A 72,089-nucleotide genomic window follows, 5' to 3' on the forward strand; every position below is an offset into this window, starting at 1 on the left:
CTGATGTAAAGAATATAAGAATGGAAGGGTGATTTCAGCTTATGGTTCCTTTGGCTCTTTTTGTTCATAGTTGTCTGCTCTGTGTGTTTGGGAAGATGATGGAAGGGAGAACATATATTAGACAGCTGTTCACAGATCAATGGATGAAGAGAAGAGAGAGAGGAAGGGGACATAAGACCAAGAATATACAGTCCTTAAAGATCAAACCCTAGTGATTACTTTCTGCAGTGTAGCCTCATCTCCTGAAAGTTCACCAGCCTTCCCTGTCCACCCCTTACATAGATAGCAATACCCAGTGAGTGACGACATTCAGACATGAACCTTATGGGAGACCTTTTTGATACCAACATTAACAATAGCAAGCAAATCCTCTGTGTTTACCTACACACTGGGAGAAGACCTTAACATAGAATTTTAATAACACAAGATATGCTTATGCTTTTTATTATTAATTATTTTATTGACTTACATCCCTAATGGTGTCCCCTTTCCAGTCCCCCTCTCTGATTATTCCCCCCATCTTCCCTCCCCTTTGCCTCTGAGAGGGTATTCCTCCCTGGCTTCTCCCCTCCCTGGAGCATCAAGTCTCTAAGGATTAGGCTCATCCTCTGTCACTGAGACAGGACAAGGCAGTCTTCTGCTACATAAGTGCCAGCGCCTTGGACCAGCTTTGTGTGTGCTCTTTGATTGATGCCTTAGTCTCTGGGAGCTCTGAGGGGTCCAGGTTAGATGACACCGTTGTTCTTGCTCTGGAATCATCTCCCTCAGCTCCTTCAATCCTTCTCCTAATATAGGGGTCTTCGACCTCAGTCCAATGTGAGTATCTGTGAGACTGTGAGTATCTGCGTCTGTCTCAGTCAGATGCCGGTAGAGTTTCTCAGAGGACAGCCATGCTAGGCTCCTGTCTGCAAGCACAACTTAGCATCAGAGACAGGCTTGTGTTTTAAGATGAAACAAAACCTGGATGTAAATTTACAGATAAATGTAGGCCTCAACAGTGAGAAAGGTAAAGGACTAGCAAAATGTCAGCAGCTGACTGCTTTGCGGGGGCAGGGGGGGGGGTAGAGGGCTTAGACTATGGCATCATATTTCACATCCTGATTGTTGATACTTGAATCTATGATATTGGTCAAAGGCACACATCCCACCCTCTGCTACTTGAATGGTCTTAGCAACATTGCAAACTGTTGACTTAACGACATACAACAATTCTTTTCTCTGAGCCTTGTCGACAAGGGATGATGTCATAATGTCCCAGCAAACAAGGAAGCTGCTAGTAGGTTGACAAGATTAAGGAGCTGAAGATCACGTCCTTGTAGCAACCTTTGAACTACAACCTACAGAGCCCCCATGTCTGCATCTCCATACCACCCACACTTGGAAGATGCAGTTTCAGATAACTGTGACTTAACCGACCTCCTGGCTTTCTCATCTGACTTTCCTGGCTATCTCAAAGGCACCAAAGAGGACACACACTTGAAAACAAAGCATGTGCATCTTTCTGATCAGGTTTGCCATTGCAATGTAACTGGTGAAAAGCTGAGGAGATGTGTTGTCATACAATTGGCTACATGCTTGAATTTGAAGATTTATAATGAGCAAGTGGGCCACATTGGGCCATCTATTTCCTTGCCTGATCAAAGGAAATTTTCATATAAGACTGCTGGCTTCTAGCTTCTATAAAAGGCCTGGTTGGGAAAGGGTTGGAAATGACCCCAGCGTCTCAACTGTAAATAGCCACTGGCACCCCCTTGTAGTAACTTTACTTCCACCACAAACACATGACCTCATCATGAGCATCCTGTGGAAGCATTGCTTCAAGACTGGAGTGCCTCATCACCATTCATCAGCTCTCTGCTCCCACCATGTGCTTCCAGAGAACAGACAGCACCCATGGTGAAACAGACCGGACATGCTTCTCTCATTCCCAGAATGCTCTAGCATCTTTGACCCTTATTTCTTGTCCTCATGGGAGTACCACAGCTGCAGTCTTCAGTTTCAGCTGCCTCTGTTGAGTAAGCTTCCCCTTGCCTTCAAGCTCAAGTTCAGTGTCTGGAGCAGCTCCATGACCACATTATTAGCAAGAATTTCTTTGTTGCCAACTTGCCCATTTTTACCATTTTCTGGAGTAAGTGACAGATATATAAGAGTCTCTGCCACCAAAAATAGAAGCCGCGATCTAAGTTGCCCAGCCAAGACCGTGCACTAGATAATAATTTATGTCTTTAACAGTAGTCACCACGGGCCTTCAGAAGGTCTACTATTGAGTTCTTATCAGACCAACTACAGAAATAGGAGTTTCGTTTCCTGTTATTGCAGTCCTCGTGGAGTTGGAGAAATGCTCCTGGTTTCCTTTCATAAAGTTTTCTTTCTAAAACAATCAAGACTGTAGTAAACACTGACCCCAGGAAAAAAAGGTTCATTTAATGAATTTCCAGTAATGCCTGCACTCTGAGCATTGTTTTCGCCCTAAAAGATATGAAAGTTTAATTATGAATGTCACAGAGGCATTCCCTCATATTGTCACCAGAGATTTCCCATAGCCAGGGGCTGCTGTGCCCAGAAGAAATGGCTGGGCAGATCCCTGGGTGTCTGAGGTGTTTGCCGCAAAGTTTCAACTTAGAAACAAGATAACCAAAGCCTATTGCACTGTCCAACACTTGGAATGTGTTGAAGAATTAGACATTTTCCACTATTGTTTTTAAGCTCTGTTTTTCCCAGAACACAGTCCGAGAGTCCACTTTTAAGCTCTTAGAGCCTAAAAGTGCTATGTTGCCTTGGCTGTTTCCCTGGCTCCTCTTTTCATTTCCAGCTTCTTCCTTCCTTGGTCTTTCAGTAGAAGATGAAAGATGCTATGAGTCCATTTCATTCAGATCTCCTAAATGGATGCAAAATTGACTTGAGAGCCTATATTCGGAGATTTATCCATCCATATGGTCTTCCCCTCCTCTGCCTGGAGTTCATGTCTAGATTTTTATTTACCTTCTTCTTCCTCTTTCTTTCCTCTCTGTCTGATCTTTAATTCTTTCTGTGCTGGGAATTGCTACCCCTGTACTACCTTCAGTTCTTAGAGTTTTGAGACAGGGGCCTTCTGACCCTTCTTCTTCTGACCCTTGGATGTGGGAATTATAGTCATGCATCACTGTGATTGGTTACACTGGGATTTTTCTTGTTTGCTGTGATGTCCTGCCACTTGGTATTTATATAATTCCTACTTTCCCTTAGAGGCATTCTTTGTCCTTATCCATGGTTTCTCTATTTCTCTCCCTTCTTTCCTTATTAAGTCCATTACATCCTCATCCAGTGTATCTTTATGTGGTATAGCTCTTTGTCTTAGTATTGAATGCCAATTAATGTATAACATCAATACACCGAAAGTCTCCGGAAAATACTGAATACAATAGCCACTCTATTGGGAGGAAGATATCACCCATTTTTTCCCTTCAATTCTTGTACTACAATGTAAACCATAACTGCCACTGTAAACATTCTGATATTCACATTGGACTTAGCTACTTCTCCGTGATCTGAAATTCTGTAGACAATCAAGTCCATCCTGCCTCTAAAAATCTTGCCCCTAATCTCCGGGAACTCAGGTCCTGAACTTCCTCTCTGGAGCATTAACCCATGTTTTGATAATTAGCTTGATAATTCAATGTGTCTAGAATAGAGTTTAACAGTGTAACATGAGCAGACGGAGAGCCATCATTAGCTTTGACACCATTAACCTTGATACCACCTTAAATGTTTTTGTTAATGGAGGTGCTGTGGGTCTTCTTAGTGGCCCATGCTGGCCTTAAACTTACCATACTTCTGCCTCTGTCTTGTTAGTCTCAGGATTACTTGCACAGAGTCTAATTTTTTTGGCATTATGAGGTGAAGTCTGCTAATATATGAGGATACATTGATTGTGATCTGGATGCAGACCATCCAAGGAGCACAGATTAGACATCGCCTGGTACAAGATTGCACTGCCACATCTGGTTTTTACATTCTCTTTAGCTTAAGTGCTCAACCTTCTGGTCCAGATTTCTTCCTATGGCATCTCATTTTCTAGATCACTGGTTATAAGAATGGCATAGGTTCAGAGTTGCTGCAGGCTATCTGTGAACACAAATATAGTGACAGGTGTGTACTACTGACATACTCCAATCGCGTTATTTGGATTTAAGTTTGACCAAGCTAGGTTTCAATCATTTCTGACCAAATCTTGAGTAACAGTGTGTATTTGTCAGTTTAGGACTGTCTACCTAAGAACATGGTGGATCAGTTTGCTTCTAACTTGCCACATAAAACTATCAGGAGAGAGGGTGGCCAGTTTCTTTCCATGTTCTGTATGTTGCCTTCAGGAATCCAGAAGGAGGCTGGGGTAGGCCAGTGATCTGAGGCAGGTTGGAACATGACTATGTGTAAGACTCACGATGAAGATAAAGAAGAGTTCATTATCAATTTTCTTCAGCTCCTCCATCATAATTTGGATTTCACTGAATTCCTCTGTGCTCACAAAGCGCCAAATAAATCCTCAGGTGAGAAGTTCCAGATTGGCTCATTGGAAACTTTCTCAGAAGGCCATGGAGACATCATGTGAGAAATGTCCACCCTCACAGAATCAACTCAAGAAATTTGTCACCTCGCACAAAGCTTAAGTCCAAGTAGATGAAGGACCTCAACATAAAACCAGATACATTGAGCCTAGTAGAGAAAGAGGGAAAGAGCCTTGAACTCATTGGCACAGGGGGAAATTTCCTAAGCAGAACTCCAATGGCTCAAACCCTAAGATCAAGAATTGATAAATGAGACCTCATGAAACTGAAAAGCTTCTGTAAGGTAAAGGGCATAGTCAATAAGACAAATTGACTACCTGTAGATTGGGAAAAAGTCATCAATAACCCCACACCTGATAGAGGACTAACATCCAAAATATACAAAGAACAAGAAGCTAACCACCAAAAAACCCCAAAAAACTAAAAAACAACAACAACAAAAACCAACAGAATCAAAAAAATGGGGTATAGAACTAAGCTGAGAATTCACAACAGAGGAATCTCGATTGGCTGAGAAGTATCTAAAGAAATGTTCAAAGTCCTTAGTGATCAGAGAAATGCAAATCAAAATTACCCCGAGATTCCACCTTCTACCAATCAGAATGGCTAAGATCAAAAACCTCAGGTGAAAACACATGTTGGCAAGGATGTGGAGAAAGAGGAACACTCTCCCTCCATTGATGGTGGGACTGAAAACTGGCACAACTACTCTTGAAATTAATCTTGAGGTTCCTCAGAAAATTGAAAATAGATCTACCTAAAGACCCAGCAATACCACTCTTGGGAATATACCCAAAGGATGTTCCACCAGGCCACAGGGCCACATGTAACACTATGTTCATTGTGGCCTTGTTTGTGATATTCAGAAGCTGGAAACAACCCAGATGTTCCAGGACAGAAGAATGGATAGGGAAAATGTGGTTCATTTACACAATGGAATACTATTCAGCTATTAAGAACAAGGACATCCTGAGTTTTGCAGGCAAATGGATGGAACTAGAAAATATCCTGAGTGAGGTTAGCTCAGACCCAAAAGGACATGCATGATATGTACTCACTACTAGGTGGATATTAGTCAAAGAAAAAAAAATACAGAATACCTAAGATACAGTCCACAGAACTCAAAAAAAAAAAAAAAGCTGAAGGGCCCAAGTGAGGACACCTCAGACACACTTGGAAGGGAGAAGAAAGCAATCACAAGGGGAAGGGAGGGAGGAACCTGAGAGGGAAAGGGGGTGAGAGAGAGGGGAACATAATCTGGTATTGGGTCGGGGGTGGGGAAGGGGGGGAAAGAACTGAAGCCCCCCTGGGCCCACAGAAAGAATGGAAGCAGGCAGCTTCAGGAGGTAGGAGGTTGGGGGAGGGGCCCTCCAGAATGTACCAGAGACCTGAGAGTTGAGAGACTCTCAGGACTCAAAGGGCGGGACCTTAGATTAAATGCTCTATGGCGAGGAGAGGGAACTTGTAGAGCTCACCTCCAGTAGAAAGACAGGGCATCAAGTGAGGGATGGGTTGCCTTTCCACAGTCGAAACTCTGACCCATAATTGTTCTTGTCTGGAAGAAACGCAGGGGTGGAATGGAGAAGAACCTGAGGAAAAGAAGGTCCAGGGACAGGCCTAAAGTGGGATCCAGCTCAAGGAAAGGTCCCAAGGCCTAACACTGTTACTGAGGCTATGGAGCACTCACAAAAAGGGACCTATCAGGACTGCCCTCTGAAAGACTCAACAAGCAGAAGAGACTCAGATGTAGATATTTGCACCCAACCAATGGAAAGAAGCTGTTGACTCCTGTAGTTGAATTAGGGAAAAGCTGGAAGAAGCTGAGGACAAGGGCCACCCTGTAGGAGAACCAGCAGTTTCAAATAACCTGGACCCCTGAGATCTCTCAGACACTTGACTACAAACCAGGCAGCCCACACATATAGAGCAGAGGACTGCCGGGTCTGGGTTCAGTTAGAGAAGATGCACCTAACCCTCGAGAGACTGGAGGCCCCAGGGAGGTTAGAGGTCTGGTGGGGTGGGTGTGGAGGGTAGTGTGTGGGTGGGTGGGGATATCCTCATGGCAGGGGGGAGGGGTGGGAAGGAGGTGTGGGATGTGGAAGTCAGAGGGTGGAGCTGGATGGGAACAAAATCCAGAGTGTAAAAAAAAAAAAAGATTAAATAAAAGAAGGGATATAAAAAGAGTTCTTTCCCTTCCAACAGCACTCTTTTGTTTAAATTCTTTAAAAGGACATTAATTGTATGTATGCTCATGCACACCTGAAGGCAAGCATGTCTGTGTATATGCATGTGAGTCAAGCATGTCTGTATCTGTATATGATATATACATATATGTGTGCATGTGTACATGTATGTAAATGTACATGTACGTGCACCTGCACCTCCATATGTATATGTGTATGTACATGTGCCTCCCTAGAGCTGGAGTGACAGGCCATTGCGAGCCACCTGATGTGGGTGCTGGGAATCGAACTCAGATCCTCTGAGAGAGCAGTCTGTGCTATTCACTGCCGAGCCATCTCTCCAGCCCCCTGCCTTTGGATAAGCAGAGGGGGTGGGTCCTGGAGCACAGAATATCTGTTTGCTGGGCAGTTGGAAAACATGGTTGTTGCCCAGTTAAAAACATCTCAAAAATCTTCGTTGGCTACCTCATCCCTGCTTGGGGGTGGGAGGAAGCTGTCTTAGCTGTCTTAACAACAGTAAAATGTATTCCTACATGAAAGATATTTAAGTACTTCTTTCAAGATGAGAAATAAAAATAAGCAAAACAAACATTGCCAGGGAGAAGATGAATCATGTGGCCTGACAATCAGGATTTTTTTTTCTTTTTTTTTTCTTTTTCTTTTTTTTTTTTTTTGCTTCCTTGGTGTCAACTGACAACACGTGGGAATTTTCAGTGATTGGCAGATGAAATGACTAAGGAGGAATAGAAGCAAAGTTGTTCGCTCATGGTTGTAGTGGGGAATCCTACAGAATCCTTAATGGCTCTGAAAAGGAAGGAATTTTTAATACTAGATGGAGATCTGGTGTTGAGGCCAAAACAAAAGCACAATCCCCGATGTCCCACTCACTGCGCTGTAAACAGTGTCTGACAGACTAGCCCATCTGAACTGTCATAAGCTGTTTGTGTCCACACTGATATTTGGCTCAGGTGCCCTTTTCTTTTCCTCTTCCGAGGCAACTTCATATCCTTAATAAATGGTACCCAGGTTACACAGCCATAGAAATCCAAAGTTCAAGAGTGAAAGCCCAATTCCAGTATGTTCTTACTTCTGTACCACAGGCTTTCCACACCGCAGACGATGTCTTAGAGGTATCTGTTCTAACATCCTTCTAGGCTGCCTTTACAACGCTAGAATCCACTTAGCTGATCTTCTGCTGTTAACGCCGAGAGTGCCCCATGCCATGAGAGAACTCACACCGTGATGCCTTCTTTAAACTTGGCCTTTCATTTTACTTAGTAAAAAAGAGTCTGACCAATCCCCATCCCTTATAGCAAGACCAACTTGTCATTCAAACCAAGAATCTGTAGATACAAGCACAAGAGAATATTATTGATCTGAAGGAGGGACTCTCTAAATATTCCAAAGAGAGTACCTAAGCTACAGAATTCCAGTGTCTATACGAGGTTGGAAAGTGCTTTTCTTTAACCTTTGATAGTGTTTCTGAGTCTTCGCAAGCTTATAATAAGGTTCTGGCTGTAAGATCATGTCCAGGCAAACTAAACCTATCGCAGTCTCTAGAAGGCAATGCAGGGAGACCCTGGACATTGTAAGTTTTTCTGGAGATGATGGACAGATTTGGGGGTAGTTGCTCTGTATATGTAGATATCATTGCTAGTTGTATCTTTATCATACACCTTTCTGGCATTACATTGTTGTAGATGAGAACCTGCTCTGTTACCCGTGGCTGAATAAGAAATGGCAGGAGAGGAAAGAATTAACTTAACTTAGCTAGGTCTCAGAACGAAGATCTTTGACACCATGCCCCTTGGTGAAGCCTGTTTTCACATTTTTTCATCATCATCTTGCCTGCTTTGAAAAGATTATAGGGCCCTTTAGGCCAGAAATGAGGAGTGGAATTTGATACTTATATAATTAGGTATGGTTATCAAACTTGGAATAGATGAAACTTTGCAAATAAATGGATGATTCATTCAAGAAGGACTGGGCCTCCTTACATCACCAGCAGCCTCCATAGTCCTGGGTGCACATAGGCTGCTCTGTGGAATATTTTCACAATTATATGTTGATAATTCATAACTCTTGGGTCTAATTTTGTTTCCTAGGCTAGGAGGAAAGGTCTCCCCCTTGTTCTTATTAAATCTGAAAAAATAAATAGTACCAGTGGTATCTCAACGAGCCTCAAAGCTTATACTATGTTACAAACAAATGAAATAAATTGGCCATAAGTCACAGGGGCAGCAAAGAGAGAACAGCTTGTTTCATTGCATAAATTAACTCTGGCTAGGCTTGCTGAAGAGATGGTTACCGATAGGTAGGTATCTATCTTGCCCATGACCTTGAACTTGATGGGGAAATAGAAAATTAGTCCCAAGTTGTAGCAATGAAATGGCTGTAAAGTGACTTAGCGTAATTGCCTCATAGGAAAAGTACAAAGGTTTCAGTTTCCCATCATTTGCTTTTGAATGAGGGAAAAGGAAGCTTATTTGAGAGATAAGCTACTTACTGTAAGAATACAGAAGGGATTTAAAGGCAAACTTGTTGGCATGTGTAGGCATAACGTTTTTATGTATTATGCAAAGGTTATCCTTGTGCTATTCAAATGCTGATTTCTACACCCTCCAATCTAGTTTCAATCCAGAGAGGGCATTGTAATCCTCAGGTCAAGAATCTTCTGTCTCAAGTTTGTGCAAACAATTCTTACCATTTATTCTCTGCCTCGTCAATAAATATGGATCACCCAATGGCTGGGTAAAGAGAGATACAGTGGAAGCTTCCACCAGCTAGGAGGAGAAGGGGAGTTCATTTCAGATTGGCCATGAGGAGGAGTCGGTCTGAGAAGACACCATGGGAAGAGACATCTGAAGTAGAAAGAGCTAGAACAATATTAAACGCCAAGTCTCATGGGGATGGAACTAAGGAGTAGCCAGATTAGCATAGGGGTTATTATAGATCATTTAACTGCCCAGTGGTGAGGTGCAGCTTAATATAAATCTTGGTTTCTCTGTATGGTTATTGGGGACCAGGAAAGGTTAAAGAAGTACAGATGCTAGATTCATTTACCACACACATTTATATTAAAATGATTCATTTTATAGGTGCGGGCATGGGTATCAATAGCCTTGAAACACATGCCTTGTTTTCTTGGGGTTTAAGGATGTTTTCCTTTATCAAAGGTGACCACCCAAATGCTCAAAATATAAACTAGGAAACCTTCTCAGTCATCTTTGCAATGGGTAAAAATGTTTTCTCTTTAAGAAATACAAGACTTAGTCACTAAGGTACCAGCAAGGGGCAACCTTGGAAAAATTGTCATTGAATCTTTAAAGGTGACTCATCATGATGGGAGTTAATTACTGTTATTACTTATAATTATTATTTTATGTCTACGATTTAAGGGGCTTCCAGAACGTTCTCATGCTGACAGCACCTGTCAGAGAAACATAAGGGGAAGAACATGTTTCCAAAGTACCAAGAGCTTCTGCAGCTTGCCTGAGGCCAAAAGTCACTGAGGGAACAGAAAGTGTACCCACAATATCACTCCAAGATGTGTGAGTTTCTTCTAAAAAAATGTAGATTTAGCCACAGAAGGCTGAGGACTACAAACACAAGCAAAGTCAGGAGTCCTACAGATGCCAGGGCTAGTACCCAGAATATAGTTTTCTGCCAAAGATACCAGCCTGTAATAGCCAATAGCCAGTGACCTTTGACTTAGTGACCAAGTTGAGCCACTCAATAACCCAGACATGGTGGAGCATACCTGGTGTCCCAGAACTGGGAGATTAATCCAAGCTCACCTTCCTTAGCTTCCTAGCATGTCTGGGGGTGGCCTGGGCTATACAAGTCCCTGTAAACAAACAAATAAGAAAACTAATGACATAATCACAAAATGAAGAAGAAGATCCCCAGGAGGCACATGGAACACCGTGGATACAGGATCGACTACCTGCTTTTAGTCAAAGTCATCAAAAATGTAAGAGGCCTAAGAATGCTTTTCTCCTTAGTGATCATTATTTTCATGATGCTTATCAATCATAATTACAAGGATTATTGATGACTCTTGATCATCAGCTGTGGTCATCATAATTTCCATTGTATGATATAACCCTCTGCTTTTGTTAAGTTGGAAGTTCTGGACTTCTGATAAAGTTTTCTTATCAGAAGGGCATTGTCATTTGAAGCAGTTTATAGTTTGTGAAGCTCCTATACCAAAAAAAAAGTCTTATTGGTTCTTGGTCTTTCATAAGAATGAAATAATATGAAGGTACGCTAGGGAACCTAAGACAAAGCTAAAGACATGGCTCTCTTCTTTCACAGGAAAAGCTTTGGAAAAGCCACATAGCCCAGGGTGAGTGAAGAGCCAAGACCTAGGAACAAAAGCAGCAATGAGGCAGCTGTCCCTGGCTGCTTAGACAACAAAAAGTAGAACCCAGGTAGCCTTACTCTAGAGAGGCGAAGAACATCTGAAAGTCTATGTAATTCAAAAGGCAGAGCCTGGGTTAGATCTCCAGGGTGATTGGTTCCTCTCTCTCCTACAGAGATTATCTGCTGGCAGAAGAGCCTGATTCTTTGATTAGGAGAATTTCCATAATTCTCCTCTAGCTCGGAAACTTTGGGGAAAATATTGCCCAAATGATATATTCCTCTTTGAGTGTGTATTTCTTTTTCATCCTCATTCTTGTCATTATGGGGATGACCTTACGTTTAGTACATAACTCTTCATCCTTCTATGGTATGGTTTTCACTGACACAGGGACAGTGTGTGAACATTCTTGAATATCAAAGAAGCACAAAATGTAGTCAAAGTGAAAATTTGTAGAGATTTTGAAATTAGACACACACACACACACACACACACACACACACACACACACACCCCTCTACCCCACCACAGCTCTTCAGGATGAGGAAGCCAACAGTTCCACTGTGTATGAGCATGATTTTTAGAAGGTAGGAGATCAAGAACGTTGGTCTTAATTTATTAAAAGAACATAGAAGTGTCTGTAACCACGTAAGACATAAACAGTGAGCTCCAGGGTGATTATGTTTCCTGTCCTCCTTGGACATCACTAAGAGGTCTTTGACCCAGAAGTCCCCCCCTACCAGCATCTAGGGACATTACAGACTCCCTCTTTTTTTTAACCTATGCTCCCTGTACTTTGTGTCCCCATTTGTTTTTTATTGCCAATATCTCCTGGATCTCCCCATCTCCCCATCACCATTGTTACTATAATCAATGACTCTTAACCACCTCTCCTTCAGATGACCGGACTCTCATGTAGGCTAATTTTTTTGTTGCCTTCTGAGAAATGCATTCTGAAGCCAAAACAATTTCACTAAATGTATTCAATCCTGCTCCAAGAAGCCCAGTCTTTCCCCATTCCCTGTCACATGAGAGCAGAGGACCAAGCTATGAGCCACTCTTTTGCTGTCTTCTCAAAGTCTGCTTTTCTCTTCCGTCTGCGTTCCTTTTCAAAGCAAGATGCTCCTCACTTGTGAAAATCTTGCCCATTAATAAGGAATGACATTTTCATTAATTAAAGCTTTATATATCCTTCATTTGACTCCATAGAGCTAAGGATCTGTTCCTGCAACTCCATCCCCTCTAACTACGAATTGTTCTCTTTCAATATCTTCAACCCCTACCCTGTCCGCCCATTCTTCAATTTTAGTAAAATGATTTTTTTTCTGTTTTGCTTTGTAACTGTCAGGGTTTCTAACTCTCATGGCTTTACCAAAAGTATCTAAAGTGCTGTCATTATTTCACAGTAATTTCTTCTCTGAGGCAAAAATTCTGTAGAAGAAGTTTGCCAAGTCCCTGCCAACTTAAGTCATGGCAGCCAACAATCTGGGGGAAGCTCATTACTTGCATAACACAATAAAGGGTGATATGAATTGAAAGCTTGCTTTGGAAAACAGAGCCCGAAAGCCTGAGCTTCCCAGGACATAGAGAATGGGTGACATTGGGCTAGGCCACAACACCAAATTCCAATCTTTAGGATTTCCATTTTCCTGAAAGGTTAACAAAGTTCGTACTTATTGTACCAGTTGGAAGGGCATTGGTGTTTTAAATCTCTGAAAGTATTCATTTTGAAGTCTTGTTTATTTTGTTCACTTCATTGACAGGGCAAAAAAAAAATCACACGTGTCAATGTGGGGTGGGGGTGGGGATTAAGATGTCCTACCAAGGACAGAGTTGGAGGAAATATTTTACTTGTATACAGAAAATTGTCTGCCACAATATAGTTTATAATAACTGTGACTGTTTTCTATGGCTGGACATAGTCATTTGGTCTCCAACATCTAGCCAAATAACTTTATTGACTTTTATGGCCTAGACCCGTATAAATTAATACAGAGCACTAATGTTCCACGGTACTGCCTTGTGTATGAGACAGTTGCTTTACTGCAAGCTTTTTTTCCTTCTACCTTAAGACATGCTCAGCATTTTCCTTCCTTTAGCTTTGCATTTAACTGGTTCTGTTCTTCCTGTCTTAGCCCATTTCATCTACATAAGCAGCAAGAGGAAAATCAGCCCCATGTGGTCCTTGAAGCCTTCCTTGATCTCTCTTGTCTAGAGAGGAAACATTATGTTCCCGTAGGTCTCTCCCCCTAGAGTCTGTTCCTCTCTTCTCAGACCGATGTCTGTCCTTGCTCTGTCCTTGCCCTGAGCATTCAGCCCTTGCCTGCCTACTTCCTGAATATTGGCAATAACTCCTTCAAAAAAGCTACAAAGACCTTGAGGAAGGAGGACATCTCCTCCTCATTTCTAGTATCACTCTTTCCTTCAACAGAAAAACATCTTTTCTGAGGCCAGACTTTATTAAACTAAGAGAAGAAGCTCACGTTGCTGTGATGGTTTGAGTATGGTTGGCCCATGGAGTGGCACTATTAGGACGTGAGGCCCTTTTGGAGGAAGTGTTTCATTGTAGGTGTGGGCTTTAAGATCCTCATCTTAGCTGCCCGGGAGTCAATAGTCTGCTACAACCTTCAGATAAAGATGTAGAATTCTCAGCTCCTCCTGCACCATGCCTACCTGGATGCTGCCATGTTCCTGCCTTGATGATAATGGACTGAATCTCTGAACCTATAAGCCAGTCATAATGAAATGTTGTCCTTTATAAGACTTGTCTTGGTCATGGTGTCTATTCACAGCAGTAGAACCCTAACTAAGACAGTTGCTTCAAAGGACCCACAGCCCAAGTTAGATGAATATGGGAAGATTCAGAAAGATTGTGGAGGCTGACTGACCATACAAAATTGAACGGGAGAGACCTGAGTGTAGAAAGGAGACACAAATGTGTGAAGAAGTCCTTCTATTCGTGAAAACTGTCTTCTTTCTGCCCGCTATGACAGCATCTGGCATGGAAGATGGCAGTCATGGAAGACAGAGCCCCTGCTATGTGACTGAAAATGTGTTTGGTCTTCTGCTGATGCATTCCTTTGCCAGGGTTGCCATAGCAATTTTCCCAAACTGAAGGCCTTCAACGGAAACTTACTTCCCCACAGCTTTGGAAGCTACTGCTGGGGACAAAGTTTCAGTCAGCACCTGTTCCCACTCTCCTCCCTTTTCCTCTATCTGCCCTCCCCCAAATCCATTTCTCTCTTTGGCTAGTAGATGTCCTTCTTCTCCTTGTGTGCTTACAGCACCTTTCCCCTGCGAGAACACCATACTGGACTACCTTCACGGTATCATTCCAACATAGGTACTCTACAGACCCTGCCTCCAGATAAATCCAGGTGCTGAGGGCTAGGCTTTATTATATAAATTGGACCCAAATTTCTACTCATAACCATTATTTTCTTCCCTTTGAGCTGTAATGAAGATTTTTCCTAAAATCAATGTGAACTAGCTTTATTATACACCTAGTCAACTCGATGTTGAGAGTTATTATTTTTTCTAACAAGTTAGCTAGCTCTTCTTAGGAAGGAAATAGATTCTTCATATGCTAGCAAAAATAGAATTACTGTTTTCAAAGTCTCCCTGATGTATTACTATACCGTTTCCAAAGTCTCTCTGACATTGTATTATTTACTGAGGTGGTAGGGGTGGGAGATGGGGATTGATTCCATTTTCACACACACACACACACACACACACACACACACACACACACTCTCTGCTGAGTTGTATGTACCCCAGGTCCTTTTTGTCTCTCTTACTACTGTATGTCCTGTCAGGGGTCATTGCAAATAGGACCAAATAGGTCATTGCAAATAGGACGTTGAGTGTTAACTAGTTGCCAAGGCAGTTGTTAGAAAATGTCTGTAGACACACCTCCATCCCAAGGAAGGGAGCAATGGTGAGCAATACATGGGTTAAATAATGAAACACTCTAAAGACAGCCATTTGTTCTGGGGAGCTTTTATCTAAGGGGCACTACAAGCCAGCATTCACCAAAGGAAAGAGGGTGACCTGTGTGTCAGGACATGGGCTTTCAGAGAATAGCACTGTGGATTTTCTCTTTTTATCTTATTATGTCAAAGGGCATTGTGTGACTGATAACCTTTATTGTCCATGGGAGCTCAGGGCAAAGATATGTCTTTTTTTATTCAGCAGGCTACTGTGATGGTTAAGCACCACAAGAGAGAAGCTCTGGGAGCCAATCACTTGTCAAAATGCTGTCTTATTGTCTGAGGAGAAGGAACCAAAGTGACAAAGGCTGGACTATGGTAGGTCCCCACAGGTACCAGCTCAGACCCAGGATGACTCTATAGCCATTCATTCAACAAATAGTAATTACTACTTAGCACGCTCCAATACTTTGCCTATGTAATATGTGTTGATATAACTATTTTAGTGTTTGCATAGACCTAACTTCACTCTGACCTGAAACAATATAGGAAACTTTCATGTTTGAGATAGTTTTATCACACACCTATAAGGAATTTTCTTAATATACCAGGTTTATATACTTTTAAACATAACACACATACTGACTCAGCCCATATACCATTAAAAACAATTATTTTTGCTGCTTTACAATAGGAGAAACTGAGGCCAGCGTGGGTAAAGTAAACTCCCTGTGATCAAGGTCACGTTACTACCAGTCACTTGCAAAGCTGAGCTCCAGAGGCAAGACTGTTATTCTTTGTGGGTTGGGAATCATCTTTACAAATCTCATGTGAATTGATACCAGGACATAATTTTGTTTTCTTGCTCATTTATTTACTTGTAGTAACAGATTAATAGAGATCTCTAAGGGATATCTTTCGATCATTAGATACAATTACACATTCAAGGATATTTACACAAATCAATATTAACACCATCATGGATCAAAGGCATTATTTAAGCACTTACAAGGCCAAGATATCAAGGGATATATTTATTTCAATAAAGTAATTTAAAAATAAAATCAATTAAATCCAAATTACCTCCAACAGCCCAGTGTGTTAAGTTTTATCAAATTTTAGAAATTGGAGATGGCTCATGGGAGATTTAAGTATCTAAGTAAGCTCTGTATATGTGGGTATCTAGCTTAGTGCTGCCATTGTGGCTCAGCCTAGAGTCCTCTGAGAGAAAAGCTTCAATTGAGGGATGGCCTAGATCATGGTGTATGGCCATGTTTGCAGGGGACTGTCATGATTGTTAATTGATGTAGGAGACCCAGCTCACAGTAAGCATTATTATTCCTACACAGGTATCCGGGACAGTGCAAGAAAGCTAGCTTAACATAAGTCTATTGCCAGGCAGCATCCTCCATGGTTCGTGCTGTATTTCTCTGGCAGTGAGCCAACCTTGATTTGAGGTAATATACTGTATGGAATAGAAAGCAGATTGGCTGCTAGACTCCTGCCTTGAGTTCCTGCCTTGACTCCCCTCAGGGATAGACTATGACCTGGAGTTGTAAGTCAAGGAAACCTCATCATCTTCTAAACTGCTTTTGGTCAGTGGGGTTGTCACAGCAACAGAGATGGAACTCGAACAAGAGGTTTGTAGAATTATTCAGTTCTGGAGTGGAATTTGTAAATAATGAGCAAGACAACTGAAAGAGAAATGAGTGTGTATTTCAGGAATGAAGTATTTCTAACTGTAGCACACACATGCACATATGCACACACATACATGAGTACACATACACACATACACAAACATACACATATGCACACACAGGCATGAGTACATATACGTACATATATACACATAGGCATGAGTACATATACACACATGCACGTATGCACACACAGGCATGAGTACACATACATACACACACATATACACATATGCACACAGAGTCATGAGAACATACACACACATATGCACACACAGGCATTAGTACACATATACACATGCACAAACACACACACAGGCATGAGTACATATATCTACACAAATATGCACACAGGCATGAGAACATATGCACACATACACACATGCACATATGCACACACAGTCATGAGTACATATACACACATGCACACATGCACACACACAGGCATGAGTACATATATGTACATACATATGCACACAGGCATGAGCACACATACACACATACACACATGCACATATGTACACACAGGCATGAGTACATATACACAAACATGCATATATGCACACACACAGGCATGAGTACATGCACACACACATACATACACACACACACACACCTGCACACACATAGTGGTTATTATTTAGTGCTATAAAAATCTGCATTGGACCAATACTTAGAGGAGGACCCAGCTACCCAGTGCAGTATTTTCCATCACAAACTCTGGCCAGTCTATGGGGTCTCACAATAGCCTAATCCCAAGCTCAACTTCTTTGCCAGCAAAGGAGAGTGACTAACAATCCGTTTGATCACTAACTTAAACTGGCTTCTCTCCATTCAAAACCAATGTATTTTTGCAAAGGTCTCCTTCAACAGGTTTTTATATGCTTACTAACTTTATTAATAGCCAAATTCAAGTGGAAATGTGTGCTTTAGAAAAGGGGCCCTGAAGAGGTTAATACTAGAGGCTCATGAGTTCAAATATAACCTGGGATATAAGATTCTCTTTCAAAATCTCCAAGGAGATAAACAAAGTGACATCTCTTTGTTTTGTTACCACTGTTTCTGTTTTAGCATTCATAAAATGTTAACTAGTAACAGAATCACAGCCTCATATGAATTAAGATTATAAGTTTCAGGGTAATATTCATATTACTATGTTGCTTGGGGTCTTTTATTGCATTTAGTCTATGTATATGACATAAGCATTGCATCATGGCTTTCTCATGGGTGCAACAAATGCAACTTGAGGATGGAAGGATTTATTTTTACTTGCAATTTGAAGGAATAGTTTACCATGGTGGGAAAGCATAGCAGTGGGGATGTTAGCAGGCCACTGCTCACGTTGTATCCACAATTGACAAGCAGAGAGATGCATCTGACACTTCCTGCACCTTCCTCTTTTATTTTTAGGACCCTAGTTTATGGGATGGTGGTACCCACATGCACAATGAGTCTTCCCTTGCAGGCATTCCAAAAGCTAGATCTCCTCAGTGAGTCCCAGCAACATGGCTAGAAAGAGTAACTACCATTCATCAAGGGAACATGTATGCTTCAGAAGAGTATCTCTAGAGGCCTCGTGTTCTATGGATTTGATGAGTAGATTTCCTTTATTTGAAATAATATTTACAAGTACGTTTATAGCAAATAGCTTTGGAAGATAGATGTGGAGTTTCCTCTGGGTCAAAGAATGGGTGTGCTTATTGTTCCCCAGGGAAGATTCTATTTCCCAAATCTCATGGTTCATTTTCTGTAGAGGAGTTTACTGTTCATCCTGACTCTCTTTGCCATCATGCTCATGGAACCAGCCATATAGATGTCAGTACCCACATAGGGCTAGGACACGAGTGTCAGAGTTTTCTTATTTCTGATCTAAGGAACTCATGTCTCCTGCCAGCTCATGAAACTGTGACTTACTTGTTCCTCAGCTTATTCTTAGAGTAAAACTTTAAACTGCTCTTCATTATTCTTCTATTAACTACATTAGTTATTATTGTGTCTATATATGACCTGTGTGAGATAGTGGGTCTGACATGTCAACACACATGTGTGAAGTTAGAGGACAATTCTCAGAAGTCTGTTCTTTCCTACCCACAGAGTGCTCCAGGCATCCAACATGAATCTTCGGGCTTGGAAAACAAGTGTTTTATGCACAGAGCCTTTGGCGGGCTCCCTTTCCCCAGTGGTTTTGGAACATGGGATACATAATTGTTTCATTTGAACAGATGCACATTGTAAAGAAACAAACACGATGTATTTCTTCTGAGGTCTTATTTGCAAACAGCACTATTTTCTTTCAAATCACATGTCACAGAAGACTGAGTAGAATTGTCTAGCCACTGAATTTTCATCCCAAAATCTCACTAATGCAATATCCCTCAAACATGGGCCTACCTGACCAAAGAAAGTATTTTTCTTGCTTATTGTCTTTAATCTCATGATGTATTTGCCAAAGCAGGTGATATTTCTTCACAAGATTCTCAAAGATGTGGCAACTCCAGTGAGCAGAAGGCCAGGAGCCAATATTTTTTCAGGTTTCAGATCACTGTATGACAGTAATAAGTTTCATTGGGTAGAATGTCAGGTGGTAAAAGAGAGAAAAAACATGGAGGTTGATGTGCTTATTGAGACAGGAGAGCTCTTCCCTCACTTGGAGATCTCTTGATAGTAGTGGGCAAATTCTTCTCCACAGCTGTTGATACTGGCAAGTCTTAATGGAGTCTCCCCTTCACAACCTGACTGGTTCACTCCTCAGTTTTCCACTCAACCTTTACCATACTTGGTTAGTAAAAGAGAGTGGCCATTGTCAGCAGAGGAAATGTGATCACTTGGAAATTTCTGGAAGAGCAATATCCCACTTAACCAATATTACCTAACCTCTTCTAGAATGTTCCCTTTTGTTCCCATTCTCTTTCACCCAGTGGCTGACAACCCTCTCCAGTCATTTTAGTAACTGAAACCTCCTAACAAGGACAAAGAGAAGAGATGGAAAATGATGCTCTTATTACCCACATTACTTGTTCAGGACTAAGCCAGATTTGGAACCTCTCCTCTCTCCACCCAGCCTACTCCTTGTGTGACTAGTCATGTCCTAAAAAGATCTGCTTCACCAATACTCTCTTCAAACACATTGGAGGGATTTCAACAGCCAGCTCAGGGGCATCATCTCCAACGTGTGGGTGCAAAGAAACCAACACTGAGTAATAAGCTGATATTTACCGGCTCACTGCACCGAGTTGCATAACCAGGACCTCGCCCTGCCACCCCAAGTCTCTCCCTTGGTGGGTCTCACCTGTGTGATCTGGAATCCTCCCTTCTTGCTCCACATGACAGCCACTACTGCTTGTACCTGTGGGCATCTTGATCCTAATTCACTGAGCCCATGTATCCCACTGCAGACCTGCAGGTGCCCAACCCTGCTGTGTAAGTCCTACTTGTAAGTGTAGACAATGTTTCTTTCTCCATACCTGGTATGGCTGTTTACTGTCACCATGGCTTCAGAAAAGCTGTGTGTCTGTCCATCTCAGTGTCCTCTTATTCCTCTTTTTGTCCTTACTTTTGTTGACAGAGCTGATCTTTTCCTAGTCCATGGGCTAGGCTGGGAGGTAAGCACATGGTACCTGCTGTATATAACTTCAAGTTGGCAGACAGGAGGTATGCAGTACCTCTTGTAACTCCAAATCTATTTGAGCAACTGCTTTCTCAAAGGTCCTCCATTACCCTGCAGATCAGCATGCATAGAGAGCTGGAGACCACTTGCCCACCACCTTTTCATAGTCTTCATGCCAATTACTTAATATTGGTCTTCTTGAAACCCAAGAGTACACCTTATTTTCTGTCTTTTGCTACAACCAGAGCTGAAAAATCACACAGCACATGAGAACAAGGAGCTAAATAGCTGCTGACTCATGGTATATATTAACACATGCCATCTGGCTGGAGAGGTGGTTCAGTGGTTAAGAGCAGTGACTGCTCTTCCAGAAGTCCTGAGTTCAATTCCCAGCAGCCACACAGTGACTCACATCTGTAATGGTATCCGATGTCCTCTTCTGGTGTGTGTCTGAAGACAGCTACAGTGTACTCATACATATAATATATATATATATATATATATATATATATATGTGTGTGTGTGTGTGTGTGTGTGTGTGTGTGTGTGTGTATACACACACACACACACACACACACACACACACACACACACACACACGTGCCATCCATGCTGTAGACAGGAAGTGCAGATTACACTAGCATCTGATGTGCCCATGGGAACGTTGAACAAATGGAAGCATTCATGACTCATTTTATGATTTCTGGAGAGTAGAATGAACTTGTATTCATCAATATTTCTCCACAAACCTCTTACCCAGTAGAGTGGGGGGTGCTTCTTGGTTTAGAAAATCATAACCAGTATTTGTCCCTCAACCCAAGTCATGGATTCCAGTACCAGGTAAGCCATCCTGGTGTTGAGCTGCCTGCCTGGTCATGCCTGGGCAAGCACTTCATCTTCATCAAACACTTGTTTCTAATGGCTCTTCAAGGATGTGCGTAGGCCAAGGGGGAACTTAGGAAGGAGGTTACTTTGGCCTCAGCTGCTTGGGTGAGTCAGGGGGTTGCTATGGCCACAGCAACACACTTTTTCCAACTTGTCTACTCCATGCCAGGCTGGAGAGAGGCAGTCTAAGACAGACCCATCTCATTTCCTTAATGTTAAAATTTTCTTATCATCCAAGGGAACAGCGATCTTGAGAAAAAACTTAAGGAGATCTGTTAGGAATCACTTGGAAACAGAAGTGACCAAAGGTCACACATTCCAAGATGCTGAGTTTACGGATGAGCTTTTCTTGTCAACTTGACACAGACTATAGAGTCACCTGGGAAAAGGGAACTTCAATTGGGAGTTTTCCTCCATTACAAGACCTGTGGCATGTCTATGGGTCATTTTCTTTTATTGCTAATTGATGGAGGAGGGCCCAGACTCCTGTGGATGATGCCGTCTCTGGACAGGTGGTCCTGATTTGTGTGAGAACACTGGTGAGCATGAGCCAGTAAGCCGCATTACTCCTGGATTGTAATGTGTCTCCTGCTTGAGCTCCTGCTATACTTCCTTGAGTGATGGAATAGAAGTGTAAGAGAAACCCTTCCCCTCCCCCAGCTGCTTTTGATCACTCACTGCTTTATCACTGCAACAGAAAGCAAGCAGGAGCATTGAAGTTTGGGGAACATGTGTTTATGAGTTCATAGGAATAAAACGAGTTGATGCGAATGGTTTGGCATAGGGCAGTTCACACTGTTAGGACAGTACTCTGTCTTAAGTATGGTCAATAGAGAAGGAAGGTTAGGTATGAAGGCGCACATGTTCCCACCAGAATATGTCACCAGGAAGTGTGACTTCCTGATAGTCATGCAAAGAATGTCTCAAAATGCAGGCGAAGCTAAAAGGATTAGCGGGACTTACCTCCTCCACTCACTTGGTGTTATCTCCCATGGTGCACACAAACACACACAAAAAAAAGAAGAGTCAGGTCTAATGATCCGATCTGTTTTTTAAAATCTTTAAGAACATGCTGCATGGAGATGTCAAGTACCCAGCTGTGGGATCAGCTGTCTCCAGGCATTTAACAAACTTAGGACAAATACTTTCTCATTAAGTTTTATGTTAGGCATACACGCTATTTATGAATCTCATTAGATAACACTCGGACCTGAAGACAGTGCCTACTTATTGAAAGACCATTGCTTCTCCTTCAGTTTTTACTCCTGGGTCATGCCAAGGTCAGCAGGTCCTTTCCACATTGGTCAGGCACACAACCTACATCTGGGTGCACACCTTTGAGGGAATGGTGCTTTGCAAAGCCAAGGCTTCTGCATATCAGTTTCTCTTTGCTGTGGCAGAAATATCCAAGAAAAGAATCCCAGGGAAGGTGCTATTGGGCTCAAATTGAGGGTACAGTTGATCAAGGCAGGGGAATCATGGCAGCAGACATGGGAGGTCACTCATCACATCCACGGTCAGAAATTAGAGAGCCGCATGCTGGTCCTCAGCTGACTTTCTTCAATTCATGTAGCAGGAAACCCAAGCCCATGAAATGTCATGCTTACTTTCGGGGTGGAGCTTTCCTCCTCACCTCACTTAAATGTTCCTGGAAGTGCATTCAGACACACCCAGATGAGTGTTTCCTCAGTGATTCTAAATCCATCCACATTGACAAAGATGGCGGCAGATTCTGAAGGCTTCCAGTGAACATTTCCCCTGAAGGAGGAAGGACGGGCTGGCTGCTGCTGTCTCATCTGTCATCTCAGTCCATCTGTTCTCTGGTTTGGTTTGATGTGTGACACCTTTCCTACTTTCCTCAGCCAGTGGAAGCAAGCACCTTAACCTGAGAGGTTCAGTGATTTCTCCAACCACCAGCAATTCACAGACTGTGTGTAACCTATCCGGTGTCATCACCAAGGCTGAGGATTCGATTGTGGGCAGCATGGATGAGGGAGCTGTGATCTTTTTGTTTTTTTTTTCCTTGTAGATGATCAACAAATGATCAAATTATTGTGATGTGGTAAGTGCTGGGAAAGTCCAGGTTTTAATACTTAGGGGAGTCCTCCACTGAGAGGGAATCTAATAAACCATGCTTTCTAGTGATCGGCAACCAAACTAAGTGTGCATCTGGGAAAACACCAAGGCAAAGGGAAAAGACAGAGCAAGGGAATGAGGCAGGAGGGAGTCTGGCTGGCTCAGAAATATCTGGAGGCTTTGAGGAAAGGGCGGGAGAGAAAAGGCTGGGTCAAGAAGTGGGGAAGACACCCTATGGGATCCAGCCTACAATGCATGGTCTGGGCTTTAACAGCAAGGACTCACGGCAAGTGGGGCGTGAATTCTGCTAATGTTACCTGGTAATACTGTGTGTATGGAACTCGGTTCTGCACTGAGCCTATGCCCTCATGTTTTACCCTCCCAGAAGCTTAGCAGTGAGGGGACAGTACTGGGCATGCACACATTTCTCATAAGCCTCAAATTTTAACAGCTCCCACACAGATCAACACCGGTATAGAAGAGGCCTACTTTGCCATTCTCTGTGTCTCAGAGGGCTGTGACTGGCTGGGGGTCATCATGAGAGGGAAACTACTGTCTAAAACTGAGATCTCCTGCCCCTCCCCCAACCCAAACCAAAAGTAATGACAGTTCAAGAAGCCTGGAGTCAACAGGCCAGTCCCTACCTGACTTGGGAGTCAGACATTCATGAGAAGAAATGCCAGGATTCTTGGATGGGGTCAGTGCCTCAGCTGCCCTCCTCTCCTTACTGAATCATAAGCATGTGGAGACCCACAGACCCAGACAGTTAAGTACAGCTTAAACTCCATAGCAAGCCATTCAACTTTTCAGGGGATGGGGATCTTTGAAGCTCTTGTGTCCCATGGATACTTTCCACAGTCTATTCCCACCCTCAGAGTGTTCGATACTGAGGAGGATTCTCCTGAAAATCTCAGGCCCCTACTTAGCTCTCCCATAGCCCAGAAGACTTGGGGAAATACCTCTCAGTTTAGGTAGCCACTCCAAGATGGGCAAACTGGGGAGTCCCTGGATAGTAGGAAGGTCAGTTTGGACACAGGCTGCAAAGCTAGAAGTCGCAAGAGATTCATTCTAGTACAGAAAAAAGGGCTATACCTAAAGTGGTCTCAACACTGATGAACAATTTCCCCCTTCTGCCCCCCAGTCTCTCCAGCGTCAGAATCGGGATGTAATAGGAGTCTCCAACTTTAGCAGATCACCTCTTCCTCCTGGCAGGCTCCAGTGTCAGAGTCTGCAGACAGTGCTGCTCCAACATGCTCTTCTGTTTGGGGCTTAAAAAATAATGTTTTGACTTTATTTTTCTTTTGGACTCTCCCTTCCCCCTCCCCTTCCCCTTCCCCTCCCCTCTTTTTCTCTGTCTCTGTCTCTGTCTCTGTCTCTCTCTGTCTCTGTCTCTCTCTGTCTCTCTCTCTGTCTCTCTCTCTGTCTCTCTCTGTCTCTCTCTCTGTCTCTCTCTCTCTGTCTCTCTCTCTGTCTCTCTCTCTCTGTCTCTCTCTCTGTCTCTCTCTCTGTCTCTCTCTCTCTGTCTCTCTCTCTCTGTCTCTCTCTCTCTGTCTCTCTCTCTGTCTCTCTCTCTGTCTCTCTCTCTGTCTCTCTCTCTGTCTCTCTCTCTCTCTCTCTCCTGTAGAGAATTTATTTTCTCTATTCTCCATTTACTCCATGTACTATATTCTTACCATTGATTTTACTTTATTTATAAAATCAGCTTATAGGTTTTTATTTCTCAGGTTTATTCAACTTTCCTTGTACACTTCTTTATTGTATACCTTTAAAACTTTATCTATTCTAGTCTAAATTCTGATGTGATAAAAACACTCAAACTAAAAGCAGCTTAGGGGAGGGTGGGGGGTTTTATTGATTTGTTTCCAGGCCTTGGCCATTGATCGAGGCAGGAACCTAAAGGCAGGAGTCATTGGAGGAACACTCTTGCTGGTTCTTACTAGCTCACCCACAGGCTTGCCTAGCCAGCATCTCGGTTAGGATTTCTATTGCTGTGATAAACACATCTAAAAGCAAGTTGGACAGGAAGGGGTTTGCTGCAGCAAATCTCAGTGCCCTCCTTAGCTCTCCCACATCCCAGCACACCTCTCAGGTCACAGTATCACTGAGGGAAGTCATGGCAAGAACTTAAATCCAGAATGTGGAGGCAGGAGCTGATGCAGAGGCTGTGGAGGAGTGCTGCTTACTGACTTGCTCAACCTGCTTTCTTACAGAGCCCAGGAGTGTCACTGCTCACAATGAGCTGGTTCTTCCTACCTCAAGAAAATGCTCCACAGGCTTGCCTATAGGACAATCTGCTGGGAATCAGTTTCTCAATTAAGGGTCCCCATTCCCAAAGGACCCTAGCACTTATGTCAAGCTGATATAAATTGTGTCAGCATGGCTAGCTTTCTCGCATAGTCCAGGACCACCTATGAAGGGATGGCACTGTCTGTTGTGGTCTGGGCTCTCCTCCTGGCCAATCTGATATAGGAAATTCTCTAATTGACATTTTCCTCTCAGAGGATTTAGACCCTGTCAAATTGGCTGTTAAATTTAATACTTTCTCCCCTCTTCCTAACATTAGTCCCTTGCCTCTGTGACACTTTTTCCTGACTAGATTCTTCTTTTGCTCCCTTCCTTCTTGCCTCCTCCACCCTAGCCTTTAAAAAAAAAAATGTTGAATGCATAAGCACTCTGCTGCACATACATCTGTGGGCCAGAAGAGGGCATCAGATCCCCTTACAGATGGTTATAAGCCACCATGTGGCTGCTGGGAATTGAACTCAGGACCTCTGGAAGAACAGCCAGTGCTCTTAACCTCTGAGCCATCTCTCCAGCCCCATTGCCTCTTTTTTTAAAAATTCCCTTCAGTTGTCACTTAGTCATCACTAAGTAATGAACTTCAGGAAAGAAAATATTTCTTTTTACCATTTTATTTCTATGGTCACGTAAGGCACAGTAATTGGCTTTAATTGATCTACAGTATGTTTTCTTATCTGGTTCTGTTTGCTGCTGTTGCTGTTACATTGGTTTGTTTTCCCTTTTCTGAGTGATAGTGAGGTGAGCCCTGCCTCTGCTCTGAAAGCCTTGTTTACTAAAACACTCTCAAAAAAGGCAGAAGAAACATCCACGCCAACAGATACACAAATCACAGCACAGAGCAGAAGAAAATGGCGCATCAGAGGCCAGTGAAATGTGGCAGATCATGATTGAGGAGCTGTGTGTGCTGCTTGGTCCCAATCCTGTCAGTGCTCCCCCTGAGCTAGCCTCCCTCACCCCTCAGCACCATGACCACTACTATCATCTTCAACAATGTGAACCCCAATAGCAGGAACAGCTTTAAAGTTTTACAGCCTCCAGGTGGTAAGTTCTGTATTAGGTTTTGATGAAGTGACAGAACAGGCTATGAAGAAGAATAAATGGCCTCTAACATCTCTGAGATACCTAAAGAAAATCCCCCATCTTGGGCCACATCAGCAGGTACCAACCTTAGTGGAGACAGTGAAAGTTTGGAGTTGCCTGAAACACAGAGAATTAACTCCTCTGAGCCAAGCTCTGGAGACTTCATCAACCTCAAGGAAGATGGTGAGATGCTTGGAAATGTGGACACTGACTTCCAGGTAACCTGGGGCAAAAGGAAGAGAAGCCTATGCCCACTGCTTCTTTGCTTAGCCCAGTGGTCCTGGCACCAGTGCCATCCAGGAGAAACCCTTCTGGTGGCATGTCCAGCCTTATCTTGAATTGGCGTCTTCTGTTGAACTCTGTCCTCTTGTCTGTCTAGTTGGTTGGCTTTTTCATGCTTGTGAAATGTGCAACATGAACCTGACTATACTTTAAGAGAGAAACACTTAAAAGAGAAAGAAGGAAAGAAGGAAGAGAGGAAGGGAAAGGAAAGAAAAGTATCCATGATGAAGAAGGGCATCATGACCCACCTAACAGAGTGTAAATCCCTGACTACTAAGTCTAAAGATAATTGAAAAGAGTAAAGTACTATATGAAGAATTTAAATATTATTTATAAGATCACAGCTGGCAAGACTACTCAATGGATAAAGATACTTGCTGCAAAGCCTAATAATAAAATAAAATAGAAAGTAAAGAAATACCCAATGACTTCTTACTCTAGTTGGGAGAAAAAAGTAGGGAGTTTGCTCCAATCTTTAGACACACATAAGGGCTTTCTCAATAAGGCTGAGCTAGCTCAGGAAGTAAGAACAACCATTCACAAATGGGATCTCATGGGAACATTTTCATTTCTGTACTCAAAGGAAAGCATCATGCCAATAAAAAGTTAGCACACAGAAGATGGGAAAATCTTTACCAGGTCTTCCGACAGGACATTCATATGTAAAACAAAACAAAGCAAAACAAGCCACCCCACACCACTAAATGCCTTCAGACTCTTCACAGCTGGCTGTAAACTTGTGCAAGCACAATGAGGACCAGAAAGGGGCTGCTTTAAAACCTGAAAATAGGCTCGTGGTGTGACTCAGACACTACTTCTGGGAATGTACCCAAAGGCCTCCAAGTTTGCATATCACATAGACACCTTCACAACCAGCTTAAATATACACAGCTTTAATTTACCACGTTAGCAATTAAGTAGAAACACTTATTTACTTATTGATGAAGCATCTGCAAACAAGAGAAGTACAGATAAAACTAGGTAAAGTGTACACAGGTATTAAAGTTTTCTAAGGTGAAACTATAGCTCATCCGAATCATGAAATAACAATTTCACTGACAACCAAATGTAGGAATGAAAGCATTTTTTTCCTATTTTTGTTAGGAATTTTTAGATGAGTCTTGAAAAGTACTGATAAAGGTACTGGGTTCGGTCCCCAGCTCCGAAAAAAAAAAAGAACCAAAAAAAAAAAAAAAAGATACACAAAGGGGGCTGGAGAGATGGCTCAGTGGTTAAGAGCACTGACTGCTCTTCCAAAGGTCCTGAGTTCAGTTTCTAGCAACCACATAGTGGCTCACAACCATCTGTAACAGGATCTGATGCCCTCTTCTGGTGTGTCTGAAGACAGCTACAGTGTACTCATGTAAATAATAAATAAATCTAAAATTCAAATTTAAAAGAAGTCTATAATAAAATACTAAACACTAAGCCATTAAAAATACTTATCTTTATAAACAAAGATAAACAAAAGAATGAAACATTTACTTTACTGTTATTGTTAATTATATAGGCTAATAGGATATAGTTATGTCTATTATCTATCATTGTTGGAGGCTTTTGCTTTTAGAGTAAATGGAATTCAAAGTGACTGTTTTAGTTCACAGCCTATGGCTGGAAAAATCAGTGCCACGCACTAATGTATACCCAGAGCTTCAGGGAGTCACTTGGATGATAAACTCATTGAATGTTTATTTCCTTTTCATAGAGATGTGGACACAAGGAGTTCCCAAATATAATATATTCCCGGTGATAAGGTGCAAGAAGAATCTATGCAAATCATAAAATGGTTTGAGCCGCCCAGGCTGTGTTTATGAAGATTCCTAACTTCTGTTTCAACTGAAGGCCAGAGAAGGAAGGGCTGAAGAATGTTTCCCCTCCATCTGCACTAAAATACATGCCATTCTGGCTCAGGTGGCCTTCCCTAAATCTGGAAGTTGAATCCAATCAAAACATGCATGGAATTTTCAAACCAATATTCATCCCAAGAAGAATTCCACTGGGGGGAAAAACAAATCACCCACAAAGTGTTCTTCACTTGCTGTGCTTTCTGTTTATACGTGAACTACTTTTGTTCTTGTTGTTTGCTTGGGTTTTTTTGGGGGGGGTGTAATATGGCTTTGAGTCACCATCTTGAATATTTTCATTTTCTAATGGAACTTGTTTTGGTCAATACCATTTCCCACAAGACAAGCTGATTTCAGCAAAGGGTGACTTCTTGAGCCTGAGCAGAGGTTGGTTGGTAATTAGACCTCAAGACACATAAGAGATGAGGTTATTTTACCTAAGAAGAGTTTACAGTGCCTTGTGAGACACACTCAGAAGATGAGCAATAGTTTATTAGGAAACTTACCCATCAGAATAATGCCAGGTCCCACAAAACTGGAGCTCATAGGATCTGAAACCCTTTCTTTTAACTTGGAACCACCTAACCTATTTAAATAAATATTAAATAAGACATTTTTAAATAAATAAATAAGACCCAAAGGAGATAAATTAATCAAATAGATATTATGGAGAGACCTTCAAGAAAGGGACAGCTAGAGGCAATTTCCTGAAGCAGAGTGTGTCTGGGATCCGGTGATGAAACTGAGGACAGTGTGGCTGCAGGGGAAAGAGGGAGTGGGAGAAAACAGAGACAGAGGACCAACGACTATATAACCATAGACATGATAGGGTGTTTCAAGACTCTATTCTTTACTGTCAATGCAATGAAGAGACGTCACTGGCCATTCAGATGCTAATATCCCTCAGAAGAGTGACAGCACTTAGGTTACCTAGGGGGATCAAGGCTAGAGTCTGGGCAGGTATAGCAGTGGTTTAGGCGAGTGATATGGTGTGCAAACCGGAGTGTTCACTTTGGAGGAGGGAGATGTTGTTGAGTACTGATGTCTTTTGAACACAGGATTTCCTAAGGGATGGGAAAGCCAGATGGCTTTGAATAAATGGAAACACAAATTATCATCAACTGCATTGGTGAAAAAAAAAGATTTCTGTGAACATTGGGGTATCAGAATTTTGCTTAAAACTGGATATGGTGCATGTCTATAATCTAGCACTCAGGAGTGGGGATCAAAGAATCAAAAATTCAAGGTCATCTTTAGCTACATATGAAATTCAAGGCTATTCTTTGCTACCTGAAACCTTTTCTTACTTAAAACAAGAAGTAAGAAGATAGAAGGGAAAATGGAAACGTAAATTTTAATTAGACACACATTGAACTTTGGGTGCCAAGAGTTGTCCAGGAGGGGACTGGCTTATGAAGTTTGGAATGTGTATGGAATTGATTTGTATCATTACAGTTGTTAGCTTTGAATGCCATTTGAATCCATAGCTTAAGGGAAGAAGGGAGAGAGAGGGTGTTCTAGTTTCATCACTGCTCCTGTGACAAACATTCTAACAAAAAGGAACTTGGGGAAGAAAGGCGTTATTTGGCTCAGAATTACATTTCAGTCCATCATTGCAGAGAATTCAGAGCAGGAACTTAAAGCTTCACATTCAATATCCGCAATCTGCAGCAGAGAAAATAAACACATGGATTCTTACTTGCTCTCTACTAACTCCTCATTTTATACTGTTCTGGATTCCCTATCTAGAGAATGGTGCCACCCGAAATGGACTCGGTCTTCCTCTGTCAATTACCAATCAAGACAACCTCCCACAAGCATGTTCACAGGCCAGTCTAATCAAAAGACACCCCTCCAAGAGATTCTAGGTTGTACCAAGTTGGCAGGTAAAACTAACAAACACAGAGGGGCAATGGAAGATGGCTGAATTCCTTGATACTCCAATATTCACCATCTCAGATCTAGGGAATTAGAGAGAATGTTGGTGAGTTGGGGAGTAGAAAAATCAAGAGAAGCAAGTCTCTTACAAACAAACAAATGAACAAAATCATGGAGAAGGGAGCCAGCAACTGTGCCACTGAGGGTTTGTATGGGTCCTGTGATATAGGATCATGATGGAGAATGGCTCACTGGATCAAGCTACTTGAGATCAAGTGGCAATTTCAGTGAAATTATGAGGGGCGAGTCTGGCTGGGGTTGCTTTAAGAGTGAAAAGATTAGAGTAAAAGACAATAGAAGCAGATAACGTCTTCAAGTATTTGTTCACAGGAACAAAGACATCACGGTAGTAATAGACAAACGGCTATTTTGGTTTGGGTTTCTATAACAAAACTACCATAGACTAAGTGGTTGTAAAACAACAAAATCATGACTTCTCATAGTTTCTAAACCATTCTACACCCAAGATCAAGGCACTTGCATGTGTAATGACCATCTTCTCCTTGTAACTTCATATAGAAGAAGGCATGAGAGGAACCCTGGGTCCAGTTCATTTATGAGAGCCCTACACACAAATTTAGGAGGGGTATAAACATTTGCTCCATTTCAAGGGTTAAGAGTGAATTTTCAACCTGAGTGGTTTTGTACTCATGGTAAGGCTTCGGTGATTCAATGGAGAATGAAAACAGACTTTGTTTACCGAGAGGGTTGGCCATGGGCAAGAGTCTGAGGTGCCTGAACTTTATGGTTGGCACCTTGTAACCTCTTTCAGTTCACTTCTTCACAATAATCCTGGAAGGTAGAAACTTTCTGTATAGATGAGGAAACTATGATGCATTAAAGCTTTATAACCTGTTGGGACACACACTATCTTTATGTCCATCAACACCGCCACCAACGCCCACTCCCAATTGAACACCCACAGCCCAGTGCTACATCATTTAGAAGGCTCATTTAAATGCACTGCACCCATCTCGGGAATTCTCTTTTCATCTGGCATTGAACTTTTATAGCCAATTATCCTTGTATTCTCAGCCAGGTAAATGGTTTCTGCCAAAGGTGTGGGATGCCTTGTGCCTGGAGGGGAATTCATATTTCAGAGTCATTCCTAGAGAGATAAGAGAAAGTTTCTTTCAGAGCCCTGGGTTCAAATACCAAGTGCATGCCTTCATAGGTACCTGTGTCGGACCAGCTTCAAGCCACATTTTCAGTGGTACGTAAGGAAGGATTTATAGGGCACGCAGTCAAATGGGAGCAGCAGCAGCATTTCAATTTCCTTTTAAAATGTTGTCTATTTATTTACTTTGTGTGATGAAGTATGGCCACAAGTGCTAGGGCCACATGTGTAGGTAGAGGTGAAGGGACAGCTTGAAGGAATAGATTCTTTCCTTTTTACCATGTGGTTCCTGGGGATCAAACCTAGGTCATGGGCTTGGCAGAAAAATGTCTTAACCCAGTGAGCTCTCTCACTGACTCCTCAAACTATCTCTGTTTTCCATCGTTAAAAATGATTAAATTAAAATATCTTACATATATATATATTATATATATACACTATTCTATATATTTTAATTATATGGAGAGAGAGGGGAGGGAGGAGAGGGAGAGAGAGAGGGAGAGAGAGAAAGATTGGCACAATACTCTGATGCATATGCTAGGGGGTCAAGAAATTCTCCAAATAGTTATTTCAAATTCTGCCCACAACAGGGTTTCCTAAATAACCAAGTAGTTACCCACCCACCCAGTGGTTTCCCTTTCAAGGGTAGTATTTACCTCAGTTACATGTCTTCTTTGAACCTCAGATTCTCACATATCCTAAAAGAAACCAGGATTTTTGATTGCTTCATGGCCCGAAGACAGGAAGGGAAAGATTCTGGAAGCTTCTTTGTAATTGGCATTCATCATCTCCATCCTTTTGGTCCCTCAAAGATCTAGACTTTGTCTTCGTTCAGAGTGGGTTTTCTTTCAAATTTTCATCGTATGTACTCATGTAAGTGGTATTGCGTTACATAAAATATTCTCATGCACGAATATAATGTGCATCAATACTTTCTCCCATCGAGTAGTTCTCTACATCGGTCTCTCCTCGACCTGCCCTGATAGTTTGCCTTCTCCTTTCAAGTCATATATGCATACGTGATTTTATGTAACTATATAAAACATGGAAACTATGAATGAAAGAAAATATGAAGTGTTTGTCTTCCTTTCACTGGTTAATTTTTTTTGGCATGTTCATCTTCAGGTTCATCCATTTCATTGCAAATGACGTAACTTCACTCTCCATCACGGCATAAAAGGTTCCATTGTATCACATTTTCTCATCTGTTTCTCTGCTGATAGACACTTGTGTTAATCCTTTACCTCAGATCATGTGAATAGTATGCAATAATTACCAGCTGCCAAATATTTCTGTGATATGTGGAATTTAGTCCCATGGCTGAGTACCCAGGAGTGGTATAAACAGCTGAGCCTATCATGATCTATGTTTTGATTTTTGAAGGATTCTCACATTTATTTCCATAGTGAATGGACAGTTACCTGTATAAGACTTCCTTTTTGTCTAAATCCTTGAAAGTATTTATTATTAGTTTCCTTAATAACTGGAATTCTGATCAGTGTAATTATTAAATTCCATTTTTCCTCGCTGCTGATAATATTCGATATTTTGTTCATGTTTATTTTCCATTTGCATTTCATCTTTTAAGAACTTTCTGCTTATTTATATTTATGTGTTTACAAATATGTGTGCAATTAATTTAAAAAAGGAGACCATAAATTTGAAAGAATTTCAATGAGAGTGCTTAGAGGGAGAAAGGGGAAGAGAGGGGACTGTGTAACTGTATTATAATCTCAAAGACACAAGAGAGATAACTTCATTTCATTAGCCCATTTATTAATTCGGTTATTTGACTTCTAGTTTTATGAGTTATTTGTATATTTTAAATACCAATGCTCGGTCAGATGCATAGCTCAAAAGTCTTTTCTCCTGCTCTGTAGGCTGTTTCGTCTCTTGTTTAATTGCTTCCTTTGATGTTCAGAAGCTCTTTAATTTCATGACATCCCACTTGTCCCTTGTTGGCATTCTGTCCTGACCAGCTGTGCTCCTATTCATAAAGTCCTTTCCTGTACTTGTATCTTGAAGAGTTTTCACTATTTTTTTCCGTAATAATCTCAGAGCATCTTGGTCAATATCAGGTGGCTGTAAACTGCACAGCTTTGTAGCTGGCTCCCCTATTCTCTTCTAGTCCTTTGTGTTTGCTTTGTACCTGTGGCCTGCTGCTTTTGTGACTGTGGCCCCGTCTCACGTGGAATAAGGTACAATGATCTCCAGCCTTATTCTTTTGGCTCAGGATTGCTTTAGCTTTTGTGCTTCTCTAGGAATTTTGAGTTGGCTTTTCTGTCTTTGTGAAGGGTGCCATTGGTGGGTTGATGGCCATGGTATTGAGTCTGTAGTATTATCTATTTTCACAATGTTCATCTTCCAATCTAGGAGAAAGGGAGTTACAAGGCTCATTTTTTGCAGATAGTTGCCTTCTCTGCAAACCCACCTATGATTCGGGGCAGGTGCTGTGTGATTTAGGATCCTGGCCTAAATGCTCCTGCCTCTAGAAGATTCTTCCTCATCCCCTTCTTCTTCCTCTTCCTCCTCCTCCTCCTCTTCTTCTTCAGTTGACTATGTATATATGCATATATATATTATGTTAGATAAAGATATTACTATACACATTTTAGATTTTAGATTCCAATGTTCTTATGGTTGTTTCTAAGACATTGTTACTTTACAATATTTGTTATAATATTCAAGGGACCTGGCTCATGTTATTTTTAGCTTCCATGATAAACACTATATATTAGTTAAACATTAGGTTTCTTCATCGAGAGTTTTACTGCCAACATTTAAGACCACGGTTGCCTTGGTAAATAGAATTTTCTATATCTATAAAGTTCAGCACATTCATCTGAGGTAAACTTTTTAAAAAAAGACTCTGCCTTTTCCAGGAAGTTAAATTTTTATTTCACTGTAATCTGGTGTGAAGGGTGAACTGTTTGTCTAACAAACATGAAACCTGGTTATGATCACCATACTTCAAAGAAGGAAAGCGGGAGGCAGAAGCAGTTTGGGCATGTTTGCATACCTTAAATGTAGCATCAGTTGTAGAGTTTAAGAAGTGGAGGAATGGAAAATAAAATGGAAAATAGAAAATGCAAAGTAGTTGGACGTGGTGGCGGCACACACTTCTAATCTCAGCGCTTGGGAGGCAGAAGCAGTCGTATTTCTATGAGATCAAGACCAGCCTGCTCTACAGAGTGGGTTCTAGGATATCCAGGACTACACAGAGAAACCCTGTGACTTGAGAAAATCCAAAAAAGCAAAATACTACAAAGAGTGTAGCATATCCACACACCTCAACAAAGAGGTAAGGCCCAAAGTACACTATGATGTTATTTCCGGCTTATTGCCTCATACTGTGGTATCAACTGAGTTCCTCATTGAAAGCATCCTAACAAAACATGTAATGGTATTTTGTTAAGATAACATGTTGGTTAACATTTTTTTTGAAGAACCACTGTTTACATCATAAAACATTTGAGAAATATCAATTTAAAACAGACAGGATGATTAACACTAACTTATCCGAATTTGGAAACTAGAGAGGAAGCTCAGTTGATAGATGGCTGACCTAGGCCTAGGTTTGCTTGCCATCACCACATAGAGTGGGCATGGAGTCACATACCTGCCATACCAGTACTCAGGAGGTGGAGAGAGGAGGATCAGGAGTTCAAGGTCATCTTTGGCTATAGAGTGAGTTTGAGGCTATCTTGGGATGGATGTCCTGCCTCAAAAGCAAACTAACAACAACAACATCATCATCCATATGTGTGTATGTGTGTGTGTGTGTATGTGTGTGTGTGTGTGTGTAAGTGTGTGTGTGTATGATTATATCATATGTAGGATGGAGGTATGTAAATATGGACAAACATGTGTGGAGGAGAAAAGCACGGCAACAGATCCAATAAATGACCTATTTCTGTGTATAGAGCCTTCATGACATGTAGATTGATCTGAAAGTTTCTTAATACCATTTCAACTCATTGTATGTACATGTGTGTCTATCTGTTGTTGGAAAAAGAATTTAAAGTGTTCCAATGTCTATTTGTTGTGGGGGAAAGGGTTTAAAGTCTTTCATACTGGGCACTAAAATAAATCAAGTTCTACCAACAAGATAAAAGTCTAAAATGTTTCAAATACTAAATAACCAAAAATTCCAGTTGTTATTATTTAAAGCCTCTCTACTCCCATGTTCTCAAGAAACAAATAGTTCTTCATACCAAAGGCACTGAAACGATTGTCCTGGGGTTGAAAACAGCCCTACGTCCATTTTATTGTGATCCTATGAGCTCAAATAGACTTTACATTGTTTGATTTCCTTTGTTTATTGATTTTATGATTGTTTGTTTGTTTTTCAGTCCTGGGCATAGAAACGGGGCCCCTGTGTATTCTCAGTAATAGTAATTCCCTAGCTTCTTAGGGAGCTAGACTTTGACATTTTATTTTGAGTCTGGATCTTATCAGCTTTACCAGGCTGGTCTTGTACTCACTCCAGCTCAAGCAGGCCTTCATTATGTGATTCTCCTAACTCAGCTGCCTAAGGAAGATTTCAGCAGGTCTTTACTATTTATTATTTTGCATTTGCATTTGCATACATAATTTGTGTGGATTCTCCCTTGCCCACTTCTCTCCCTCATCCTCTTGTTCCCCTTCTCCCTCTGCTATGTACTTTTGCCTCCAGTATTTCCCCTCCACTGGAATATCTCATGTTCTATTGCATTTTCTATAGGGTCTCTGAACTGTTTATTCCATATCATGGGCTCCTTCCTAGTTTCCTGATTTTTACCCAAGATTTACTGTGCCTTTTCAACTGTTTCATGCTTTGAGCTTCTTTAGGAACCTCATATTCATAGGCAATGCAAAGTCAAGCTACAGTCAAACCTAAATTTTGTAGTTGTTCATTATATGGAGATTAATACAATTATCCACACAGAGAAGACAATGCATAGGAACAGGTAAAGTTGCATAGCCATGATTGCAAAAAGGGCATTTCTGTATTGGTAGAGAGTATAAGGAGTGACTACTTAAATTCCAAAGTCAAAACGGACCCAACACCAAACAAAGAAGTAGCCATCATTCTTTTCAGTGAGCAAAAGTTGGCCCCAAGCTGTAGGTTGTAAAACATGCACTTCATGAGAGATTATCTGAAACTTTTAAGAATGTTAAGATGTCTCCATTGATTCCTCCACTGAAATGACAGGAGAAAACACAGTGTATATACTAATGACTAAAGAAATGTTCTTAATCCTCAACTTGAATAACAATCAACTTCTCAGACCTGTCATTCTGACAGAGTTACCTATTCAAAGTGAAATTCCCCAAACTGTCCAAGGAATGGAGAGGGCATGGCAATGCACTAACAGCTCACAACAGCACAACGCAGAAAATACAGGAGAGAGGTTGATTAGTACATTGGATAACAAATGTCTCCTGGAGAATGAAAGCATCATCAATGAGCAGAATTGGGGAAAGGGAAAATCTTACAGGAAATGATCTTCCTGTATCATGCCACCGTGTATTACAACTTTAGGTTTGGTCACACTGCTGCTTGATCTATGAGTGCATGCATAAAGTTGCAAATCAATTGCAGGTCAATCCTGCACACAGACAGTGTGATGTGAGGGATGTGTTTTGAAGATTCTGTGAAATGTGTTAATGATACAAGGAACAGAGAAAAGACTAAGGTAGGTCCCTTCTGGTAGCTCATAACGTGATGTGCAGACGTTGTGCAAGCAAACAACTTCATTTTTGTATTGAAGCATCTCAGAGAAGTAGTGCAGACATGTTATATGGTTATGGAATCTGGGAGCAGAACCAGTTTCAGGGTGATCCTAGACCATAACACCGGATGCAGCTCAGTGGCTCTGGAGCTATGGCTGAAGGTCCTCAGGTGAACAAGTGAGGGTTGAAATAGCAGAGCACAGGAAGGAGCCAATGTACTTTTCGTGTAAGATGTTGGGAGTGCTGTGGGCCTAAGAGACTTGAAATATATGTGGTTTGGAAAAGGATGACAGTGTCAATTGTGCATTTACATGAACAATATAGCAGCTGAGTTTTTGCTGATAATGAGAATCTGTCAGTCATGAACTCATCACAGTGAGGTAGATAGCAACGTGTTTTGTTGCAGGGAGTGCATTCAGTGTTTGCAGTGATGGACAGTTCACCCTCCCATACATACAGATTCTCTATTTGTGGATTCAACCAGCTTTGGATGCAAGCACCTGGGGAGACGCATCATTTCCCCATAGTCTAACACATACAGACTTCTTTTATTGCTATCGTTCCCTAGATAATCTAATACGACAGTTCAGTCCATGTCAGTCACATCACACTAGGTATGTAAGTCATCTACAGATAATTTAAAGTAGACAGGAGAATGGGTATATATGCTATGCACATGCTATATGTGACTTGAATGTCTGGATTCTGAGGGACAGTTGTGGACCCCATATTCACTGCATAGGCTCATAAGAGTATATGCCTAAAATTAATGGTAACATCTTGTTGCCCAAGGGTCTGGGACAATATTCTATCCTGTAAAAGGACATTATTTATTCATATCACAATGGCATTCCAAACTAGACTGCTCTAACATTTAACAAAATGGGCATGGATGCCTGGCTGTCAGCCACATGGCAGACAAGAGGGGGTGTGTGCCTTCTGCTGGGGCCTCAGCTAGCAGGCAGAATTCCCCAAAAGAGACTGAATATCTGGCCTCAAAGGGGCATTTGAAATCAAGAATGGGAAAAAGACTAATGGACTGATAATCTTGTTGTTGTCGTTGTCGTCATCATCGACGTTGTTTTACTAAAAATCTAGTCTCTGTTGTTTAGCCACCAGGCAGCTACTCCTTTCTACTCAAAATCATGAGACAAAACAGACCCTCCTAGCCTGCTGAGTGCTGTCAATAGAGCCCCAGGAAGATTGCAACAGGTCTGAGAGTCAGTATGAAGCCCTTATGGTCCTAAGGGAAGGCTGCTCTGTATGAATCTGAGTGATGCAAGCTGACTAGCTAGGATCTTCTCAGTAGGACCAGTGGCAGAGAGACAACTCAGAAAAATCAGTATGAATCCAGAGAGAATCAGGAATGTGACAAGTGAAGTTTTCACTCTATGGCTTCAGAGTAAATCCCTTGGGGTTTGTAAGGTTAAAGGGGCCGACTTCCAAGCAGAATAGAACGGTGCACACTGGAATAATGACCACAGACCACACGGAACAACACTAAGCCGACCAACAGGTGCAGAGGAGGCAACAGCGTAGCATTTGTGGACCGGGAGTAGCAAAGGACTAACATGAAAAGAGCAGGATTTCATTAAATTTAAATGCTATGGTAGGCTCAGACATTAGAGAGTAAAAAGGAGAGAAGTGTCCAAGAAGAAGATGAGGCAAAGTAGAACAGGGTCATTAAAGAAGAGATCAGTGTCATAGATAAATGGCTCCATCTTCACTGAGGAGAGATGGAGCTAGAAAGAAGCAGAGTGATGTGTCAGAAAGGGCACAGGGGTATTAAGTCGTGGGGAATCGCTGGATTTATCTATACGAACAAATGAGTATACAGTTGTGGGCTGGAGAGATGGCTCAGCCATTAAAGGCTAGGCTCACAACCAAAAATATAAGAGTATACAGTTGCATGACATGAATAATCTTCTAATTGAGGGTGGCATTGCCTACAAGGCTAAGGTCCAGTGCCCACTGAGAACATCTGCAGAAATGGCACCTGCCTAGGCAGATGAGAACAGAGACTGAGCATGTGCTCACTGTGATCTAGAGTGGTGATTCCCAAGCCTGGGAGCACTCAAATCCATCCTAGAGCCTTCTTAAAATGACAGGAAACACTTCACTTTTCACTTCATAGATAATGTGTTGTGGAATAAAAGTCAAGGAAAACGACTAGGTTAACAAGAGCTATGTGCTTTAACCTGGGAAATCTCGAAAGGTGTGGCTTTTATGACTAGGACAGTGCCAAGTCGGAACCATTTAAAAGAGATTACAAGCATACCATCAGTTCTAAGTCAGGGTTCAAGGTCATTTTATACCTAAGAACTCGGTTTGACTTCTTCCAGATTCCAAGTGCAAATTGTGATGTAAGCAGCCCCTTACCTTTTAAGTAATCCATTGAGAAGACAGGGTACAATTTTTTCATCTCCAACCTGCAATTCTCTTCACCTCCTCATTACCTCTAGTCATGCAACTGAATTAAGAAGAAGAAAGAGTCTCCAAGCGCGGACAGCCACTAATGGGAATTATAATAGAACATGAGACCAGAAAGACAGCTCTGGTTATTATAGGAGTTCTAACATTTTCCAAATCTGTCAGCCTGACAATGCAGTGTTTCAATAAGGGTTGAGTCATGAATCCATTTCATTTACTGCACAAAAGAACAAAAATTGTACGTGACAGTAGACCATGGACTCTCTACTATGGCTAAATCTGCACGAAGAAAGGGCAGGAGATGTGTGCTGTCTTCAAAATGTAGTAAAGTACAGTGATTGAAAGCAAGGTGTGGTGGTGACAGTGATGGTGTGTGTGTGTGTGTGTGTGTGTGTGTGAGTGTGTGTGAGAGAGAGAGAGAGACAGAGAGAGACAGAGAGAGACAGAGAGAGACAGAGAGACAGAGAGAGAGGGAGGGAAAGAGAGAGAGAGACATAGACAGAGAGAGAGAGAGAGAGAGACAGAGAGAGAGACAGAGAGAGAGACAGAGAGAGATGCAAAAAGGGAAATGTTGAAAAATGTTGAAGGAGAAGCAGTCCTAGAGACATTCAGCAGTATATTGTACTAATCTTTATTCTATCCCCTTTATATTATTAATCATCGAATCATGGTGATAATAATTCTACCAACAACTTTATTTCTTTACATCTACAGATCCTAGTTTAATGGTCTCTTTCAACTGCATCGAAAATGCAATTACAAAAAAAAAAATGAGAAGCAGAAAATGACTTTGATCGTTCACCTAGATCTGACACTGTGTCCTCTGCATACTAAGTTGGCATTATGCAGTACAGAGTCATGAAGGACTTGGTGGCTTGACACTCTGGCATAGAGGCGAGCACATATCAGGATGTGATTTGCGTAGTGACAGAAGATGGGATCACGAATGAGTAAGGTCCTAGAAATGATAACAGCTTAACACCCAGAAGGAAAGAATAAATGCTTCTGCAAAGAAGTATAAAGTAATAGAAAAGGTTAGGATTTAATGACATAAAAAGTTGAAACTTCAAAATAACAGTGAGACTAATAAACGAAAGGTAAATTTTAAAGAGTGTAAGCACATGATAATGAGCTAATATTAGCGTCCATAATACATAACATACGTTTTATGTCAGTTTTTCCCAAGTTACTCTATAAAATCACTAAGAATTAAGAGAGAGAAAAGGAGGGGGGAGGGAGAGAGCTAAAGCAGAGATAGACCTGAAGCATCCAGATACTGTTGCTTCAATGATAAATTCCATGTAAATACATATATATTGTTTATATGTAAAATTTGTTTGCAGATTTTCAGAACACACATAGAGAGAGGATCTGAGGTTATCTCAGTTTGTTCGAATTATTAAAACAAAATACCAGCAAGCAGGAAACCTTTAAACTGCTTGAAGTCCTGGAAGGTGAGGTGGCTGAAATCAAGGTGCCAGCAGGGTAGGCGCCTGGAGATAGCGCCCTCCTCATAGAGAGGACATTCTCTCTATGCTGTCAGTTGGTGAAAGAGCTAAGTGTGCTCTCTGTGGTGTCCTATAAAAAGGTGCTAATGCATTTGATGAGGGCACCGCCATCACATCATCTAATCAACCACGGAGCCCACACATCCTGGTGTCAATGCTCCACTGTATGGCAACAGAGATCCATTGTGTGAGCTCATATTCCAATTACTGTATTGTGAGGTCACTATGATACGGGTGCCAGCCCAATTCTCGGTTGTGACATTGTGGTACCAATGTTCTATCATAATGTCACTTTATGACATCCAAACCTCCAGTGTGCCATCACATTGTGCATTGTAGTATCTCAGATCTCCCTTTTTTGTATCATCATAAATTTCCAGTGTGCCTTCGTATTACTTTATTATGATGCCATATTGCTCCATTGAGACACCACAAATCTCTCTTACATCATCACAAAGGTCTATAACATTATAAAGATCCACTGTGCCATCTGAATGTCTCATTATGAAGCCACAATGATCCACTGACATATTTCAGGGCTTCACTATGCTGCCACAATTCTACGTTGTGGCAACACAACGTTCTTCTCTGCCATCACGGTGCTTGGTTGTCATAATGCTGTATTTTGACGTCACAACACTAATCTGTGTCACCACAGTGTTCCACTGCGTCTGCACAATCCTTCACTGTGTGTTCAAGTGCTCTATCTGGTGTGACCACAGCGATTCAGTGTGTCCTCACCATACCCCAGTGTGACATCAGAGTACTTCAGTGTGTCCTCACCATACTCCAATGTGACTTCACAATGCTTCAGTGTGTCATCACGAGATTCCACTCTGTCACCAGAATGTCCCATTGTGACTTCACACGGCTCTATTGTGATTTCAAAAATGCTCCATTGTCCTGTGTCAATGCCGTACTGTGACAACAGTTTGATGAATTATGCCAACACAATGTTAAATTGTGACATCACAGTGCTATACTCCTCAATTTTACCATCACAACAATGCATTGTGACATTGCAATGGTTGACTTGGTATTACAGTGCACCTTAGGGGCTGGTATTTTGATGTATGAATTGGAATAGCTATTTAGAATATGGATCAGTCACTCCCACTATTCTACCATCTATCTGTCTGTCTGTCTGTCTGTCTACCTATCTATCCATCTATCTATTATCTATCCACCAATCCCTCTGCACAAATCACAGAAACCAAATGGGAAGTAATCTCAGTAAACAATCTTAGTACATATCCTAGCATTTTTACTTTCCCAGTCTCCAAGAATGGCCTTAATATTATATTCAAATTTAAAAATCCTTTATCCACCACTTTGAAATCCCTATTATATTTTAAGAAGCCAGGGTTCCCTGAGTTTTCCTCTTATCCTCTCGGGCCTTCTTTTCAAATTACTCCCAAAATGTTGGAACCTTCTAGAGCCAGGATACTGGACCGCTTGCTCATCTAATCTATTTCAGGTCACTTCATTCAGTTTCATGGATTTATATACTATTGGTCATATGTTGAGCTGCCTTCTTCCAAATAATGTGAGAGCTGTAACTCTTAGTTGCTCTGAATGTGAACTTACTTGGAAATCACATATTGTTACAACCGCCTTAGGATTAAATATTAAGAGAAAGTTCTAATTTGGTATCTTATCTCTGAATAGAGAGAAAAATCTTTAGACAAGCAGGAAGAAAAACAGTCAGAGATTGGCATGGTGTACTTTCTTCGAGTGAAGAAATATCAAGGAATATAAAAAGAAGCAGGAAGTGAATTCTCTTTTAGACACTTGAAAACATAGCCCTGATGACAAACCTTGACTTCCAACTTAAGCTTCTACCCTTATGTGATTGATAGCATCTGTTTGTTTGTTTGTTTGTTTGTTTGTTTGTTTTACTCCATGTACTTTGGGAAATGTTGATACTGCAGCCTGTGTTAACTAGTACACCAGCCATACATACTATTAATTCCTATAGAAATCTCCAACCCTGACCAAGCTTTGCTTACCCACTGCATATCTGACTGCTCACTTTTCTTTAAAGGTGTGAAAGACACCTCAAAACTGAAAATGTGATTCTCACACTATAACCCAATTTCTGTTTTATTTACTCTATTTTGGTCAATTACCCACAATTTGTTCAGGTTTCTGACGATGAAGACTTAGGTGTTACTATGGATTCCTTATCCTTACGCCTTGTCAGCTTTACTTCCAAGAAAGATTTCGGACTTGCCCTTCCTTTCCATTGGGATTGGCCTCACTCCACTGGTAATCATCAGCACTGGCCTGTCTGGACTCCAATTTCAACAGATGCTCCAGATTGTCCTGCAATCCACCCTCCCAAACAATGGTCCAGAAGTCAGTTTCTTGCTTATACCCTCCAGATAACCTTACTGTCCTCCTTTACTTGTCCTGACTCCTCTGAACATCTCTGCTGTAATCTTACACTCTCATCTCTGACCTGACCTATCCAGTAACAGTTGCTGCCTTTCTATTCTACAGAACTCAAAGCCAATCTCTCTCAAAACCTGTGCCCAGCACTCTCCCTCTGCCTGGACCAATTTACCAAGATTATTGCACGTCTGACTCTCCCTTCCTTGTTACTCATATTTCACTTAAAATTTCCCCCTGTCTTAGTCAGTAAAGTACTTGACTTGTAAACACGAGGACTTGAGCTGACTCCCAGTGTCAACATTTAAGAAACAGCCAGGAGCAGTGATACCATTCTCGAATCTCATCACAGAAGAGGTGGGGACATCTGGATCCATGAGACATCGTACGTGACAAGTTTCAGGCCAGTGAGAGACATCTTGATTTATAAAAAATTATGTATAACCAGACTTTTCGCCAGAGACTATGAAAGCCAGAAGATCCTGGACAGATGTCATACAGACCCTAAGAGAACACAAATGCCAGCCCAGGTTACTGTATCCTGCAAAACTCTCAATTAACATAGATGGAGAAACCAAGATATTCCATGACAAAACCAAATTTACACAATGTCTTTCTACAAATCCAGCACTACAAAGGATAATAAATGGTAAAGCCCAACATAAGGAGGCAAGCTACACCCTAGAAAAAGCAAGAAACTAATCGTCTTGGCAACAAAACAAAGAGAAGAAAAGCACACAAACATAACCTCACATCCAAATATGAAAATAACAGGAAGCAATAATCACTATTCCTTAATATCTCTCAACATCAATGGTCTCAACTCCCCAATATAAAGACATAGATTCACAAACTAGATACGTAATGAGGACCCTTCATTCTGCTGCCTACAGGAAACACACCTAAGAGACAAAGACAGACACTACCTCAGAGTGAAAGGCTGGAAATCAACTTTCCAAGAAAATGGTCAGAAGAAGCAAGCTGGAGTAGCCATTCTAATATCAAATAAAATCAATTTTCAACCAAAAGTCATCAAAAAAGATAAGGAAGGACACTTCATATTCATCAAAGGAAAAATCCACCAAGATGAACTCTCAATCCTAAATATCTATGCCCCAAATACAAGGGCACCTACATACGTAAAAGAAACCTTACTAAAGCTCAAAACATACATTGCACCTCACACAATAATAGTAGGAGATTTCAACACCCCACTCTCATCAATGGACAGATCATGGAAACAGAAATTAAACAGAGACGTAGACAGACTAAGAGAAGTCATGAACCAAATGGACTTAACAGATATTTATAGAATATTCTATCCTAAAGCAAAAGGATATACCTTCTTCTCAGCTCCTCATGGTCCTTTCTCCAAAACTGACCATATAATTGGTCAAAAAACGGGCCTCAACAGGTACAGAAAGATAGAAATAATCCCATGCGTGCTATCAGACCACCACGGCCTAAAACTGGTCTTCAATAACAATAAGGGAAGAATGCCCACATATACGTGGAAATTGAACAATGCTCTACTCAACGATAACCTGGTCAAGGAAGAAATAAAGAAAGAAATTAAAGACTTCTTAGAATTTAATGAAAATGAAGGTACAACATACCCAAACTTATGGGACACAATGAAAGCTGTGCTAAGAGGAAAACTCATAGCTCTGAGTGCCTGCAGAAAGAAACAGGAGAGAGCATATGTCAGCAGCTTGACAGCACACCTAAAAGCTCTAGAACAAAAAGAAGTAAATACACCCAGGAGAAGTAGAAGGCAGGAAATAATCAAACTCAGAGCTGAAATCAGCCAAGTAGAAAAAGGACCATAGAAAGAATCAACAGAACCAAAAGTTGGTTCTTTGAGAAAATCAACAAGATAGATAAACCCTTAGCCAGACTAATGAGAGGACACAGAGAGTGTTTCCAAATTACCAAAATCAGAAATGAAAAGGGAGACATAACTACAGATTCAGAGGAAATTCAAAAAATCATCAGATCTTACTATAAAAGCCTATATTCAACAAAACTTGAAAACCTGGAGGAAATGGACAATTTCCTAGACAGATACCAGGTATCGAAGTTAAATCAGGAACAGATAAACCAGTTAAACAACCCCATAACTCCTAAGGAAATAGAAGCAGTCATTAAAGGTCTCCCAACCAAAAAGAGCCCAGGTCCAGACGGGTTTAGTGCAGAATTCTATCAGACCTTCATAGAAGACCTCATACCAATACTATCCAAACTATTCCACAAAATTGAAACAGACGGAGCACTACCGAATTCCTTCTACGAAGCCGCAATTACTCTTATACCTAAACCACACAAAGACCCAACAAAGAAAGAGAACTTCAGACCAGTTTCCCTTATGAATATCGACGCAAAAATACTCAATAAAATTCTGGCAAACCGAATCCAAGAGCACATCCAAACAATCATCCACCAGGATCAAGTAGGCTTCATCCCAGGCATGCAGGGATGGTTTAATATACGGAAAACCATCAACGTGATCCATTATATAAACAAACTGAAAGAACAAAACCACATGATCATTTCATTAGATGCTGAGAAAGCATTTGACAAAATTCAACACCCCTTCATGATAAAAGTCCTGGAAAGAATAGGAATTCAAGGCCCATACCTAAACATAGTAAAAGCCATATACAACAAACCAGTTGCTAACATTAAACTAAATGGACAGAAACTTGAAGAAATCCCACTAAAATCAGGGACTAGACAAGGCTGCCCACTCTCTCCCTACTTATTCAATATAGTTCTTGAAGTTCTAGCCAGAGCAATCAGACAACAAAAGGAAATCAAGGGGATTCAGATTGGTAAAGAAGAAGTCAAAATATCACTATTTGCAGAGGATATGATAGTATATTTAAGTGATCCCAAAAGTTCCACCAGAGAACTACTAAAGCTGATAAACAACTTCAGCAAAGTGTCTGGATATAAAATTAACTCAAATAAATCAGTAGCCTTCCTCTACACAAAAGAGAAACAAGCTGAGAAAGAAATTAGGGAAACGACACCCTTCATAATAGACTCAAACAATATAAAGTAACTCGGTGTGACTTTAACCAAGCAAGTAAAAGATCTGTACAATAAGAACTTCAAGACTCTGAAGAAAGAAATTGAAGAAGACCTCAGAAGATGGAAAGATCTCCCATGCTCATGGATTGGCAGGATTAATATAGTAAAAGTGGCCATTTTACCAAAAGCGATCTACAGATTCAATGCAATGCCCATCAAAATACCAATCCAATTCTTCAAAGAGAGAGAACAATTTGCAAATTCATCTGGAATAACAAAATCCCAGGATAGCTAAAACTATTCTCAACAATAAAAGGACTTCAGGGGGAATCACTATCCCTGAACTCAAGCAGTATTACAGAGCAATAGTGATAAAAACTGCATGGTATTGGTACAGAGACAGACAGATAGACCAATGGAATAGAATTGAAGACCCAGAAATGAACCCACACACCTATGGGCACCTGATTTTTGACAAAGGAGCCAAAACCATCAAATGGAAAAAAGATAGCATTTTCAGCAAATGGTGCTGGTTCAACTGGAGGTCAACATGTAGAAGAATGCAGATCGATCCATGCTTATCACCCTGTACAAAGCTTAAGTCCAAGTGGATCAAGGACCTCCACATCAAACCAGACACAATCAAACTAATAGAAGAAAAACTAGGGAAACATCTGGAACACATGGGCACTGGAAAAAATTTCCTGAACAAAACACCAATGGCTTATGCTCTAAGATCAAGAATCGAAAAATGAGATCTCATAAAACTGCAAAGCTTCTGTAAGGCAAAGGACACTGTGGTTAGGACAAAACGGCAACCGACAGATTGGGAAAAGGTCTTTACCAATCCTACAACAGATAGAGGCCTTATATCCAAAATATACAAGGAACTCAAGAAGTTAGATCGCAGGGAGACAAATAATCCTATTAAAAATGGGTTTCAGAACTAAACAAAGTATTCACAGCTGAGGAATGCCGAATGGCTGAGAAACACCTAAAGAAATGTTCAACATCTTTAGTCATAAGGGAAATGCAAATCAAAACAACCCTGAGATTTCACCTCACACCAGTGAGAATGGCTAAGATCAAAAACTCAGGTGACAACAAATGCTGGCGAGGATGTGGAGAAAGAGGAACACTCCTCCATTGTTGGTGGGATTGCAGACTGATAAAACCATTCTGGAAATCAGGCTGGAGGTTCCTCAGAAAATTGGACATTGAACTACCTGAGGATCCAGCTATACCTCTCTTGGGCATATACCCACAAGATGCCCCAACATATAAAAAAAGACACGTGCTCCACTATGTTCATCGCAGCCTTATTTATAATAGCCAGAAGCTGGAAAGAACCCAGATGCCCTTCAGCAGAGGAATGGATACAGAAAATGTGGTACATCTATGCAATGGAATATTACTCAGCTATCAAAAACAATACCTTTATGAAATTCATAGACAAATGGTTGGAACTGGAAAATATCATCCTAAGTGAGGTAACCCAATCACAGAAAAACAGACATGGTATGCACTCATTGATAAGTGGCTATTAGTCCAAATGCTTGAATTACCCTAGATGCATACAACACATGAAACTCAAGACGGATGATCAAAATGTGAATCCTTCACTCCTTTAAAAGGGGGAACAAGAATACCCTTGGCAAGGAATAGAGAGGCAAAGATTTAAACAGAGACAGAAGGAACACCCATTCAGAGCCTGCCCCACATGTGGCCCATACATATACCGCCACCCAATTAGACAAGATGGATGAAGCAAAGAAGTGCAGGCAGACAGGAGCCAGATGTAGATCTCTCCTGAGAGACACAGCCAGAATACAGCAAATACAGAGGCGAATGCCAGCAGCAACCACTGAACTGAGAATAGGTCCCCTATTGAAGGAATCAGAGAAAGAACTGGAAGAGCTTGAAGGGGCTCGAGACCCCTTATGAACAACAATGCCAAGGAACCAGAGCTTCCAGGGACTAAGCCACTACCTGAAGACTATACATGGACTGACCCTGGACTCTGACCTCATAGGTAGCAATGAATATCCTAGTAAGAGCACCAGTGGAAGGGGAAGCCCTGGGTCCTGCTAATACTGAACCCCCAGTGAACATGATTGTTGGGGGGAGGGCGGCAATGGGGGGAGGGTAGGGAGGGAAACACCCATAAAGAAGGGGAGGGGTAGGGATTAGGGGGATGTTTGCTCAGAAACCGGGAAAGGGAATAACATTCAAAATGTAAATAAGAAATACTCAAGTTAATAAAGATGGAAAGAAAAAAGAAGAAGACAGGCTGGGTCTCTATGCATCCACATCTCCCTCAATTTTGTGGGAGGGGGCCAGTATTTTTACCCATCTTTGAGTTTTCATTGTTTAACTCTTTCACTATCTTGGCTAATCAGTGAATATTTTGTTTATGTTTATGCTATTATAAATGGAATTGTTGTCATAATTTCCAGGTTAGGTTTATATTATTAGTAGAATATAATTCATCCTCTGTTGATTTTGTATCCTGCTATATTTTATTTTATTTTGTTTTTTGTTTTTTATTTTCCTGCTATATTTTAAAATTCATTAAATTATATCCAATTTCAAAAAAACCTTATGTATATTATTAAATATTATATATATATTATATATATACATATATATACAAAATGTACACAGATATATGTACTTCCCTCAAGAAATCATAGGTCAATGGCTCTGCTCTATGTGTTCTGACACTTGCTCTGTCTTCTGCCATTGTATTTTAAGTTTCATGAGGTTAAGGTCTCGTTGTCATTACTGTATTCATAGATCCTACAAGGGTGTCTGGGCTTAAGATTTGATGAGTAGATCTGTGTGCATAGATTATAGAAACTGCTGTGACTCTTCCTTTTCCAAAGGAACAGAAGCAGACAATTGAATGAACTCCACAGCCTATGAAGCTATATGGCTATGCTCTTTTCCTTTGTAATTTAGTGCTTCCTCCAAAGAGATTTTTGCCACTATATTTACGTAGTGATTCACTTCTTTACTCTGAACCCCAGTTTGAAGGACATGATCAGAAACTCACTGTCTATTCAGCAAGCCCATTGATTAATCATTCCTCATGAACTTCCTATGTATGCCAAGGAATAAAAAGTCAAATTAATGTAGGTCCCCACTGTCAGAAGTTCAGGCTAAAACAGAAAACTGTAGCATAAAAGTAAGTAATATTTAGAGGGCTAGAACACAGTGCTTCAAGAACAAAGAAATAGTATGGTAAGAGATATAATGGTGGTTAATAAAATGTGTCCACAACATTTCACACAAGACAGAATCCAATGACTGTTACTGCTTAGAAAGTAGCTTGGCCAACCACTTTAGTAACCGAGGTATTTTAGATAGGGCTGGCTGCTTACTGTATGCTAGGCACTGTGCTTCTTGATGGCATGAGCTATGATATAGATACTATATTAAGCTCTGAGGAGGCTGTAATAAATGAGTCCAGATTTGGTGGCTTAGAACAAAAACGAAACTTGCTGAACCAAGTTCTTATGGGCTAAAAAAATATTAAAAGAACGAACCATGTTCTAGTTCAGAACCTTTATCATTTTTAGATAGAAAAGACTTTGTGCAGGATTCAAATAATGTAGCAAAAATCCACTCCTTGAATACTGTGACAATAAGTTTCTTGCTCCTTTGGTACTCGGTGACTGCAGCTGACTTTGTCTCCAGCTCCATCAGACCATCACCCCATGACCATGTCCTCTCTGCCTCATCTGTCTGTAACCTCCTCCCGTCTCTCTTCTGAAAGCACCTTACTTTAATTAGGATCCACTTGGACAATTTTTCCATCCCAAGAACTTAAACTCACATCCACACTGTCTTCATTTTAGGAGAAAATATTCTGGGTTAGGAGATGTGCCATTTGGGGTTATCATTTATCCAGTCTACCACAGATATCAATAACTTAATAACAAGTTGTTTTAGAGCTCTGTGTAGTCATAGTTATAAACACAACTTATTAAATCTTCTATTTTCTTTATTACTTGCTTAGCATCCCACTCCTGACAATCTCATTTTTTGAGAACATGAGAACATCCATCTGCCTGTATTGTATCCACCATATATTCTAAATTCCACTCTCATATTTTGTGGCATGTAATAGTTGCTCAATAAATATTTACTGAATATAAACCAGGCCCACGATTGAAGAAGGGGGTAAGGTGGTTCACTCGAGTTGACAACTAGGAGGCTGCACAGTAAGACCTCGGATCCGAAATTCACCAGTTCCATTCACTTTCCTTCCAGTGAGTCCGGAAATATTCATGGCACATCCTTTCAGTTCTACGATTCTGATTCTCAAAGATCACATCTTAAGCAATGTTTCTCCCTGCCTTATATGTAAGATTAATGTTCTCATACGATGATGCAGGATAGTATCACCCAGTGACGAGAACCTAAGTTAATGGGAGCTTTGACTAGGATTGTTGTTACCTGAACAAAAACCTATAAAAATCCATTTTTACACTTTGTGACTCATCAATTCCCGAGGCCAGAGGAACATGCTTAAAGACAGCTGCGAATCTAAGCGAACCCTTGACTTCTGTTCTTACAGCTGTTCTTTTAATGTTTATTCTTGGAATCTGTAAAATCAAGGCACTCTCCCAATGGAACTGTAGTATATTTTTGAAATCCACTCTTTCTAAAGTTCCATGGGTATTAACAGATAGCTGGCACAACGAGCCAGCCCAGTTACTCGGGAGCGAGGACCATGTTTGATGAGAAGAAACCCCACCATTTCCGCCTGCCAAGCCTCACATCAGCAAAAGGGTTTTGGCTCTTTTGTGTGGTGCTTAGGGCAGCAGTCAGGAATGTGTAAGGGCATTTGTCACGTACGTTGTTGCCTGCAAGGGTGAAGTGCCAACAGAAGGATTAGGACATTCTAAAGAATAGAAAGTGCCTCTGAGGCATTGTCCAAACCCTGATTCCAGGGTGTCCCTCCTCTGACATGCTCACAGGACTTGAGCTCCTAAGGAAGACACATTCTCCTTTCACATTACGGTATAAAGATAGCTGAAATCAAATGTGTTCACATGTGTAGTTATATAAAGTATATTCGTATGAATGCAACAGCGATTAAAATCAAAACTAGGAAACTGTGATTTGAAGTTTATTAGACAAAGGGAAGCCCTGGAGGATTAACCAAACTAAGAAAGGTCCAGCAAGGACCTGAAGGGGCTTTTACAAAAGACAGAAACTGTTACGATTGGAAGACAGGGACTGAGCTTTAGTGTGACAAGGCAAAGCCCTACGTCATTCTTGCTGTTGTAAGACTGAAAATAGTTCGTGTTCTCTCTCTCTCTCTCTCTCTCTCTCTCTCTCTCTCTCTCTCTCTCTCTCTCTCTCTCTCTCTCTCTTTAAGCAAGAAAGGCAAGTTCTTGACTGACAGGCTCTAGCAACTATATGGACATGGTTCCTCTCCAGAAGACAGGAAGAAAGTCCCGGAGAGCCATTGATAATGAAACGGTCCCATCAGCCTCCTTTGGTTCCACAACTCTGTCCTTCATCGTTGTCAAATAACATTTAAGGAACATTTCAATGGAACGGAGTAATAGGTCAAATATGGAAACGGAGACAAATTTAGGTAGCTCCCTGGCTCATATCGTGAGAACATACACAGGTGAAAGTATCACAGGGTGGAAAAATTGATGATCATAGTATGATAGTGTTTATACAGGAATCAAGGACATACATTTTTAAGATCTATGAGATGAGCCTCCTACATCTGATACACAAACCTAGAAAGAGAAGTTAAAATTTACCAACACTCAAGAAGTCTTTCTGTGTGAAAAAAAAAAAAGATGAGGTAGACCTAGTTCACAGCCCCAAGAAACTTGGCATGGAGGAAAGAATGTCTACTAATGGGCTGGATCAATTTCCAGAAAAGAACATCAGAAAAATAGGGAATATTTTTAGACAATCTCTCTTACGTACGGTTGAGTCCTACCTAGACCACTGACACCCTTAAACACTTTAGGATATTATTAACATTGCTAAATTCAATACCACTCTTGAATTTGGAAAAAAGTAACAATTGATTATATTCTCAAGTCTCGAAGTGAGCCCCTAATAGTTTCCTTAGGCACTGACTCAACAAAGAACAAATTTTTCTTTTGGTTTGATTAAAGTAACTTCTATTAGAAAATTACATTGGTTAAATTTTCTAGTATTTTTCCAGCCACAAAGAGTATAATTAAGTTGTCTACATTTTAATACATTGAAATTTTATGAAAATGATCAGTATATACATAATGCATGGTACATTTTAATTGAACACAATTAAGTTTATAAAATTAAAAATTGAGCACAAAAAGTAACGTTTCTTAGAGGCTAAAATATCAAACTGACAAATGATAAATATCAGCCTCTCTATCTACTGGTTTTGTATATTTCTCCCAGGAATTTTTCATCCTATTTATTAAGTGTTCTTTTTCTAGGGTTCTTCTGGGCAGAGCTGCACAAAAAGCAGGTAAATCAATCCAAAGTTCACTCTGTCCGTTCATTCCTAAGAATAGCCATCCTTGCCCAATACATGAGGAATGTAGCTCACAGAATCATAAACCTCAAGTTGATTTTGAAAAGACCGATCAGTTTCTACACAAGAGGGAAAATATGATTTATTTCCCTGTTTTAGGGGAAAAATAATCTAATTATATTGTCTTATATTATTTAGAATAAAGGACATTAATGGAGTTGTCCTGGTTCCTGGATACTTTCCCCAGAATGGTAAAAATATATATTCTATTTCAAAAGTAAATTTTAGATCCAGAAATAAATGTAAGAGTCTATTGCTTAGTTTTGAACAATTCCTATCTTTAGCCATGTTTTAGAATCTCATTTATTATTAAATGTTAATAAGCTCATAAATAATTCTTTTTTTAAATCCCTGTTGCTATTATTTCTATTCAAGTCACTTTGATTTATTATTGATGTCTGTTGCTTTCAACAGTAATATGAATGGCCAGTGATTGGTAATACATATTAAATTTTATACATAAATCTTGACAGTCACAATCATCCTCACTATCTACCAGGATGATTTACATATCCCACTAGAGAAAAGCACTTTTTCCTCAGAGAGATAACAACATTAATTTTTTAATATTAATGAAATTCATATATGTATTTTGAGTGAATGTGAATTGGTCTTGCATGCTCTCTTTGGGCCATAATATAGATTTAGTGATCCACTGAGACTTCTTGGACGCTATAGTTGATTATTTATGTATTTCTTTTAAAGAGTTATAAAAAATAACTTTCATCTTTTCATCTGAAAAGAGAATAGCATGCATTCTTATGATTTGGGTTTATTTTTCTGTAGAGACAGTAATTTCCCATTGAGAAAACTATACATTTGACTAGGAGCAGTTAAAATGATTCATCATCCCCAAGGTCTGGGAAATAAACACTTGGTCTCCTGTTATTTGCTTGGGTGAAAATAGCTGATTTTACATTAGAAAGAATCATATCTACAGGATAGGGAAAAATAATTGCAAAGCAGGCATGAAGGAACAACTTCCTTCAGAAAGATCAAGTTAGAAGCCAATGAAGTACTTCAGCATTTGAGAATCTCATCCTCGACTGAATGCTTGGCAGCCACAGATGACCCCATTCTCTAAGACACAACAAGTATGAAGCCAGTGTGAAGAGGTGTGAGGAGGTTACATAGGGTAGCCAAGTGGCCATGTGGCTTCTGCAGACTGAGAATTTGAAGGCAAAACCACTACCCTATTGTTGGATTGCATTGAATACACTAAGCTCATTTTATAGAGATGAAAAGCTAGTGTACTTTGCAGCTCCTCCTAGACACCAATTCTAACTCCTTGATAAAACTGCCGTTTCCACGTGCAAGGCAATTTTAATCCTGCCTTTTCATCTCCTCAACGTCCATACGGTCTGGCAGGTGACTAAGTACTGCATTCCTTGACCTACTTCAAATCGACTATCTGTTCTTCATGAGTGGTAGCCTGGAGTCCTAAGAAAGAGGTGATTCTATAGGGAGGTGGCCCATCTTATAGCAAAGTATTATGTCACATATGCATTGCATACATTGCATGTACCTTAGCAAGCATCAGAGCCTAGCAACACAGTGCTCTATGGAGTGCTTTTTTCCCTCCCATGTTGATCATTGGTATGACTAGGAGTCACCACGACGCAGCATGGATCATTAGAGATAATTATATAGCATAGCATTACTCTGGGGGAAAGCCAAGTGTGGTTTCTACTGAATTACATAGCTTTTTTTAAACCATCATAAAGTAGCAAAAATGTATTAAGTCAAAACATGGAAGCCCATACTCAATGTCTTTGGAAAGCTGCCATTACAAGTTCATTGACGAGTTGATTAAACCAGAACCACGGAGAAAGAGTATGGGCCTATGCTTCTTTGAATGTAGCCTAAAACATGTTTGAGTGAAAGTCACCGAGCATCAATAAGCTGGCCTTGTTGAGTGCCTTGATGGATTTCTATGTCCAAATCACGTCAGAGTCTCATAACTGTTCATCTTATACTAAGTGTGTCATCTCTGTCATAATAAATAAAAATGTGTGTCCTTTCCGGAGGCTCCGTTTCCTGGCAATCAGGAAAGGCTCTAATTTCTCTTAGTCCAGATGGACATCTACAAGCAAAAGTCAATTGCTTTTGAATACTATCTATGTGGTTAACTCTGGTTTAGAAAAAGAAGTGACCCTGAAAAAAATTTATGGTTTTGGAGCCAGACATGATGGTGTCTGCCTGTCATCTCACCAGGGAAGGGGAGGCTGGAGGACAGTGAATTCTAGGACAATCTGGGCTAAAGAACGAAATCGTGTCTCAAATTAAAAGGCGGTTATTAAATAAGGCTGTGGTATTATTATTTATTTGCAAATGATAGAAATTAAATAAGCAAGTTTCTTTTTTTTATTTTAATTTTCTTTCAGGATAGCTCTCATCCTATAGTTTAGGCTGATCTATAACTCACCTCAATTCTCCTGCTTCAGTCTCATAAATACTGAGAGTCCAGGCATGACTCATCTCTCGTGTGTGTGTGTGTGTGTGTGTGTGTGTGTGTGTGTGTGTGTGTGTTTGAGAGAGAGGAGAGAGAGTGAGGGGGGGCGAAAGTACATATTTCTAATTAACTAGTGATTCAAGCTGACAGCAATTCCACTAAAATCCATCTGTCTATATAACAATCATAAGTATTGGTCTCGAAATTCAGCCCAGAAAATTCCAACTTAGAAAATCATTTTGCAAAGTTATTATCTGTGCACACTTTGGGAGAAACAATGTATTTTAACGTCTATGGGGCAATTACAATGAAAAGTATCACACCCTTAAAATATAAAGACTACCTAAGAAACAGATGCCAAGCTGTCAATTGTGACCCTGACCCTTTCTGAGTTAACGTGCCGTCCGGCAGCGTTGCTTCCCCAAGTATGTTGTCTGGAGACTCAAACACACTGTTCTGAACAAACAGGAAACTCGTAAGAGCATCCTCTATAAGATGCCTCGATAACATCGGTAATCAGTGTGTTGGGTACATGCCTCCTGGTCACATCCACTCCTACACAAGAAGGCAATAAAGGCAGGAATCTGTGTTTACTCTTTAACGACAAAGCGGAACATACAAGGGATGAAAAATGAAGATAATCGTCTTGGCTGCTGACTGTGTGATCACAGTCTCTCCTTTTGTGCAGGAGGACTTGGGACAACAGACTCCTTAAGAGATCATTTCTATTCTTGTTTTTTTCTCAGTGTGTCTTATAACAGAAAGGAAAAATTAATCACGGATGACTCTCACACATGTGTATAACAAGGAAGAGCCAAGCAAGAAGGGAAAAAATCACTATAATTTATCTATAAATTACTAGCATGATTTCAGATTAGGCTGTGCTATGTGTTGCTGTAAGTAAAAGGTGTCTGCTCTTTTGCCTGAGTTGAAGCAGGGATAGAGAAATATTGACAAGTCAGACATGAAGCCAGAGGTTGGTCCTTCATATTCAGTCATGAACCATAGTTTAGGTGAGAACAATTATTTTATCCTTTATGTGTAATGAGGCATATACTTAAACCAAGTTCCCTTTTTAGCACATTTTCACTGTTGACCATTTCATCCATTGCTATCATAAATTTAGTCATTTTCCAATTACCCTTCCAATTCCTCTCTCTAATCCCTTCTCCCCTGCTGGAATCCCTCTTCTTAAGTTCTCCCACTACTTTTATTGTTTTTGTTGTCAAAACTTAGCTCTTAAATGAAGATGAGTAGTTAAGATGTGGAGCTGGAAATTATCACCAAAATAAATATATTCTAGCACTTGGGAGGCTGGGGCAGGAAGAGCATAAGGTTCAGTGCCAGCCTGGACTACAAAAGATCTGCATAAAACTAAACTAAACCAACGAAGAAACAAAACACACAGAGGAAAAAATACCCAAAGCCCTGATCCCTATTCCCCTAATATAGATCTATAGGGTATAGTTTCTAAGATTACTATCACAAAGTATTATTTAGTGGTTGTTTCAAAGCAAAATAAGTTTATCTCATACACAGTTTTGAGGTGACAACTTTGCTGGTCTTTACTTTCTAGTCTAGCCATCCTTGACTCTCTGGGGCTTTTAGATGCATTGCTCCAACCTCAGCTTCCGTCTCACATGGGCTTTCTCCTCTGCATGTTCATGAGCAAATTCCTCTCTTCATGTAACTATGCTGGTTACTGGGTAAGAGCCTAGATCAATACATTGTAACCTCTTTAATTACATCTTCAAACATTCCTTCCTAAGAAAGCCCCAATTGTAGATCCTAGGGTTTAGGATCTCAATAGATCTTTTAGGGAAAATCAATCCATTATTTTTTTAAAAAAAATCACATAAAACATTGACTCACAGAAACATGAAGTAATAGTGTTGGTAGAATCCTTGGTTGAAGGGCCACTATAAAAATGGGAGAGGACACAAGTCACTTGACCATGACTTGCCAAAGTCATGTATATATCAGGACCATGGACAGTAGTAGTTCATCTTCCATCCATTGCCCCACCCCTACACTGGCTGGATGTATGTCTAAGAAGGGAAAACTTTACAGGGAACAAGCTTCTCAAACAACAACCACACTCTTCATTTAGGGTTGTTAAGCTTAGACCATACAAGTCAATTATCTTAGCAAAATTTTGCCAGGTCTGATGTGTGTGAAGATATAACCTATGAAGGTTATAGAAATAGAAAGTCTGCTAGATTATAAAGATGATTGCTAGCTCCCTTAAGAATGAAAATTGGGGTTCTGTCCTTATTGAGAAATCCCAGGTTCAAAACACCAGGTCTAATGACTCGATCTAAAGAGGAAGACATGAAGTTCATTAGTGTTTATTCCAAAAAGTTAACAAAATTCCATATCAAGGTAGAGGAGGACATAAACTGTCCAGCGCGGATGACCCTCTTTCTGAAAGGAGACATATTAAAGCAACATGTGAACACACGCATGTGGGTTAGTTGTAGTCCATTTGAAAGCCAGATGAGAAGGGTGAAGATGGACTGTGGAAAGGCAGTGAGCAGGGTGTCCACATTCAAGGGATCAGGTAATAGATGCCATCTGCACTCTTCATAGAGTGTAATGCTTTAACATCTAGACATGTAGGGGAATTTTAGGGAAAGGAGTGATATACTTAAATTTGAATTCTACTCAGACAATCTGCTGATTGAGAAAAAAGGTGATTGGAGATTGTAAAGATGAGTAGACAGAATTTTAACTGGGGTTGTGATAGTGAAAATGAGAAACAGGAATCTTAAAAAATATATTAGATAGCATCCACCAATGCAAGTTACTGTCTGTGCAGAAGAGTCTGTGTCACAGTGTGGGTGAAGTAGTCAAAGGGTTGGTTTGGGGAAATGACTAGTTTGGTCACTGATGTTTTGAATTTGACCTTTGGGAATTCAAAATCTGTACTTTTCAAGTTCTCATATAAAACTGGGCCACAGTCTCCTGAATATGCTGATGCCACTACTTCACAAGCTTCTCTTACTCTTAAGTCTAAATATCCATCAATGTTGAGATTTCATATTCAATCCAACAGTGCTTAGAGCTTGAGGGATGATAGCTCTAATGAATCTGGTATCACACCAAATCCTCAGCTACTTTGGAAACAGGGATTGAACCATTTGTTCAATGCCTGATTGTAGCTTCTTAATGATTTCAAATAAGGGGAAACTCTGGTGCATCTACGTCAAGGACTTTCTCCTTGGGGCTTTAGAGAAGGATAAAGGCTGAAGGGACTGGGTCTCCTTAGTTGTCCAGCATTTAAAGTATCACCCCTTTTTTGATGGGCTGTTTGTGCGTGTTGTAACTTGTCAATTTGTTTTTGGTTGCTTCTGAATGTCAGAGATTGACACGCCTGCAAGATTGAGGCAAGGGCTGATTCCTTGATGAGAGGAACAGTCTAAAGCAACCACCTACCCATTGTGGGATTTAGGTATGACAGTCCCATGTTGTCCCAGAAGTCAGAACCCAGGAAGCAGATACCTAAAACCTACCTCAAAAGGTACTACACCAAGAAACTATAGAGATAGCGAATGCCTGACACTCCCATTCTCAGCCTTCCTCCCACCAGAAACTGGTAAAGGTCAATAAGAATCAATCCATGAGTAGAATCTACACCACTTCTAGATCATCTCCAATTCCAGATAGTGAGAGCATAGGAGATAGAAACAAATTGGTATACAATTTTACAATCAAAACTTCATGAAACCATTTAGTTCCTGTTGTTTTATTTTACAAGCACACAGAGAGAGAGCCAGAGAACCAAACTCATGTTCAAGATAGCTGCAATGTTTGAACAAGAATCTTACTTCTTCAACCTCCGATGTCTTTCATCCTTGAATTGGATGGTGGGTAATAACTGATCCTGATGAGAAGGACCTCATCTGTTTATTATGGGTTTTATTGAACATGATTGCTTTTAGACAATTCCATGCATGTGTAGAACACACTCATTCATTCTTACCTCTACCCTTGCCTTTCTCTCTCCAAGCCCCTTATCTGCTCTTCTCATTACAGGTCTTCCCCAATCTTTCTTTTTGTTTTGTTTTATGACTCTCTGATTTTAATGAGCACAGTATGTGGCCATGAAGCTGGAACCTTGTAGGCTCACCACTTCATATACAACTGAAGGTGATGTCTGTCACTGTAATGGCAGTAATTCACTGTAATTCAGTGGAAAGGGGTAATATCCCATGAACCCCTCCCACATCCATGATTACTTGATGGGATCTCATATCACTTCTTGTCTCTGCCTTTTATATTTATTCTTCATTCTTTTCCACAATGCTCTCTGAGCCTTCTCATCTAATTATTTTAACCAGCTACAATGCTTGGCCATATATGGGTTCTTTACATTGAATCTTTTGTTTAGGAAAGTCATTAATATTGACTAGGTTCTTTTTGATAACTTTTAAAGATATCTATAGTTATCCTCATTAAAATTTTAAATCTTTTCCTCCTAGAATACTTGATGTGTACACTTAAATCTTGGTTCATATTTTCATGACTTTTGTGAAACTTCATTCTGTGTAGAATATATATCTTTTTATGAAACATCTATGCAAAACTATTTTTATCTTTAGTACTTGTACCAGTGTTTTTATTCGCAATATATACATGATAAGCAAATTCTCAAGAAGTTTAATTGACTTGTCCATGTGATAGTATAGCATTCAAGCTCGCATCTGTTTTACTCTGAGAATTTACTTTATTGTTCCATGGAACGCTTTGTTTTTTTCCTGATGTACAATTTTGTAGCTATTAAAAGATGGTTTTAGGATTGACTAAGAGATACAAGGATAATTATATGCACTTTTATGCTTTTCAATGTACTTTTGAGAACCTTTAAAATAAATTTGCTATTTATTTTCTTTACTCTGTATTCTTGCTAATTGCTATGTTGACACAACTACCTGCTTCGTTAGTGGAAGCTTATATTCTCCATTTAAACCTTCCACCAACAATGCTATGGGCTACATTGTGGCACGCTCTCAGATGTTTGCAAGCCTTAATCCCCCAATTCCTTGAGGTCTTTACAGTAAACTCAAATCCCACATGAGCAATGCTCAAATAAGAAGTTTGTACACAAACATGCACTTGCATGAAACAAAGACTTCTTGAAGATAATGGAAGAATTCTGACATATATAAGCCAAGGAAAAAACAGCTTCAGAAATGAAACCAGCCCTGCTAACTCACTGAACTTCAAGGCTCCAGAATTATATGGAAACAAATGTCACTGTCAAACGCACGTCGTCTATGGCAATACTAGCTACTTAATGCAAATAAAGGGAGAGAACTAGCTTTTAGAATTATGCAAACTACAAATAAATGCACCAGATAAGGATTTGCTCCTGACACTCTGTAACATGGCAGTTAGGTCGCAATCACAGCCTTTGCTCATTTTATGACATTGGGTTACATTCCACATAGAGATCATCCCAGGGTAAGCAAGCCTTAGACAGATTATCATAGTTACAACAATAAAGAGTTATAAGATACAAATCAAGTGAACTTTGAAAAGTGGGAAAATTTAACTTAACCAGAATGTTCTTCTGATATATTCCCCTATTGCACATAAGCTCCAATTTAATTTCATCTTTTAATCATCTGTAAGTGTCTTGGCATACAAGGGCATTTCATTTTCTTCCCTTCTCCCTGGCTACACAGGTAGTTACAGACATTAATATGTCCACCATCCAGTCATTGATTCCAAACAAATGCTGAAATGGATTCAAGAGTGATTGACATCCAACTGCATACAAGCTAATTCTCTACTCCCTTTCTTCTGAGGCCTCTCAGAAGCCATAGCTCTTGAAGCATCAACGGAAAGATAAATGCAGTGAATATATGCTCTGGTACTTCTGTAGACCATTAATGAACCCCTAGTAGAGAGGAAAACCTGCTTGGATTTCAAAACTAGTACGCCTCTGCTTGAGAGGTGTGGAAAATGAACTCTTGAGTATTGGAACAGAGCCATGAAAGCAAAATCAGACTCAGGTCCTGGAAAAGCCTTAGAGGAGTTTGCAAAAGAATTGCAAAAACATGTACCTGTTTGCATTCCAAGAATAATAGCCAAGCACACGATGCCAAGTTTCAACTTTAAATCAAGCAATGCACACAGATTCTAGAGCTGATATTTAGCCCTTTCCCAGTTAAGGGCTGATAAAACATACCTAGGTTCAAAGGTCAGTATTTCCGAAGACCTCTCAAACTCCTGGGCATGAAAATATCTACTTGAGATGTGATTTCAAGTTAAGCAATAAAGACTCTTTATATGTTTTGTGCATATCAATATAGATAAACATGTATTTATGAATTTTAAGAGCCAAAGGAAAATTCAAAGAAACATGTTGACTTGGCCTGGCTAATTCAAATCACTACTGATAGAAGCAGGGAACAGAAAACCATGTGATGTTTTATCAGAAACAATGCTTTCAGATTCATATTCCTGGCAATGAAAAAAAAGGAAAGGATTATATTTTGTGTCTGTTTTGAAAAGGACACATGGTAAAAGCAGTGTTCCGGATACGACTACCATCCAAGTCATTTGAAAAACCCAAATTTCCTTCAGCCTCATTATCTCTCACTGTCACCGACCAAGATAGGAAGCAGCAGATCTGTGTTATGAGCCGTAAATGTTGCTGGTGATGAAATATCAGAATTTGCATGTTAAGCCTAATGCTTCATAGATTTTGAATGTGGCAAACATTCAGGTAAAACATTATCTAGCCATGATACCATTATCCACTGGAAAAAAAATGTACTGCTATATTTCAACTGAAATAACATGGGGAAAAAAAGACTACAGAATACTCTTAAAAGCAAGATTTCTGTCTTTCTGTCTTTCTCTGTCTCTTTCTGTCTTTCCCTGTCTCTCTGTCTTTCTCTTTCTCTCTTTCTGTGTCTCTCTCTGTCTCTGTCTGTTTCTCTCTTTCACACACACACACACACACACACACACACACACACACTTCATTTTAACTCTATAGTAAGAGAAAGCATTAAACTTTATAGCAAGAGGTAGCTGAATTGCTAAACACTTGTCCAGCATTCTTAACATCTTGGGTTTGATGTCTGACAGAAAGAGAGATTTCCAGAGAAATATAGCCTAACACAATTCTCGTCAAACTTTCCTTTTAAACTTCATAATCTAGCATTAAAATCCCTTCTGGATTGGAGAAGGGATTATAAAAACTAAATGACACAGAAGTATTTTGTGTTATGGGTTGTCTTAGGATTTCTATTCCTGCCCAAACATCATGACCAAGAAACAAGTTGGGGAGGAAAGGGTTTCTTCCACTCACACTTCCACATTGCTGTTCATCACCAAAAGAAGTCAGGACTGGATCTCACGCAGGTCAGGAAGCAGGAGCTGATGCAGAGGCCATGGAAGGATATTTCTTACTCACTTGCTCGGCTTGCTCTCTTATAGAACTCAGGACCACCAGCACAGGGATGGCACCACCCACAATGGGGTGGGTCCTCCCCCTTTAATCGCTATTTGAGAAAATGCTGTACAACTGGATCTCATGGAGGCATTTCCTCAACTGAGAGCTTCTCTGTGGTAACTCTAGCTTGTGTCAAGTTGACACACAAAACTAGCCAGTACAATTGACCCCTTGTCAACTTGACACACAAACACATCACTATTAAGCCTCAACCCTTACTTTCTTATTCATCCCCAAGATCTAAATAACTTTAAGTGTCCCACAGTCTTTACATATTAAAAGTTCAGTCCATTTAAAATATCCAATATCTTTTAAACTTTTAATCCAAAGTCTTTTTAAAATTCAAAGTCTCATAACTGGGGGCTCCACTAAAATACTTTCTTCCAGAGGGAAAAATATCAGGGCACAGTCACCATCAAAAGAGAAATCAAACTCTAACCATCCAATGTCTTGGATCCACTCACAAGATCTTCTGAACTTCCAAGGGTGTGGATTACTTCTCCAGCTCTGCTCTATGTAGCACACACCTTGTCTTCTAGGATCCAGATGCCTGTTCTCCACCACTGCTGCTGCTCTTGGTGGTCATCTCATGGTACTGGCATCTCCAAAATGCTGATGTCTTCTGCTTCAACTAGGCTTCACCAATAGCCTCTCACAGGCTCTCTTTCAACTCCTTTACATGGCGCCTTCAGTCCTGGGTCATCAATTGCAACTGAGGCTGCATCTTCACCAATGGCCTCCCATGGCCTCTCACAATGCCCAGCCTCAGCTACTCTTCATGACCCCTTCATGCCTTCAAAACCAGTACCACCTTGGTGATGCTTACATACCGCTGAGTCCAGCCACAGCATGAGGTACAACCTTGGCTTTCTCTGGAAGGCAGCCTCTCTGTGCTTTGAAAAAACACTTCCCAGAAGATTTCACCTAAGTGATGCTGGTCTCTTCTTAATCACCACTAATTTCTTAGCTCCAGCTGACCAGCATCAATAGTCCCAATAATACAAAGGTTTGATTTAGTAGTTCTGGTATCTTGTTAATCACAGCTGATTCTTCAGCCCCAGCTAACCAAAACCAAAGAATCATCACAATCAAAATAGCAACAGCACTGACAAGAGTCTTTAATCTTCCCTCTGAAATTTCACAAGCCAGGCCTCCATCTTCTGCACTAGTCTAAACATTATCTTCCAAGCTCCTACAGAACATCTCAATGGCTCTTCTAGTTCAAAATTCCAAAGTCCTTCCACAGTCCTCCCCAAAACAACGTCAGGTTGTCACAGGAATACTCCACTCCTGGTATCAATTTGTCTTAGTCAGGGTTTCTATTCCTGCACAAACTCCATGACCAAGAAGCAAGTTGGGGAGGAAAGGGTTTATTCAGCTTACACTTCCACATTGCTGTTCATCACCAAAGGAAGTCAGGACTGGAACTCAAGCAGGTCAGGAAGCAGGAGCTGATGCAGAGGCCATGGAGGGATGTTACTTACTGGCTTGCTTCCCCTGGTTTGCTCAGCTTGCTTTCTTATAGAACTCAAGACTACCAGCCCAGGGTCAGCACCACCCACAGTGGGCTGGGTCCTTCCCCTTTGATCCCTAGTTGAGAAAATGCCTTACAGCTGGGTCTCATGGAGGCATTTCCACAACTGAGGCTCCTTTCTCTGTGATTGTGTCAAGTTGATACATAAAACCAGCCAGTACATGGGCTAAATATCTGAACTCCATCATCACTCCCGAATAGTTCATACATAGCTAGAGCAATCTCTAAAAACCTCCAATGGTCCTGTTATTAGAAAAATTACCATATGCTCTGTTCACTGTAAGAGTTCCAGTACCTGGGTTGGGGATTTAGCTCAGTGGTAGAGCGCTTGCCTAGGAAGCGCAAGGCCCTGGGTTTGGTCCCCAGCTCCGAAAAAAAGAGCCAAAAAATAAATAAATAAATAAAAGTAATTTAAAAAAAAAGAGTTCCAGTACCTGGCACATTTGCTAATACAGAAGAGCTCCATGGTATACATCACACAATAACACAAAAACAGCAAGCACTTATAATACAGAGTAATCTGCATGCGGTTTAAACTGGATTACTGCATGCGATCTTGTCTGCATGGGGAAACAGTTTTATGGCTGGCTTGTGTTCTGTCTTAACAGCATAGGCAATGCCACTATTCAAGATTACCTACATCAGAGTCAAAGGAAACATTGTCTTCCTCTACTCCAGAAGAATGATGTACAAGCCTGTAATGAAATACTTCATTTCCCTAAGCATGAGTTCACCTTTTAATAAAACCCACTACATGTGTATCTGTTACTTGCCCCAGAGTAAGTCATGTGAAAGCTGGCATTTGGAATACAGGCACCAAAAAAGTACTGAAGCTCTAAATACTCCCACTGTTGTGAGTTCCAGTTTCAACCTGTGTGTTCCAGGGGTCTTCTGTCTTTGTCCAATGTCTTCAAAGTGGCTGCAAGCCATCTTGTTAACTTAAAAGTAGGCAAAGCTTTAGCCCCTTTACAACTTTGAATGTTTCACGTATGACACTGATTTAAAGTTTCTTACTCATGTAGCAAGAATTTCTCTTTTTCAAAAAAAATAAAGTGTTGCCTCTACTTTAGACATGAAAAACTAAATAAAATCCATATTCCATTTCTCCTGGGCCCTTCAGGAACTGATCAGCATTTAGACAATATTGTCTTTAGGGGGAATACTAAGAGGATAGAGGGACAATTAGCAAGCTCAAAATTACACAGAAAAACTCTTCCAACAGAGTAAAATGTGCACATTTGCTAAGACCATTATAGCAGGGAAATTCCTAAAAATAAGAAAAGACAACAAGAAATGCATCCAAGAGTCCAAAGAATAAATAAGAAGCATTAACAAATATGCATGAACACTTATAACTACTGGACTCACACTTCCGAAAACTCCAAATAAAGGACAGATATTCAGAAAGGTAGTCAGAGGGAGAAAAGTCTTAGAGACAGAATCAGACCTCAGAGTCACCAGCATTTCTTGTCAGAAACATCTAAGTAATGAATATGTATGGTGAATAAATTCCAAAAAGACAAAACAAAATAACTAATCTAGACTTCTTCACTCAGTAAAAACGAATTTTAAAATAAGGTACACTTTTCAATCAAATAAAAGCTGAATATTCATTTTCAACAAATCTAAACAATAAGGTGTTAAATAAAATTATTCAGGAAGAATAAATAAATAGTAGATAATTGGATATAAACAAAGAAATGGTGGGATAGTTAAATGAAAATTAGTATTAAAGATATTCTCTAAACATTATAAAGATATAATTCTCTAAAACAGCCAGGCAGTGGTAGCCCTCTGAAAGCATAGGCAGCTGGATCTCTGTGAATTTGGAGCCAGCCTGGTCTACAGAGTGAGTTCCAGGACAGCCATGGCTAGATACAGAGAAACTCTGTCTTAAAAAAAAAACTTAAACAGATACAAAACAAACAAAAAAGAGTAACAATTGAGGCGGGTATGATGGCTCAGGAGGGAACAGTGATGATTGCCACACCTGACAACTGGAGTTCAGTCTAGGGGACCCACATGGCAGATGGGGAGAATCAAGAATCAAGAATCAACAATCCTGCCAATAAAATGAAATTTTCATAATTCAAGGCACTTAAACTTTTAACTTAAAAAACTGTATTGCTATATAACTTAGAAATATGGTGTTCTTACCATTAGTGATCCGGTTTGATTTCTGTTGCTGTAATTAACCACTGTTCACATCAATTTGCAGAGGAAAGTGTTCACTGGGATTAAGTTGAGAGAAATCAAGGCAGAAGTTTGAAGCAAAAATCACAGAGGAACACTACTTACTGGCTTGTGTCCCTAGCTTGCTCACCTCTCTATCTTATACATCAAGGCCCACCTGTCCAAAGGTGGCAACCTGCATATTGGGCTATGCTCCCCTATTTCAATTAGCAATGGAGAAAATGCCTCATAGACATACCCACAGGCTAGACTGATGAAGGAAACTCCTCAATTGAAATTTCTTATTCCCAGGTGTATTGAGGTTTGTGTCAAGTTGACACAAACTAGCCAGTACAATTGGCATACACCTTAGTGATTCCTTTTACAAGTCTGAACTCATTTGACATTTTCACCATTGAAAGATTAAATGTATCTGGCTTAAAAGTGAAGCTAACACCTCCCCCCCCCCGCTTCCCCCACAGGAAAAGGTAATCAGAAAGAGTTTGGGATACTTTTAAATCAGTTTTAAAAGACTTATGTGATGACTTCAGCATTAAGGCTAAGTAACTCACCATTATTAAGATTCACTAAAATACTTTCCTTAAAATAGGCATAGTAACACACTACTTACATAGTAACACACTACTTACAAACATGTGCATTTATTTGTCCTTAATACATCAGTGATTCCACCATCAAAAAACTGATCATTTGAAGACACACCATTGTAAATGAGAATAATATCCCATGAGTCATTTTCAATCTGATCTTTGCCAATGTATTTGATCCAAGAATGGGTCTTAATGAAATGCTCTGCAAAAAGAGTTATTAGTATGCTGTTAATATGATCAAGGATTAGCATGAATAGCCATATTGCAGAGGCATTGAACACCAGTGTTAGCCTCCCCCCATTCCCAATTACTAAACAGAGTGCTAAGGCACAGACCTGATCAGGTACAAGCCTGTGATGGAGTCAAGTTATCAGTATGAGGAGCTTGTCATTTGGTCAACCCAATTAGGAATGTCTAAAATGCAAGGACTGGATCCTTTCCTCCTCAAGTTCTTCAGTGTATGAATCAAAACTCCCTCCCATAATCCTGAAATCTTTGGTCCCTGAAGCTCACTACAGAGTGAATCTTCAAGGCCTGTCAAGAATGGCCTCTTCCTCAACAAGGACTATGCAGAGAATAAGAGCAGGGTATCATTATTTCGGCATCTGTTGAGAAGAGGATGGGTCCTGTCATGTGTTTCGACAGAATGCCCAAGATAGCTGAGGCCGCCTAAATATTATAATAGGATTACTGTATTGTGTCACAGTCTCTTTAGACTGTACTTTGAAATGAATGAGGCAAGGTTAAGGCTCCGTAAATCCATCTCATTTTAGACTAATAAAATCCATATAGACCCAAGTTACGGTTGGCAACAGAGGAAAGAGCAGGCGACGCCTGGGGATTATTTTTAAATACTTCATGTTTTATTCGTAGTGAGACTTTTGCTGGACCTTACTTTCTTCTATACTCACTTGAATGTTCTCAATGAAGAGGAAGCTATGCTAATTTGTTTACTGGACAACCAAAGCCTACATGCTGGAAACCAATCAATGCCAGACTGACTGCAAACACAGTGCTAGGGTTGGCTTGGGTGGTGAGTCTCAATTTGGCCTCAAAGGTCCAGTAGTGCAAAGAGTTGTGCACGCCTTCTGTGCAGACAAGGAGAGGTGCTCCTGAGTTCGTGTCATTCATTTAACCAATCAGTATGACAGAGGTCCTTTCTATCCAGCATATTAAAAATATGAACTTGGTGGATTCTGCTGTTGGGAAAGTTCTGATCTCCACACTGAGAGAATATAAAGACTATTTTTGTCCTCATGAGGATCCGTAGTTTAGCTGAACAGACTACATGGACACATAGACTTTTTTTTTTTTTTGGTTCTTTTTTTTTCGGAGCTGGGGACCGAACCCAGGGCCTTGCGCTTCCTAGGTAAGCGCTCTACCACTGAGCTAAATCCCCAGCCCCGACACATAGACTTTTAACTAATAACCTAAGAGCACGGCTAAGTTTAGCAGTCTCAACAATATGTGTGATAACTGTTATAAGGATGAGAACTCTGTTTTAGGAAAAGGCATTTCACGATGTCAGGATGAATGTTGGGATTTAAAGATGGGAAGGTGTGTTACTTGGTTTTTTGACAACTCAACACAAGGTCCAGCCACCTGGGAAAAGGCTACCACAATTGAGAAGATGCCTCCATAAGACTGGGCTGTAGACAGCACAATGGGGGAATGTTCTTGATAGATGATAGGTATGAGAGGATCTATCCCTCTGTAGCCAGGACTGTGGTCCTGGATTCTACATGAGAGCACGCTGAGCAAGTCATGGGGAACAAGCCAGTAACCAGTGTTCTTCCATTGTTTCTGCTTCAGTTCCTGCACCCAGGTTCCTGCCTTGAGCTCCTGCTCCAACTTCCTGTAGTGGTGACCTGTTATCTGAAAACGTAAGATAAAATAAACCCTTTCTCCCCCCAAGATGCTTTTGGTCACGGTGTTTAATGACAAGGATAGAAACCAAATTGAGGCAGAAGGCAAGATAGGCTTAAATGAACATGAAGAAGTAAACCATAGTTTTAATCGAAGACTGTAATTTAAAGAAAGAAGCTTGATTTGTGACCACACAGCCCATTTATCAGTGTGCACACCTTCTGGGCAGCTCACATACATTCCATGTATTCAAGCACATTCCGGGTGCTTTTGCATTACTTATGCATGCTTCAGGCTCTCATTTTCCAGCATGTTCGTTACATTCCATTAATACAGGTGTTAACTTGCACAGACTCACACTACTAAGGCCGAGAAGCAGTTAATGCACACACCGCTGCATTTTGTACCCATGATCACACTGCGCAGAATTTTTGTGGAGTTCTTCCTGATAAAGAATCTGAAGCTGGAGAGACTGTCACTGGTTTCCAGATCTACAGAGGGATTGGAACTCACATCCATCTGGAGAGAAATTGTATCTATAATCATTAAGACACGTTCCTTAACCCCTTCCCCTCTTTCCCTTTTCTTCTAGTGACTCTAGGCCATGCTTAGAAATAGAGACTAAAGTGCAGATGACATTATAAATGGGACAGATCCAAGGGTGGGCACCCAGATTGATTCCCAGCTTTGAGAAGGTTTTTAAAGTAAAGGAAAGATGAGGACAATCATGTTTGACTTTCAGGATGACAGTGGTAGGTTGACAGAATTTCAGGAAAATAGTCAAGATGCCATTGAATGCTGTAAAGAATTGAGAGATACATTGGAAAGCTACATAAAGAAGAAGGATATTAAGGACTGCTGATAACAGTGTGTACAATGGGACAGGACCATTGCTAGTGCATTCGTTATACATAGCGGTACATTTAGTCCCCGCAACGACTTTGAAATAGGAACCACTATTGTTATCTCCATCTGGCAGATGAGACTCAGATACATCACATGATTTGTTCGGGATCACAGCATGAAAAGTAGAGCTTGGATTCAAATACTGTTGGACTCTGACAAGGATGTAGGCTCAAATAAGAATATCAGAAACAGTGACCATGGGGCTGTGTTTACTGCTTTGTTGAATGACTACCTTGTGTGATCTGTTTTCTTTCTACTTTACTTAATTACTATCTTCTGTGATCTTCTTGTTTACTACTTTGCTTGATTAGTTTGTCTTTGATCTAAAAACTGACCATGTTTTATGGATAGACCTAGAATGATATAAAAGCAGGCTGGAGAGAAAGAAAGCTACTTCAGCCTGAGTACAGGCTGGAGTAATTTTGTCTGTTTTTCTTTTTCAATTCTGACTCCCTTGCTTGAGACTCTGTCGACTGACTGAACTGACTTGGTCAAAATACATGTGGTCTGTCTTCATAGCTTGAGCTAACTTTACTTCATAGCCTGGGTTAACTTTGCTGTCATATTACCGAGTACCAAAGGTGTAGCCAATGAGATAGTGGAGGCAGAGGGGATAAGAACAGAAATGTGAGAAAGTTCTAAAAAAATGTTGACTCTCTGAAGTTAGCTGGCAGTTACATTTGTAGTTGAAAGAAGGAAAAATTAAAGGTAACTCTTGCTTACACACAATGATTTCCCCTAGATAAAGATAGATATGTTTTTTAAAAAACGCAGTATTTTAGGCAAAGACAATGGGTTCCATTTCAGGATATGCTGAAATTGTAGTGATGAGTATGGTACCCTAATGTCAATATTGAGAACAGGGCAAAAACAACTGAGGCTCATAAGGGAAAGTGAGGTAGTGGGGCAAAGATAGTTAGATGGAACTGCCTCTTTGGAGACTGTGAGGTTGTAGCATGTTTGACACAAGGTCTCAAGAGAAAGCATTGAGGAAGTAGACAGGTCACAAATGGATATGGGGTATCTCGTAGTAATTAGTACTAAGATTAAAAAGTTAAGCTGTAGAAAGAATTTTTCTAAAAAAAGGTAAGTGGGTAAAGGAAATATAGGGGGGAAATGAAAAGAAAAGACACTTGGCAAGCTGTAAAGTGCCATGACCAGAACAAAGACATTATAAAGGCCCCCAGGCAGGGCATGAAGGATGAGTTCAAGAATCAGCCATAAGTTGCTCTGCTCTGATTATACAGTGCCTCCTCTGAAAGGTCCTCTAGCTAATGATGCTATTTGGGGGAAACTCTAGAAAAATCTAGGAGGTTAAGAAGGACTGTAAAAATAGGTCACTGCAAAAAGATGTCTTTAGGGACTCTATCTTGTCCCAGGCCTTTATTCTCTTTCTCTCCTAGCCATCTTTAGCTATGACCAACTTGCCCCTTTAGCCTCTCCCCTCGGGGACCCCCTGCCTCAGCATAGCTCAGAAGCAGCAGAGTTGACTGACCATGCAGCAAAATCCTAAAAAATGGGTCAAAATACTTTTTTTTCTCATATTAGATACTAGTTTTTCTTGGGCATTTGATCACAATGAGAAAATG

At 40.5% G+C, this 72,089-nt stretch overlaps 1 long non-coding RNA gene and 1 pseudogene across 1 annotated transcript; both read left to right on the forward strand.

Annotated features, from left to right (window-relative positions):
- Positions 1-1,312: 1,312 nt before the first annotated feature.
- On the forward strand, positions 1,313-29,916 carry LOC120097835 (uncharacterized). The gene is made up of 3 exons (XR_015641193.1): positions 1,313-2,015; positions 15,285-15,400; positions 28,659-29,916. It is a non-coding gene; the product is annotated as an uncharacterized LOC120097835 (long non-coding RNA).
- Jpt1-ps2 (Jupiter microtubule associated 1, pseudogene 2) lies at positions 26,557-27,050 on the forward strand (annotated as a pseudogene).
- Positions 29,917-72,089: the final 42,173 nt, after the last annotated feature.

Source organism: Rattus norvegicus, chromosome 17, assembly GCF_021556685.1.
Source record: "Rattus norvegicus strain SHRSP/BbbUtx chromosome 17, alternate assembly SHRSP_T2T, whole genome shotgun sequence".
NCBI classification, from domain to species: domain Eukaryota; kingdom Metazoa; phylum Chordata; class Mammalia; order Rodentia; family Muridae; genus Rattus; species Rattus norvegicus.